Genomic DNA, 72,089 nt, shown 5'->3' with positions numbered 1-72,089 from the left:
CATTCGTTACTATGATGAGCATGAAACTCCTGCCAAGAATTTATTTAACGTGATTGTTTATAAGCGACCTCCACTACTTGTGAATATAAGTTTGTAACTATTAGGTGAAACTCCCTTATACTCTAGCATCATATTCATGCATGCAAACTAAGTGTGCACTCTTAATAAACATACACGAATAAGTTATCAATCAAGCAGTTAAACAAATTGAATTCACAACTTATGAAATCACAATTGAAGGTAATCAAATCATATTGCAAGCATGAACATGGTTTCGAATTCCCCCCTAGCTAAGGGGGGTTTAGTTCCTCATACTCACAAAGCAAAGATAAACAAATATAGACATTGAAAACAAAAGAATGAAAACACCTAAAAATGCTCCAACAATCTAACTTGAATGGCAAGCACGTCCAAGGGTCCTCTTTCTTCTCTTTGTTGCAGCACAAGGTGTGGCTTGATGGATGAGTGGTAAATTATGGTGGTGGATGGATATAGGTGAGTTATGGTGAAGGGTGGATGGGTGGATTGTGTTCTCCCGGCTAAGGAATGAAAGTGTAAGTGTATGGAGTTGTGAGATGTGAATGTAGTGTCTTTTGATGGATCTTTTCTCCTCCCCCTTGTTATGGTGAAGGGTGGATGTATTTATAGGCTAGAGAGAGGACCACCATCTAATTAAGGTGGTAGTGGTGATTGTTGTGGTAATGAGTGGATGTAATGGGTGTAGTGGGTGAGTGTTTGGTGATGAGTGGATGTAATGGGTGTAGTTGATGGATATTTGGTAATGAGTGGATGTAATGGGTGTAGTGGATGGATGTTTGGTAATGAGTGGATGTAATGGGTGTAGTGGATGAGTGTTTGGTAATGAGTGGATGTAATGGGTGTAGTGGGTGGATGTTTGGTAATAAGTGGATGTAATAGGTGTAGTGGATGGATGTTTGGTAATGAGTGGATGTAATGGGTGTAGTGGATGGGTGTTTGGTAATGAATGGATGTTATGGGTGTAGTGGATGGATGTTTGGAGTTGTAGGTCAACACACTTGCACACACACATGCTGATTTCTAGCCTTCAAATCTTCAAAAACGTCCATCCTCATGTCTCCATGCTTGCACTATCCAATCTTGGCCCAAAAATGCTCCAAAATGCTCCAAATAGCACTTTGTTGCTAACTTTGTTATTTGAACCTACAAACACACGAAAATAGCTTAAAATACATAATTGACTAAGAAATAACAACATAAATGCACAAGAACAAGCTAACTAAGTCGCATAAATATGCTCCTATCAAATTCGCCCTTACTTAGCTTTTGCTAGTCCTCGAGCAAAACAAAACAAACGAAACAAACAAAACATAACCTAGACCTTCCGACATTTGCCTCAGGGATTTTCAATGAAACATGACATGCCAAAGATCACCATTTACATAGATTTAAGCAATCCTTACCCTCGAGCATACTTAATCATAGTCACCATTCACTAGGTCACATTTAATCAATTAAAACAACATTTTGAATGTAGTAACATGCCTTAGAGAATTCCCTCAATTCCTTACTAGGTACTCTATATTTTCACACACATTTTCTGACTACACACCTTACACTAGTTATATGTGAGAAGATTGATGTAAACATGGAAGACTAGTACTCACATATGTTATAACAAAGAAAGCAATTTCTGGAGTTAATAAGCATGTTTAAATATGATCTCATGAATGGTATGCTACTACTTAGATGCGAGAACCAGTGACACCATATATTCATACCAATTTCGAACTCCACAAATTGAAACACACAACACTCAAGATTGAAGTCAAGGGTTGTAACAGGGCTTGGGGGTAATGGCTAACAAAGAAATGATAGGAATAACAAAGGTTCTTAAAGTGATAGCAAGCAAAGCAATGAAATAGACACTTGGAATTCTCTTTAGAATGCAGAATCAACTTTTACATATAAAGGGAAGATTCATGCAACACTTAGGGCCGAATTCAATGTTTTGGACCCTTTTTTAACAAACAACACTTTAGAGCTCTTGCTCATACTCTTTTTTCTTTTCTCTACCCGTGCCTTATTAAGGACTTTGGCACACACACACACAATAATCACTTCCCCCACACTTGTTTTTCTGCAAGAGTTCAACAAAAGGAAATCCTTCTAAATTATGTTTTACTATGCTTCAAGAACAAGGGTATGGATGGTCCTATTCTAGGCTAGGTGAGGATAGTGTGGGTAACAAAGAACATAGGCTACACAAGGCTCAACGGGGTTAAACTTAAACACATAATGAACGGGATAGGCTTTTTGGCTCTTGGCTCACTAAACAACTTCATCTTGAATATGTGTTATGCAAATCAATAACATGCTTTGAATGAAATAGGCTTGAGTTCTAGTATTTGGAACTAAATGATGAAACGCATTCTAAATAGCAACCAAGCAAAGAATAATGGGATCATGCAACGACTTTAGAAAACAACGATGCATAGATTATTAACTCTCCAAATAAACGTTTAGCCTCAAGTCTCACAAGGTTATAGCGTTCATTTGAGTTCCTTCTTTCAAGCATGTTACAAAAACTGATTTTTTTTTTTCTTTATGATTGCATGTGAATTCATAAATTATAACCACAACCAAGCATACACCAAAGAGTAAATTAAATTTTTATCCAAGTTTATAACTCTCTTTAACAGTCATGTAATTAAAAACCAAATCCTCATCATTGTGTTGGAAGGTACCCTAAGACACAAATAAACATACAAAAACAACTCTTTTTGGGTTTTTCAAAACAATTTTTCAAATTTTTATGAGATTTTCGGATTTTTATAACAAAACACACTAAAACACTCCAAAACAGCTTAAAACAGCAAGGAACAACACTAGAAGTAATGGGTGATAAACTCCTACGAATTTCATGCAAAACAACTTGGTTACCCCCCCCCCCCCACACTTAAATCAAACATTGTCCTCATTGTTTCAAGCATAAACTCACACAAAAATAAGCAAACAAACAAACAACGAATAAACATGACAAGTATGGCAAGGTAAAAACCAGACAGAGTAGAGTTTAAGAACGCAAATCTGGTTTTGGAGATAGATGATCTTGTTGACTTTCCACAACTTTGATCTCAAACTGGTTTGGAATTTTGAGCGAGGACTATGAGAGTTCCTTGGTTTCAAATCAGACTCCTTCTGCTGGGTTGATTTGATTGTGCAGTCTGCATTCTTCTCTGCTTGTTTCTTCTGCACGGCAGGCAGGCACGAGGTAGAGGTGTTGGTCTGTTTCTTTCTTCAATCTTTCTAAGTGCCCACCTCTTGCTTTCTTTCTCCTTGTCCCTAGCTGAGGATGAATTGGCAAATTGTCTCCACATGCTTCGAGGTATCATTTTCACTTCCCTTATCTATTCCCCAGGCAGATGTGGTAGACGAAAAGGAGGCATAAAATGATGAAGATGAGTACTCGAGAGCAAGGCTAGGTAAGCAATTAGGAAGGGGTTCCAGGCAGTCGGTTCCAGATCGGAAGATTGATACCAAGTGCTGGCTGATTGCTCTCTTTCTCCTTGTCCCAAAACAACGACAAGGAGAAGGACAGGAAGAAAGCATGATATGAGATACTCTTGCTTTCAACCTTCATGATGTGAAATACTTTTGCTTTGGATGAGTTGTTTGCAGAGGTACCCCAAGGAATAAGGAACACTGAGTGACTCGAGAGGGTTTGTTGGAAAGGCATTCTCGGAGAAGAAGAAGGGTTATGTATGTCTGTCTTGCAATGAAGGGTGAAGGGTGACATTTATAGGAATTAATAACCGGTACTATTCTTTCACTCTTGTCAGCAACCGTTGGATCATTTAATAGTAAACTTTACGTGTTTTCTACTTCACAAGAGATCTTCGACAAATTGCCCGTAATTTCTGCAAGGCTGAGTGTGCATGTGACAGGCATTGACACGTCTGGAAAAACAAGTGCCTCTTCGATATCTGGAATCGGGGCTTCGACAAACTGCCCATGATTTCCGCAAAGCTGACTCTGCATGTGACAGATGCTAACACTTCTGGAAAAGCAAATGCCTCCCCGATTTCTGAGCTTGCTTCTTCGATCTTTGAAATCCCGTCAAGTGCAAAGGTTGCATGTGACAAGTGTGGACAAATCTGGAAAAGAAGATTGGCCGTGGTTTCTAAGCAAGCCCAGCTTTTGAGAAAGTTAGCGCCTTTTCGATTTTTGAGTTAGCCTCTTCAATTTCTGAGCTCGCCTCTTCGATCTCTGAAATCCTGTCGAGTGCTGATTTTTAAAAAGGTACGCAGGACGTTCAAAGGACACTTGAATTTCTGCCTGTAGAAACTCCTGTCTTGCACTTCTACTATCTTGACTTGTCCGACCTCTACTTTTTTTAACACCTCTGAAAATGTTTGGCCCCTCCGACCGTCGTTTTGACTTGAACCTTGGTGAAGAGGCAGTCCCGCCTTCTCCAGACAACATATGGCGCCCATCTTTCATATCCTCTACTGGTCCCCTTACCGTTGGGGATTCGGTGATGAAGAATGATATGACAGCTGCGGTGGTGGCCAAGAACCTTGTCACTCCCAAAGATAACAGACTACTTGCCAAAGGGTCTGATGAGTGGCTGTTAAGGATTCTCTGGCTCTCAGTGTGCAGTGTGCAGGTTCTGTGTCTAATATGGCCCAACGCGTATTTGCTCGAACCCGTCAAGTTGAATCATTGGCCGCTGAAGTGATGAGTCTCAAATAGGAGATTAAAGGGCTCAAGCATGAGAATAAACATTTGCACAGGCTCGCACATAACTATGCTACAAACATGAAGAGGAAGATTGACCAGATGCAGGAATCTAATGGTCAGATTTTACTTGATCATCAGAGGTTTGTGGTTTGTTCCAACAGCAATTGCCTTTTTCTTCTGGGGTTGTACCGCGTAATGAAGCTCCAAATGATCAACCTCCGAAGCTTCCTCCTTCTGGGGCTCCGCCGACTGCTGAGGCTCAGCCGACTACTGAGACTTCTCCTAAGCAGCCTTTGTGAAGGCTCCCTCTTGTATTTTTCTGCTTAATGTTCCTTTCTTTTTTATGAAAATGAATATAAAAATACCTTGCATAACTGTCAGTGTTTCAAAAATAAACCCACACCCAAAAAAATTAAATAAGCAACAAATAAAAATGACAATCATAGCAAAATAAAATGCAGAAAAGGGAAGGTTTTTTAGAAACGCAAAACTGATTGTGGAGCGATTCAAAAATCTTCCTCATTTGAATACATGGGTTGCCTCCCAAGAAGCGCTTGCTTTAACGTCTTCCAGCCGGACGAAACTTCCTTCTAAACTTGGATAGGGCCCATAGCATGGAATTGATCCTTGAATGGAAGGTGATACTTGACGTGATCCGACAATGGTTTAAATTCTAGTGTAGGTGCCTGAATCATCAAAATCAGCAAGTTAGTATATAATAAAATCGAAGTTGGAGAAGATGGCTTACTTGCTTGCTCCAACACAAACTCAATTACGAACACCACATCTTTGAAGGTTGCAGGGATATGGGACTTGGCCAGATCTGGTGTTTTGAGAGTTATGACTTGTCCCGTGTCATAAAATCTAACTTCTTTGGGAATTTTCGTCTCAAGTGTATCTTCTTTGATGAATTCTAGACATTCCTTATCCACTTCTTGCTTTTGATTCTTTGGAAAGGTTTCGAAGATGCCTTTCTCACCCTCTTCTTCCTTGGATTGCATGATCCTGCAAGGAATAAGGACATTTGGTGAAACGGGGTTAGGACAAATTAAATTTAGGCTTACCTTGGTTGTAGTGGACGACATAGAGGGCATATGGGGCTGCGGCAAGGGTGGTTTTTCCCTTGCCGTGGCCTTGTTATTCTCCTCTTCTTCGAGCAACAACTGTTCATCCATGTTTTGGCTTGGTTTGGATGTCTTCGGTTCACCTCCAACCTCCATAGCACTTCCCAAAGTGATAGCATCATGGATTTCAAAATCTTCCTTCAAATTTTCAATAGTTGAGTTGGAGAGTTCACTTTGCTCTTAAATTTGTGCCATGAACTCCATAATCTACCTAATTTGCTTATCCAATTCTCCCGTCTTCTTAGCTTGATTTTGCGTCTCTTTGTTTCCATTTTCTACTTCCTGGTTCAAAGAGGTGAGTAACTTATTAAACATATCATTATCCAAAGACGTACCTGAATTGAATTGGGTAGATTGTTGTGGTGGCTGCATAGGTCTTGAATAGAACTCCTCTTCTTGCTGCCAATACCCATCTTGTTGGAATTATTGAGGTTCTCCCCACATGTAATCTGAATAATCTCTCCAATCCGAATTGTAAGCGTTGGAAAACATGTTGTCCCATGATTGGCTATGGCCTTGATAACCCAAAGCATCTTCATTCGCAGCGAATTGAGAACATTGATGAGTTGGATATCCTTGCCCATAGGACATACCATATGTAGGGACACTTTGCATTGTGGTACCTTCGGCATATTGTGACAATTGAGAAGTAAGTTTTGCCGATTGAGCTTGAATGGTAGCAAAATCCATGTCTTACTTCTCTAGTACCTGAAATCAAGAAAACAAAACTAAATCAAATATCATAAGTAAAAATAAAAGACACAAATAGAAACAAAGTCAGTAACTAAAACAAAAGACATGAAAAAGAAACAATGGGGGATTAGCAAAGTTGCTAATCCCCGACAACGGCGCCAAAAATTTGGTGCGAAAATTAATTAACACACAAATTAAACCATCTTGTTGTCAAATTGTAGTATAAATGCAAGTAGGGATCGTTCTAAACCCGGGATTAGGAGGGCTTGCTAAAACCTCTAAACTGACTTAAAAACATATAAACAAAGTTAAAAACACTAAACTAGACTCAAAGAACTTAAAACAAACTCAAAGGACTCAAAACAAGCTAAAAACGCTCAAATCTGCCTAAAAACACAAACTGGGCAGATTTGGACTCTAACACACTTTTGGGACACCTAAAAACACAAATCAAAACAGATTTTGACTAATAAAAACTTTAAAGTAAAGGGGGTTTTGGTTTTGACGAATTTAAAAACAAAACAAGTAAATTAAAGAACTAATGAAATCTGCACGAATTTGAGTAAATTGAATGGATGGAAGGCTAGCTAGGAGGTTCTTCTCCACACATGACATACTTGCACATAAACCAATTTTCAGTTGTTCTTTCGATCAATCATGAAACTCAACACCCCAGGTTAATTAAGTCCGCTTAAATTAACCTTCAAGTTCTCCTTAAGTTATTGAATTGGATGGGAAAGCGCTTACAACAATTCAACCATTCTTCAAAAGTTCTTTACGTGAACAACACAATAAAGATACAATCAAAGATCATTAAGCATTATGAAAACTATAAGTATTGACGAGGCATTCGTTACTATGATGAGCATGAAACTCCTACCAAGAATTTATTTAACGTAATTGTTTATAAGCGACCTCCACTACTTGTGAATATAAGTTTGTAACTATTAGGTGAAACTCCCTTATACTCTAGCATCATATTCATGCATGCAAACTAAGTGTGCACTCTTAATAAACATACACGAATAAGTTATCAATCAAGTAATTAAACAAATTGAATTCACAACTTATGAAATCACAATTGAAGGTAATCAAATCATATTGAAAGCATGAACATGGTTTCGAATTCCCCCCTAGCTAAGGGGGGTTTAGTTCCTCATACTCACAAAGCAAAGATAAACAAATTTAGACATTGAAAACAAAAGAATGAAAACACCTAAAAACGCTCCAACAATCCAACTTGAATGGCAAGCACGTCCAAGGGTTCTCCTTCTTCTCTTTGTTGCGGCACAAGGTGAAGGGTGGATGGGTGGATTGTGTTCTCCCGGCCAAGGAATGAAAGTGTAAGTGTATGGAGTTGTGAGATGTGAATGTAGTGTCTTTTGATGGATCTTTTCTCCTCCCCCTTGTTATGGTGAAGGGTGGATGTATTAATAGGCTAGGGAAAGGATCACCATCTAATTAAGGTGGTAGTGGTGTATGTTATGGTAATGAGTGGATGTAATGGGTGTAGTGGGTGAGTGTTTGGTAATGAGTGGATGTAATGGGTGTAGTGGATGAATGTTTGGTAATGAGTGGATGTAATGGGTGTAGTGGATGAATGTTTGGTAATGAGTGGATGTAATGGGTGTAGTGGATGAGTGTTTGGTAATGAGTGGATGTAATGGGTGTAGTGGGTGGATGTTTGGTAATGAGTGTAACGAGTGGATGTAATGGGTGTAGTGGATGGATGTTTGGTAATGAGTGGATGTAATGGGTGTAGTGGATGGATGTTTGGAGTTGTAGGTCAACACACTTGCACACACACATGCTGATTTCTAGCCTTCAAATCTTCAAAAACGTCCATCCTCATGTCTCCATGCTTGCACTATCCAATCTTGGCCCAAAAATGCTCCAAATAGCACTTTGTTGCTAACTTTGTTATTTGAACCTACAAACACACGAAAATAGCTTAAAATACATAATTGACTAAGAAATAACAACATAAATGCACAAGAACAAGCTAACTAAGTCGCATAAATATGCTCCTATCAACAGCGATCCACCATTTATGAAGCGTTTCTCTTCAATTACCACCACCAAAACACTCCTCAAGAGGTCAGGAACAATGCCCAATCATTGGTTGGAGCGTCGGAGTTGATAGGAGGACGAATCAAGAAACACCCTTCATAGGGCTCTGAATGGTTTTGTAAAATTGGAGCTTTTCCGCGCCAAATTGACCTTAGTCACAAGAATGAAAGTTGATCCACTCATTGAGATCTTCATTTCTGTAAATTTTGGTAATTTTTGGAAATAGTTGGATTTTCCAGTGAGTCGGGGCGGCTAACCGCCATCCATGGCAGCGCATGGCCAGTGGGCCGTTAATGCTATTTTTAGGTTAAAATAGATGCCTTGAGTTCAGTTCTGATAATCGTTTGACGTAGGTTGATCGTTGGAACCTAAAATCTCTACGATACGTTGATAGGTCATTATATAAATCGACGATCCGATCGTTGGATCGTCATCAAATTTTAATAGGTTATTATTCGTAATATTTAAGGAATGTAGTAACTTACGGATCGGGAATCCGACGTACAGATCTTCCTGAATTGGTTTTGTAAGTTCATAAGATAAAACGTTAACCGCCAATTGGTTTTGACAATTGGCGGAGATCCGACCGTTGGATCATTCCGAAACTTTAGTATGTTATTCTAGAAACAAATGTGGATCTTCAGAATTTACGGATCGGAAATCTAATATTTGGATCTTTCAGTTGAGTTACGTAGAGTTGTGGACCCTACCGTTGATCTTAGACCGATGGTTGACTTTTGGTCAGTGGGTCTCAAATCATTCTAGATCATCCTTAGGGAGGTTTTTTTTATGTAAATTACGTGTTCTATCAGTAAGGATTCTGAGATGTGATTTGATATTTGCTCTAGGCGACGATCGTTCGAGACATCTCGATATTCGTGCTAAGGAGTTCTAGCGTGGACTCCAGGTGAGTGGGCTTTTGGTTTTCTATATATACGTATGTATACTTTATGTTTTTCCCAGAATTTTTTTTAAATGAAATGTGATTGAAATGTCATGTCATACTTGCGTTATATTTTAGTATATGCATTAGTGTAGTTATGCATAATGTTGCATGATGCTGCGGAGGCCCAGGTAAGCTACAAGTGAGTACATTATGATGTTAGTGGTTGTGATGTATATGGTTATGCCTTGATGCATTTAGTGCTCATTATCTTGCACCCCGATGCTAGTGCTCCCGCCCGTGACTAGGGCACAGTCATTCACGTGATGTTCACCTCCCGCACCGCACGCTCACCTTGGATTCAAGTTTGGTGCACAATCCTGTCGTACATACCACATTAGGTGGTTTCGACTTGTAGGTGACCCGCGATTATTCGCACAGCCTTTACGTGATCGTAGCACTTGAGCGTACATATTTACACCTAGCCCTATCGTACAGACCACATTAGGTGGTTTCGACTTGTGTGCATGAATAGATTATGAGCTACAGGTTCAGCCGTATAGGTCACGTTAGTGACTCCAGTTGACATATCATTTTACATTGATTTATTTCACCCGGCTTACATATTTATTACTGTGATAGTTGGCATGGCATATACTTTGTTTCCAATGCTTTTCGAGAATGATTTCTATATACATATGTAGTATTATTTTCTGGGAAATTATACGTGTTATACGGTGAGAGGTTATTACATTTCTAAAGAGAAAGATGTTTTCAAAAACTTTATTTTTTTGCCCAATCACATTTTTTGTTTTGCGCTCCTCTAGGTTTTATCTGCTGAAAGTACGTATCGACGAGGATTCTTGGCGAATCTCAGTATAAGTGGCTACCTTTGAGGGTATGATCTTTACCCACACTACTGTACTTTACTTATACTCTGATGACATGTGTGAAGTGGGTGCATGCCCGCTCACCAGCGCACTTTGGTATTTAGGCACTTTTAGGTTTAAACTTACTCACATTTTCCATATCACTGCACTTTATGACTTCATCACCTTCCAGATGTCGGCCAGCACAGCTCGATTCGGAGTCCTTGTGGATATTCTAGGTCGGGGTGTGTCACTTGGTGACACCAAAATCACTGTTCACATTTTGTGTTGGCTTTATATATGCTAGCCTCCATGCACGCGTGTGCAGAAGGCATTTTTTGAATCACGGCGTGCTACGCGCAGTTTACATGTTTTAAATATATTTATTAATGTTGATGAAAATGAATAATAAATACATTTAATAAAAACGGTCTTTCAATTTTCATCTATATTTTATTGAATTTACATTAAGATTAGAAAAAATAATATTTAATAAACAACTGATTGCTAGCCCATTATAAGAGTAAGCCCACTCACTCTCCTTAGTGTAGATAACATCGTTTGTTAAAAAAAATGTGATCATTTGACAACTAATTGAATTACATTATTATGCGCGTGCGAGTGACTTTTTTTTTATAACTGGCACTATGCACCTCTTAAGTGTTTAAAATTGAGAAATAATATTTAATAAACAACCGCGTGCAAAAGGCTTTTTTTTTTTAATTACAACGCTCTACGCGTGAATTGCTTCAATACTTTTTTATTTCATTATTTTCTTTTTTTATCACCAGCACTATACGCCTTTTAAGATGTTTTGAACACAACATTCATGATTTTTCTTATTTTTTATTATATTTTTCTTCCCCATCACGTGGGCACCATCAACTTTGTTATTCGTTTATTCTTTTCCCTCTTCTCTTTCATTTTTGTATTCTTTTCTCTCTCCCAATTTATATTTATATTATATTTTATGATGACCAATTTACCAACTTACCCTTGCATGATTTGATATATTATTTTGGGCAAATTTAGAATTTTTTTGGTTGAGGGGTAATTTGGTCCAATTATTTTTGTCGAAGCCGATGACACCAAAACGAGCCTCTGACTTTATATATAGATAAGACGGAAAATGATCATCTCCGGATCCCTTTCTTCTAATCCACCAAATCAGGAAATCCGTATTGTTGAAAATTGATTCAACGATTACAAATAAGGGCCTACTTTAGAAGTTAAAATAACTTCAACCGTTTGATCAATTTTCAACAGTACGGATTCCTTAATTTGATAAATTAAGAGAAAGTGATCCAGAGAGAGAGGATCCCTTTCCTGATAAGACAAGAAGCCTTCATAAAATTGTACAATTTTACATGCTCTCAATCAGATATATCTGCTTTAAAATCAAACGGACATAAGACAAATAGAAAACTGCAGCAGACTGTACAAACGCTTTAGCAGCTTGCACCCGACAATAATTGGTTTTCATGCCCATCCAAATCATTTTGTCATATAAGCTTCATGATTCACGAGAAGATATGATAAAAAATTATAGCTTTGGTTTAAAGGAGAATAAATACGATTTTTGGGGAATCTATCAACTTTTCACTTAAAAATTCTCGTTTTAGGTTGGTGATTCAGAAGAAGATATAATCAATAGTTGATTTTGTTCGATGAATCAAAACACTAGTCAAATGTAAACAATTTTGATTATAAATCTCATGATTTAGCACCAATATTTATTTTCAAAAAATACACAGCTAATGACAAATCATAATTATCCATTTTTTTTTAACTCGAAGAAAGCTAGTTGAGAGTTTCACCCTATCGATGATCATAATGAAGCACAACTATTGTTAATTTTTTAAGTTTAAAGTACTGAAATTGTACTTGCACGTAATTCTCGAAGAAATGGAAAAAAAATGAAAGGAAGAGAGAAGATTAGTACTTGTGTGTAGCCTAATTGGACAAATAAACCCTAATAACAATTATATATTAGTATTATATTTCAAATTGTAAGTGCATTCTCTAGAAGGTACACCTGGAATTACGTTGCTAAAATCTTATTAAATTTCAAAGTCATCGAGCTACGCAGAGAATTTCTCATTCAAAGATGAATCGAACGCTGATTAGGATAGAAAGGGACGGGCCACTGGTCTGCTACGTTGGATTCTTCTCCGACCCGGCCCACAACCCGGAATAGTCCATGCACTGGGCGTCAAGCCAAGGACAGTGTGGGGCCCACGAACCTTTGGGAAGAGTCAAGTGATTTGAATAACTATACGAGTACCGTACGGGAGCTGAAAAGTCGGTTGCATCGTCGTACGTACTTTGGGACTTCCAGGTCGTCGTCGGACACGTGGAATGGCGCGTTGATTGTCGTTTAATTAACTGTAACAATTTCTCTTTGATTAATTAAACTGAATTAAAAGAGGGTCTCAGCATTTTATAATGGGTGGGGGGAAGCAAACAAAAATTGACCACGAAACAAAATCAAATGGACAAAATTACAAAAATAAAGATAGTTATGGACATAATAATATTATTATTATTCAAATGGCACACTGATAAACCTTTGTCTTTCTATCTAAAGTTTTCAATTGCTACACGTTATGTGGATATCCATCTTATTTTATTAAGAAAAACCAACGACAACCAACAACAAACCATTATGCGTTATTTAGTATTACGATTTGATGATATTTCTCTTTATTTATAAGTGAGAGGCTTTTAATTCAATTCTCGCAAATGCGAATTTGAATCATATTATTGCTAGTCTATTATTAGACAGAGCGCACTTCCTTACCCCCTTAGTGTATATAATATCGTTTGTTAAAATAAAATAAAAAAATTGTTATGATCTAAAATTTTAAAGAAAAACGATAAACACACACCTTTTTTAACTATTCACAAACGTTTGTTTAATTAAGTTCGTAGTTTTTATTTAATTTATTAAATATGACAATATAAATAAAGTTCATAACATTCAGACATGTAAATCACAATAATTTACCGATAGACTGACCGAAAAAGATCAATTGGAAATGTATAAACCCACTAGCAAGAAATGAGCTAACCCTACATTGGGTTTCCTTCTTTTCCATTTTATGAGTATTTTATCCTCATGCAAAGACCAAACCATTTTATCCTCAAAGCTCCAAACAAATCAAAAGCTACTTCTAGGGTTTGAGGGAAATGACTCAAATCGACAATGACCAACTCCTTTTCTGTGGTGTTATTTTAGATGGTGCCAAACCGGGAGGTTAGGGTAAGTTATATTACCAAAAACAAGACAGGAACCCTCTAAGAGAAGGGATTTTCATTCTTTTATATACGAAGGGGATTAGTTGTGGGCCCATACCACATTAAATTTTAATAATTCAAACCGTCTATTTTTTAAGTTGCACCTTATAGATTATCCTTGTAAAATATTAGCAAACTTAGAAATATTTAAGGTATCTAATTGAGTTTAAAATCTTACTGGGACGATCTCTATATCCATCGCACAAGAGTTTGTGGGTCTAACCTGTATGTCCGTTGAGCAAGAGTTTGTGGGTCGTATGTTCGTCGCACAAGAGTTTAGGGGTTGAACCCTAGTTTCGTCGCTCGCTAAGCACAACAACCACCAGTTCTGTCAGGCAATCTTCATTTTGCATCACGAAGAGTCTCCCTCCGTCGCGCAATGCCTAACGTCACGAGCTTTGCGCGACTCTCTCTTCGCTACCTAATGTTTTCGACGACGGTTTTGGCCTTTGCGCAACACTTTCCTCTTTGTCGTCCAAGAAGTTATTCCTAGTAGTGCATCATGATAATTAACTAAGCAAATAGTTTCGGATTGAATTGAATTTTTGTAAAGATAATCATGAATCAAGATTTTCAAAATAAACAATTCGGATCGTCGAAGATTAATGCGGAATGAATCTTACAACTAATCTTCAGTTTTTGTAAAAATTGAGAATCTCTTCTCGTATAAGGCGTGAACAAGAAATATCTGTTATAAAGAATCCAAGAGGAAGGTAACGGGTGTGGTCTCATGAGATATTGGTAGCTAGGCTAATTTATTGCTAGAAAATGAAAACACCTGATGGGTTTATGCAAGGGTACCAGAATAATAAATTTGGATCGTGTGACGTGGGCTGTACTGCAAGGTACTGTGAGGCCGACTTGGTCTTCTTTTGTCTTCTAGGAGTGTGCCAGTTTGTCAGGGGGAGGATACGTGTACAATTCAGCAGCTTCTTGGAAATCAACGTGTTGAATTGGGAGCTCAGATTTTAGATTTCTCTTTTGTTTTCTTTATTTTAGTCAATTGTTCTAATCTAAATCAAACTAAATCAGAGTACGTTTGTTGTACCGAACTATCTCAGATTAAATTAGTTTCAGGGATTAAACTAAATTGGCTTAAACTAGACTAAACTGAACTAGCTTAGTGAAACATTTAGTACAGTGTCGAACTAAGAAACTGGATTAACAATAAATTATTATTATTATTATTATTATTATTATTATTATATTTTAATTTATTTTCTATTAAAAATAAAAGAAAATTATGAAAACCTCCAATTGAATTCGTAAAATTCCAAGCTAACAATCAATGCTTATTTCACAAACCCAGATCACACTATTATTCAAGACAACCCAGATTTTCAAATTAATTAAGACTTCAAAAACTCATCTCAAACCTTCATCGCTAACCTCTTGATCCCCAAAAACCCCTAACCTTCATCGCTAACCTCTCTCAATCCGCTTGTCAGTGTATCGTCCAGGGACAATAGGTCGCCACCGACACACCGATTTTGGCTATATCGCCTACCGACAACAGTGATTTGCATAGAAGAAGAATGCGGAGTGCTGCGCCTTTTTCTTTCCTCAATTTTTGTTCTTCTTGCATAAATATTCTATAAAATTCCATGGGAATTGTTTGCTTGCCTTCTGGATGGTTGAATGCTATTGTTGGGTTTTTTTGAAGTTTGGGTTAGGTACTTGGGTGGTGCAGCGACCCACAACTTGGCCACGGTGACGGTGCCGCAGAAGAATAAGCGGAGCACGGAGGGATTAGAGTGAAAGCTGGGAATTGGGGATGTTGACCTCGTTTCCTTTCTAGTCTGCCTTAACACCAAGCGAAGTGTGGAAGGATTCTTAGTCGGGGCGAGTCCCATTTATTTTAGTCCAAGAACCTACCAAACATAGGATTATAGTCTTATTTAAGCTAGCCCAAGCCAGTCCCTCCTAAGGAGGTGTAACAAACGCCCCCTAATAGTATACGGATTCCCACTACATGGTGAATCATATATTTAGAGGATTAGTTGTGAGACTTATTTCTCATCGAACTTTAACAATTCGAATTGTTTATTTTGTAAATCTTAATTTATAAATTATTTTTGTAAAAATCCAACTGAATTAAAATTATTTACCTATTTAATTGTCACGATGAAATTTCAATGTTTCTTAAAATATAGTGTTAGTCGATCTCTTCGAACTCAATTGGATGCCTCAATTGACCGGAAAAAAAAAAAAAAAAAAAAAAAAAAGATGTCTCAAGTATTTTTTATTTGATTAATATTTTTTACAAATGATTTATAAAGTGCAACTTAAAAAATAGATAGATCAAATCTTTAAAGTTCCATGTGGTGTCTCATTTAAAATAAACAAAATAGAAATCGCTTCCCTTGAACAATCTGTTTACGTGCGTACGGCCAGTTTTGTGAGCAGTTGTTAGCCTTCTTTGTGTGATATTCTTAGATTACTTTTTGGTAAGTTTAGAAATAGAGTCATAGAGGATTTTTGTGTAAGCTTATTCATCTTTTTTAAAAATAAAAATAAAACGTATAATAGCATATGATATTTCTCTTCATGCGTTAGTTTATGAAGATTAACATATTCGTTGGAGTGTGAGGCTTCTGTGGGACGTTGCTTACCCACACTAAAGATCAACTCTCATCTACAAGGAATATTGATACGAGGGCATCTTCCTTGTAATTGCAATTTATTAAAAAGGAACTATACTCTAAGGTAAAAACATAACAAATTATTATAAAACATGAATTTAAAACTCAAAATATCATGAGGTGGCTTTGTTTGCTACCAAGCATAGCGGCGAGTTCTTTGGGATGAGATTGGTCCGAATTTTTTTTTTTAATATTCTTACAGTTGATATAAAACTTGTCATTCGGCTTCAATAAATTTCCATCTTTTCGACAAAAAAAAAAATCATGTATTTTCATACACAAAAACATATTTTTGCTTAAGCACCTATATATATTTAACAAGAAATGACATTTATTCGAAAGATTACATGTGAAGACATGTCCCTAATTTTCCATGTAATTTCCTTCCCAAGTATGTAAAATGACATTTTTGCCCTTGTTGGCAAAGTGACGTGGACATAGTTATTTGGTTTTTAAATTATTTTTCTTGATATCATCATTAATTAGTACTCGTTGTTACGAATGCGTGAGTGTGAGTTAGACCCAAGACGGACTTGTAACAACAAAGTTACGTTTAGTTAAAATGCGTTAACAACGGGTAGAATTGTACACGTATGTGTTATTTATTTAGTGTTAGAGACACTGTTTTTTATAAGGAGACATATTTTTTGTACCTTTTATGTTCTACAATCTGATCTCTTTTCATTTTAAAAACCCGGTTCCGTGACTTGTTTCACCCACCAATCAATCACTCTCCTCATTTCTCTCACCAATCAGACAGCTTCTCTTTCTCTCTTTTGGCCAATCAGAGACTTTCCCTCCTCTCTCTCTCTCTCTCTCTCTCTCTATCTCTCTCTCTCTCTCTCTCTCTCTCTATATATATATATATATATATATATATATATATCCCTCTCTCTTTCTTCTTCTTCTTCTTCTTCTTTCTAGCCGTGTCTCTCTTCCCTCCGCAACACAAAGAATCATCATCAAACGTCACAGATCGAACCTCCAACCACCACCATCACACTCCTCTCAAACCCACGAACCCATCTGTATGAACCAATCATGAAATGATTGAGTTTTGAACCTCCAACTTGGAGCAACTCGAAGCTCCGACTCTGGTGTACATTCCTCCATTGCTTTTCCGTTCGAGTTGCACGATTTTGGAAGGTTTGGAGACATTTAGGCAACCCCCCGTGGCCACTAGCCTAGATTTGAAGTGGAGCCAACGTGAGATAACACATGGGTTTGAAACGACGAAAATATATCCAAGACTTTCGAGCTTTTTCGGTCCAATTCCATCCACTTTTTGGACTTTTAAAAGGTATATACTTGTTCTACTCTTCATAAGCTTCATTTCCATATAAAGTACGTCAAAAATGGTTGAGAAAGGAAGAAGATATGAAGTTTTAAAATTTTTCCAAAATCCGGTGAAAATTCTCCAGTTTCTGGTGAACCGGAAGGCGGAGAACAACTGAAGAAGAAGAAGAATATTCCATTAAAGTTAACAGAATATTCTGACGCCATTAGGTAACGCCGTTAATATTTAATGGAATATTCCGTCAAATCTGATGGAATATTCCTCTGTTATCTGCCAGTGTGTTAGGCATATGGCAACATGTGCTTGACGTGTACGGGTCCGTGACGTCGAGTATAATGTTTTTGTATATTTAAACCCTTCATTTGAGCAAACTATGAGGGATTTTCCTAACCTTTTAGTGTATGTCCTAATTAATTAATTAGTAAAGTTATTTCATATATAGGTGAGACTTACCCCGAGGAGGTACGAGGACAAACAAGGCTAGGAGACTACAATTCATCGACTATCAGCGAGTGGGCATTTGTTTATCTATATATATATATATATATATATATATATATATTATATAAAGCTTTATATATTCCGCAAATGCTTTGAGATTTATATTATGCCGATATGGCATGATTTATTTAATTTTAAAAATGCTATTATGACATTGAGATTTATATATTGTCATGGCATGTTCTTATACATATTACTTGCTCATCATGCATGATTGCACCAATGTAGTACTCGCCTGGGCCAGGGCCAGCCTTCACGTGTATTTTCACATCGCACCGCACGCTCACCTTGGATCTATTGTAGGTGTCAGTTCTGTCGTATAAGTTGCAATAGGCAACTTTGACTCGTATATGATGCGCCTAGCGCTAGTCTTCACGTGATTATGGTACTAGAGCGTATATTATGATTACACCCAGTCCTGTTCATGGCAAAACTTATCTGCATGAGCTCGTGTGTTAGCATAGGTTGATGAGCACTTGATTTTATTATGCTACCGTTGAGATATTGTGATTTGGCGTATTTCTAGATTTATTGTTGATTTACAGTTGATTTCATACTTATATGTAATATGATTTTCTGGAAACTATACATGTTTTATGGCGATAGGTTAGTATGTTAAGAAAATAAATGTGTTTTATAAACCTTTGTTTTTGCCCACTCACCCTTTTGTTTTTTGCCCCTCCAGGACTTAGATAGCTGAATTCTCTGTGGCATACGAGGAATCTCCGGTGGTTCTAACTTATCCCTAAATAAATGTAGGAGCTTTTCTCGGTTGTGTAATAAGTACTTTAACTAATTTCAACTGCACTATTTATGTCGTACTGTCATCTATGCTCTGAACAGTTGTGTTTTATGGGTTCTTCCCACTATTGCACACTCTCTACTTTAGATTAAATAAATGTTAGCTTTGGTTTTAAAATTATCCATATTTTTCGTATGCATCATTTTCCTTTTTGATTACGTCACATTCGGGTGTCGGCCAGCATGACTCGACTCCGGTCGAGATGTGTCATTATACATTTGTACACAACATTATATAAGCGAATACTAATTACTATTAGATGAACTATGCACCTCACGCATCAATTCACTAAATAAGATTCTAATGTTCCAAAGAAAAAAATCTAATGAAATAGTAGTACAAGAGAATTTGGGTAGTGTTATCCATATAATTATTTTTACTTTTCACGTTTCTCTCAATTTTCGGTCATCAGATCAAATCAATTGAAGAAAATCAATAGCAAAATATTAAAAAAGACGTTTGAGAGGTAAAAATTTGTGGCGAAACTGTTCTCTAACCCGCTGAGTTGTCGTCGACGCGCATTTGAATGACAAACCTCCGTGCTTCGCCGCAGCCAACTCATTCATCCGACCCTTCTTTTCTCTGACTCTTGACTTCATCTACTCAACTCTCCCCATAATCTTCTCTCCCGTATTCGCGGGCCGACCATTTCCAATTCCAATTTTCTTTTACCAACAACCCAACTATCCAAGTCGTTCCCCACTTAATTTAATTTTTTTTTTTTGGTAAACCAAGTCGTTCCCCACTTGCACTCGCACTTGCTCTCTCCCTTCCCTTCGTACATATTTGACTTCATAATATTTTCCTCATCTGAGTAACTTCCCACATATATATCTATATATAACCCTCCTCTCTCTTCCCATACACTCTTAATCTCAATCGTCACCCACCACCACCAAAAAACCAAAACTCAAAAAATCCCACCAAACCCTCATAGATCATCGCCCAGAAATCAGGTTAAGCTCAATTTTGTTCACTTTGAAAGAATAGTTGCCGGTGATCGAGTCTTTGTGTGCAGTTTTGCTCGCCTGATCGTTTTATCTTGCGTAACAAAATCTATCTTTTTGTTTTTGGTACTTTAAGCAGTTGGGTATTTCGTACTTTTGATGAAATACCCTAAAAGCTTGTGTTTTTGGACTGCAAATCTAGACCATGTCCAACATCCCCACCTCTCTCTCTGAAATCTGCTTAACTCTCTCTCGTCTCACCATGTCCGAGGCCGACCCGTGGCCATTTTCTTGAACCAAGTCAATCTCTGACGAAAATCCATTCACTTCTCAACCCAAATTTCAGAACGCACAAGACAGATTTTCCTCCTTTTTCTCCCTTAAAAATGGCAAGGTTCAGAGGATTCAAGCTCGGAAAGCGCCTTTGCCGGGTCAGCCGTTGGTTCTTCGTCCGTGGGACCCGAACCCGACCCGAATATGCCCGGCTCAACCCGGGTTCTCCCTCGGCTTGCAGCTACAAACCCATGTCAAGGCTGCTCACCTGGGGTCGGAAGCTGTCCGCTGGGGCTAAATCTTTGTGCTGCAGCAAGCCAGGGTCGGGTTACAAGCGGTTGGGTCAGAACCCGGTTGAGAAAAACAAGCCTGTACCGGTGCCGAAGGGACATCTAGCTGTATACGTGGGCCAAAAAGACGGCGACTTTCACCGAGTTTTGGTGCCGGTCATTTACTTTAACCATCCCCTGTTCGGGCAGCTTCTGAGAGAGGCCGAGGAGGAGTACGGGTATGAGCACGACGGCGGGATCACCATACCCTGCCCGATGTCGGACTTTGAGAGCGTCAAGACCCGGATCGCCGCCGGGTCTGGTCACCGGAGGCTGACTTGGAAGCGCAGCGCCACGCTTTAGGTGCGATTAGTGAATAGCGATGATGGTGACGATAATATTCCACGATGGATAGTGATATTTTTTACGAATTTTTGTTGAGTTTTTAGTGATTTTTTACTTCCCTTTTGTTGACTTTTTAGTTTTTATATTTTTCGTAGATGTATATATTTAAGAAAGGAATATAATATATGTATGATTTTTTTCACAAGTGGGTTGCTTTGTGTGGTTGAAAATGGTTATGATATGATGATGATAGTGATTATTTTGGTTTTTTGGATGTGGAATGCAACAAAGGGTGATAAAAAGTGATTAGGATGGCAAGACTTTGACAGCTTCAAAATTATAGTGGTGGTGGTGGTCGTATTAATTGAAAACGTACGAAAGTGGGAGAGTGAGATTGTGATTGATATTAACCTCATTGGAAATGTGGTGCTTATGAGTAATTGATGAAGTTGAATACGACTTAAATGGAACTATGTGATTGAAATTGTATAGAACATGTGATGGGGTATTTTACTTCTGATACAAGTGAATTCAAATATGAGATTTGAGGTGCATAAAATAAATGTTCTTAATCGCTTGAACTAAAACGTTCTTGTAATAAAATACAAATTTTTACCTTTGATCTCATTAGCCATTTCGACTACAGACATAACATGTGAGAGGAGGGTGGATTAAATCACTTATGCTTGAGAAATTGTCATTCCACTTCCATACGTCTCAAAGTTTTCTAGATTATGCAAATGTTGTCAATAAAGATATTAGTACCATAAGAGTATTACTCAGCCATGGAGGTGGGCACGGTGGAGAATCTGAAATTAGAATCAACTGATGGAGGCAGTTTCCTACCTCCACAGCTCCACCATTACATTGCTCCTACGGTTATGTTGCGAGTTATATGTTAATTAAAGTGTAAATAGTAGGTTATTATCTCATATTGGTGACATACATATGTAATACTAATTGTAATTCCTATTTATATTCTACTTTGGATATTAATGAATATATAAGAAATTCTCAAATATTATCATATATATTTTTTGTATTTACCATGTTTAGTTTGATATGGCATCAAAGCAGTTTGCTCTTGGTGACCTGTGTGCTTTAATTTTGTGCCCACCTTTGTTGTGATTTCCTTCGTTGAAAAAAAAAGGTGAATAGTATCGCGCTATAGTGCATGAACAGTGGTCTGCTTTGTGAACAGTGATCCTCTACAGTGTCGTAAACAGTGATTGCTATAGTCCGTGAATAGTATGCTGCTACAGTGTTCTGGTAAATTGTTTTTATTCCACTATGTATCTTTTGTGCCTTTATTGTTCGTGATTTAGTTCAATGACTTAATATAATCATAGTGTTGTTATGCATCTTGGTGGAACAAATAAATGAATAATTGATACTGGGGCCACCAATCATGATTGGTGACCCTAGGGTGTTTGATGAGTTATGTGACTATGTTCGTGATCCATATATTACTAGTGCAAATGGAGCACATTCCCCTGTGAAAGGTGAGGGCACTATCTCTCTTACTCCGACCTTATCACTGGTCTGTGCTTTACTTGTTCCTGATGTTAAGTGCAATGTTTTGTCGATAGGAAAACTTCTTGATACCTTATATTGTTCTGCTCACTTCTACCATACATATTGTTATTTTCAAGACATTCAAACTCAGAAGATAATTGGTCGTGGAAAAAGAATAGGGGGTTTTTACATCTTGACTATGGAGGATACTGTTGCTTTTAGTTCAAATAATCATCAAGTTTTAAGTGCTAAAGTGGATGATAGACATCAAATTTGGTTGTGGCATCGACGATTGGGACATCTATCATTCAGTTATATGAAACATCTATTTCCTTCTTTGTTTCGCACTTGTGGTGATTCAGAGTTCAAGTGTGAAACATGTGTCATGGCTAAGAGTCATCGTTCCTCCTTTCCTGTAAGTGATTCTAAAGCTACTTTGCCATTTGATTTGATACATTCTGATGTGTGGAGTCCGGTGAAAGTTACTTCTAATGGATTTCGTTGGTTTGTTACTTTTATTGATGATTGTACTCGGTTAACTTGGGTATTCTTGATGAAGAATAAGAGTGATGTTCCGTTGTTTCTTTAAAAATTTTGTACAATGGTGTCTACTCAGTTTCAGACCAAAGTTAAGGTCTTCAGGTTTGATAACGGAAGAGAATATGTGAATCACACTTTGGCATGCTTTTTTCGTGATCATGATATTATTCACCAGACGACTACTCCGTTTACACCCCAACAAAATGATGTGTCCGAATGGAAGAATCGTCAAATAATGGAGGTTGTTGGCTCCTTGATGTTGGATAAATGTGTTCCTCATCATTTGTGGGGTCATGCTGTTTTGGCTATTGTGTATTTGATCAATCTTGTTCCAAGTAGGGTTCTTGATTTTCATACACCGCTTGATGTGCTACAAAAACATGTTTCTCTTGTTTCTGTATCAAAGCTTCCTCCGAAAGTGTTTGGGTGTATTGTGTATGTGCACGTCTATTCTCATCAGTGGAGTAAACTTGATGCATGTGCTCTCTGATGTGTCTTTATTAGGTATGTTAACAATAAAAAAGGCTACAAGTGTTATCATCCTCCGACTCAGAAAACTTATATTACCATGGATGTCACATTCCACGAGGAAGTTTCGTATTTTGTGAAGCCATCTTCCGACTCTCTACTTCATAGGGAGAGGGGGAATGTGATATGATATTAACTAGCACTCAAATTAAACCCTCTTTTTATCAATTGTAGCAAAGTATGTAAGTAGGGATCGTTCTAGACCGGGGATTAGGAGGGATTGCTAAATCACTTGAAAACTGACTCAAATACGTAAAAACAAGTTTAAAACACTAAACTAGACTCAAAGAAAGCAAAACTAAACTCTAAAACACTAAAACAAACCTAAAGACTCAAAACAGCCCAGAAACACTCAAAACTGCCTTAAAACCACAATCTGGGCAGTTTTGAACAATAAACACAACTTGGACGAAAATTGGTTTTAACTTGACTTAAGACACTTAAAAACACAAACTAAAGTGATTTCTAACTACTATGACTCAACAAAATAAAGGGGGATTGATTTTGGACGAATTAAAAACAAAACAAAACTTGTAAACTAGAGTAGATTTTAAAACGAATTTGGTGAAAGAGAATGGATGGAAAGCTAGCTAAGGGGTTCTTCTCCACACATGTTATACTCGCATACAAAACGATTTCTAATTGCAATTCAATAAACCATGAATACTCAACACTCCAAGTTAATTAGGTCCGCTTAAATTAACTTTCAGATTTCCCTTATATCAATGAATTGGACGGAAAAGGCGCATCGCAACCAAATTATTCCTCAAAAGTTCCCTACATGAAAGCGCATAATAGAGATACAATCAAAGATCATTACGTTCAATGGAAGTCATAAGCATTGACGAGGCACTCGTAACTATGAAAGCGCATAAAACTTATGCCAAGAATTCACTTAACGCAATTGTGATCAACAACTTTTACTACTTATGAATATAAGTTCATAACTATTAGGTGAAACTCCCTTACATTCTAGCATCAAACTTATGCATGAAAATTAAGTGTGCACTCTCAACCAACATACACAAATCAGTTTTAATTCATATAGATAAGTAAATTGAATCCACAACTTATGAAACGCAATTAGAAGTAATCAAATCATATAGCAAGCATAATCATGGTTTCGAATCCCCCCCTTAGCCAAGGGGGGTTTAGTTCCTTATACGTACGAAACAAAAAGTATAGAATTTAAACATTGAAATCAAAGGAAAGGAAACACCTAAAACTCCCAGCAACTCGGACTTGAATGGCATGCACGTTCCAAGGTTCCTCCTTCTCTTTGCCACGACACTTGGACTTTGGACAGGTTCTTTGGGTTCTTTAAATGGTGGAGAATGGATGGGGAATGGGTGATGGTGTTTAGGGTTGATGGGGGGTACGGCTAGGGATGATTTTGGGCAGAAATTAGGGACTATGGTGATGGAAAGGTGCGGCAGAAATCAAGGATTGAATTCTGGCGTGAATGGTTGTGTATGAGAGGTGGTGATCTGATCTAGGGGTTTATATGAGTATATATAGGCACTTAAAACCCTAGGGGAATCAGATATGGACTCGAATAACCCAAATCCACAAGGAATTAGGCTTAGAAATCAGAATCCACAAGGGAAAAGGTTCACCAAGGTGCGGCAGGAATTATAGGATATGGATAGGCCTTATAGAATGCCTTGCAATGCAAGGAAAACAAGTTCTAGAAAGGGGATAGGTGCGGCACCTTATATGTGCAGGGATAGGGCTTCTAGAAATCTAGTTTTAAGCATTCTAATCTAGTTATGAACCCCCCTTCTCAGCTAAAGTATCAATGGATTCAGATTTGGATAAGATAGGATAGGATAAGGTTTGTTTGGATAAGGTAAGGTTATGGATGATGTTTTGGATAAGATTTCTTCACTTGAGCTGATTCTTTGACTTTAATTCTCCTTCGTCAAGTAGGAAACCTTGCTTGAGTAGGAATCCTCATCCTTCTAGGAATCCATCTTTGACTACGAATCCATCCTTAGCTAGGACTCCTCCGTTGATTAGGAATCCTTCTTTAATTAGGAATCCTTTGTTGATTAGGAATCCTTATTCAACTAGGACTCCTCAAATCTTCAAATCTTCATTCTCGTCCATTCCCTTGGCTCCAAGTATGTGACTTCCATTCCAAGCTCCATTTTGCTCCAAAATGCTCCAAATTGCATCATTTTATGTAATATGCCCTTAAAACCTGAAAACACATGAAACTAGCTTAAAAGACTACTTTAAACTAAGAAAACATAACAAACATGAATAAGAACTAGCTAACTAAGGCGCATAAATATGCTCCTATCAGAATGAAGTGCATATTCGAAGAGATGGCATGGATGATGTGTTACAGGCAGAGTTGGGAACACAACCTATTATGTTGCGTGATACTGATCAGTCGGCTACAGATAGTGATTGGTCACTTGTCATTCCCGGAACTATTTCTACTGACGTCATATCATATGTGCCCAGCGAGTTGCCTGTTAGTATGTTTGACGAATTACCTTTTGATGATCGGTTGCCTGCTGCTGGTATGTCTAATGAGTTGCCTGATGATGGTTTATCTAGTGATGATTCTTCTAACAGTTTGGTACAAGATGGTGGCATACATGAGGTAAATTCTAACGATTCTTCTACTTATCAGTTGCCTCCACGAGCTAATCGTGGAAAACCTAAAGTACAATATGAGCCTGATATGCATGCCAAAACCAAATATCTTATCAACAATTATGTGTCTACTCATTGTTTATCCAAACCATATGCATCTTACATATGTCAGCTATCTAGTGTATCAATTCCAACAAAATTGCAAGATGCTTTGTCTGACCCTAAGTGGGTTAATGCCATGAAAGTTGAATGGAAGCTTTGAAAAAGAATTCTACTTGGGATTTGGTTCCTTTACCAAACGGGAAGAAAGCTGTTGGATGTAGATGAGTGTTCACTATTAAGCATAAAGCAGATGGTTCTATTGACCGGTATAAAGCCAGATTAGTTGCTAAGGGTTATACTCAAACCTATGAGGTGGACTATCAGGAGACTTTTGCTCCTGTTGCCAAACTTAATATTGTGCGTGTTCTTCTGTCCTTAGCAACAAACCAGGATTGGCCTCTGTTGCAGTTTGATGTTAAGAATGCTTTCCTTCATGGTGATCTTAAGGAGGAAGTTTATATGGATCTCCCACCTGGTATCAGAACATCTCCTGGAAAAGGTGTTGTATATAGGTTACGAAAGGCTTTGTATGGTTTGAAACAATCTCCTAGAGTGTGGTTTGGGAGGTTTACAAGTTCAATGAAGAAGTTTGGGTATATCCAGAGTCATTCAAATCATACTTTGTTTCTAAAGTGACAAAATGGTAAGCTAACTGCATTGATTAATTATGTTGATGACATGATAGTGACTGGTGATGATCAGAAGGAGATACAACGCCTTTAAAAGTACCTAGCTACTAAATTTGAGATGAAAGAATTGGGTGAATTGAAGTATTTTCTTGGAATCAAGGTTGCACGATCCAAGCATGATATTTTTCTGTCTCAACGGAAGTATGTTCTTGATTTGTTAGCTGAAACATGTATGTTAGATTGCAAACCTGTTGACACTCCGATTGAGCAGAATCATCGTCTGGGCTTATTTCCAGATCAAGTTCCTACTCATAAGGAACAATATCAAATACTTGTGGGGAGATTAATTTATTTGTCTCACACTCGTCCTGACATTGCTTATGCAGTTAGTGTGATAAGTCAGTTTATGCACTCACCTAGTGAAGCTCATATGGATGCAGTAACCCGTATTTTGAGGTACTTGAAAATGGATCTTGGCATAGGCTTGGTTTTCTCCAAGAATGGTCATTTGAATGTTGAAGGGTATACAGATGCAGATTGGGCAGGTTTTATCACTGATTGACAATCTACATATGGATACTTTACGTCTGTGGGTCGTAATTTAGTTACTTGGAGAAGCAAGAAACAAAAAGTGGTGGCTAGGTCAAGTGCAGAAGCTGAGTTTCGTGGTATGTCTCATGGTGTATGTGAGTTGTTGTGGTTGAAAACATTGTTGAGAGATCTTGGGTTTAAACCCAAGGGTGCAATTAAACTTCATTGTGATAATAAGACTTCTATTAAGATTGCTCATAAGTTAGTGCAACATGTTCGAACAAAACATGTGGAGATTGATCGACATTTCATCAAGGAAAAGTTGGATGCTGGAACGATTATGTTTCCGTTTGTGGGATCTGAAGATCAACTTGCTGATGTTCTTACTAAGGCTGTGTCTAATAATGTGTTTTCCAACTCACTTGACAAGTTGGGCATGCGTGACATCTTTGCACCAACTTGAGGGGGAGTGTTGCGAGTTATATATTAGTTAAATTGTAAACAGTAGGTTATTGTCCCACATTGGTGAAGTACATATGTAATACCAAGTGTAACTCCTATTTATACTCCACTTTGGAGATTAATGAATATATAAGAAATTCTCAAATATTGTCATATATATTTTTGGTATTTACCATTTTTAGTTTGATAGGTTATACATCTATACTTTCCTAAACTTTTTTAAAGGTATTGATGAATTTTAAGGCCACACCGTGAAGAGGAGAATGACTAACATGCCGCCATGAGATTCCACCGTCTCGTCCTAAATTAATATTACGATGCTTTAGCTATTGTTTCTCCCAAAAAAAAATACGATGCTTTATGAAAATTTATAAAACATGTCATCATGATACTGGCTCATAAAGCCATTTGGCACAACAACTGGTGTAGATAAGTCATCTCTCACATACATTGTCAAAGTTCTAGAGAGATGAGCCGAATTGTTCAATATTGATGTTGTCGATAACTTAACTACATGTATCCCAAAAAATGTAGAATTATATCCTTAAAAAGGGGCTGCCAAGCACTACATGCAGATCATGAAACACTTGAATGCAGTCTAGCTATGTTGTTCTGTATTCCACTTGCAACTTGTCTAAGAAGACATTCAGATGGCGCGTTTGCTGGAGGGATTTTATGGTGCATGCATGCTTGGTCTTTTGGGAATTCGTGGTGCAACTGAGGGGTGGTTTTAGAGTAACGTGCTTAAAAAAAAAGCACCCATGAAAAAAAATTGTGAGGGTTTTAGGTGTTTGGTAAACTGAAAAAAAAAGTTTATTTTGGAAGCTGCTGTGAGAATAAGCTGAAATAAAAGGAAAAAGCTGAAGCTGTTATTTGTAGCGTTGGAAAACTGGCTTTTTTTCAAAGCACACGGAGCTATAGTGCTCCTTTAATGAAAAGATCCACTATCAGAATGTTTTTTTTTCCAAAAGCATTTTTACAAAAAAGTTTACCAAACACTCTGCTGATTTATTTCATAGCCGCTTATTCTCACAGCATAACCGCTTATTCTCACAGCAGTTTTTTTTCAAAGCACAGCAATACCAAACCAGCCCTGAGTAGCTCGAAAAAAGGGCAGATTTGTGTCTTGTTTGGATATATTGAAAAGAATGTTGTTAGGGAGACTAAATTTGTAAACTAAATAATGTATCACCAATAGAAAATAAGCACGTTTATTAACGTTTAAGTAATAATCCACTTATCAATTTCCATATAATTTAGTTTACAAAATATAATCTACAAATTTAATCTTTCTAGTATTATTTTATTGAAAATGAACAAAGTTTTCCTTATTATTTTATTGAAAGTGGACAGAGTTTTCCTTTTTGTTGGGTTGGTTGACAATTATTTAAATCTTTTAGAAGAATTATAATCTTAAACAAATGTCACTCAACACGATCTGAGCTGATAAGGATGACAATTAAAAATTGCATTATTAATTTTTTTTTTGGGTCAAAAAGTAAATTTCATTACCGACAAAGAATATATACAAACAAAAAACTCAGATACAACAAATCTCAATCTTAAAAACGGGGCCCAAATCTAGCCAAGGGCCCAACACAAAAATAAAAGAAACCAAAAAAACTAAAGTAATTTACACATCTGCCATCACCATAGCACCAGAGATCCACCGCCACACTGCAGCTTAAAATCCAACCAAACAAAGGCTTAAGAAGGAGAAAACAAAGAACTCCATCATCCTTGAAACAACACCATACAATCCGCCACCACAAGACGAAAGAAACCGATGAGGAAGCCGATGGGAAAACCACAGGCATCAGTGCCAATAAAGGCACACAAGTGGAAGGTGGTGGTGTAAACACTCAACCGGAGCTCTACACACCTTCCGGAAAATCCGCGTTAAAACGCGATGAGGAGATGTAGTTGCAGATTGAGATCGGTCGGTGTGCAAACAAGGGGGGATGGAGCGAGTTGAAGGGATGAGAAAAAGGAAAGAAACGGAAACAGAGAGAGAAGCAAAGTGGAAAGAATTAGGAGTGGGAGGAAATCAGTTGTCAAAAACATGGAAGAAGGGGAAGGAGGACAGACAATTTAAAGATGAGAGTTTAGGACTGCAAGGTAAAGCGAAAGCAAATGAGATGAAGGATCTGTAAGTATAGCAGGGGATACAAAAACAAAAAGAAAGGAAATGAACCAGAGATTGCCGGTGACCTTGGCTACACCTAGGGCCGACGGCTAAACGAGAGTCGGATTGGGAAAGCGCACACACAAACGGTGCAAAATGTTCAATGCATTATTCAATCTTTTAGAAATGCAATGTAACATAAAGTTATGATCCAAATTTTGTGAGGTTATTCAAGGAGTAATTCGTCTAATACCAACTTAAAAATCCAAATCAGATCCGTTTAGTCAACTGAATAATCGCTTTGTTTGTAAGAAAATACTTTGTTCATTCTTATCCTCCTTATACAGCAATATTCAAGGATCTTTCATTGCAAAAAATATCTGATCATGGAAAAAAGTGTTTAATCATTAGATTATTACCATACTCATTCATAGGAATATTATGTTTGTCTGGTTAGATTTTCTTTTTGGACGAAAATGTTCGTCTAGTTAGATGACTAAATAGTTTCCATTGTCCATTATTGTCTTGGAGTTGAATTGAAATTATAAGGTACTATTGAGCAGACTAAATTTGTAAATTAATTTTTCAAATCAAATGATGTGTCACTTATATAAGTAAGCACGTTAATCAACATTTAAGTAATAATTCAATTATTAACTTTTATGTTATTTAATTTATAAAATTTTGTCTACAAATTTAGTCTACTAGCATTACCCTTCCTTATAACTAGACAAACACAAACTTTCTTTGTATATAAAAATGAATTGGTGGACTATTTACTTTCTTACAGTACTAGTGCTGTCTAAAACTAAACGAACCGAATTGAAATTTGTTATAAAAATGAATGTTGCATTACAAACGTCCAGAAACAATAAACCATCTGATTAGCACCATCCTAACCTAATTAGTTAGCTAGTCTTTGTTTTTAGGCCTTGACCCATGCAATTCACTACTAGAATTATGGCTATAGGACATCAATGTTTGCACACTATTTGCAATTGGTGACTATAGACATAAAGCTAGCACTCCTGGCTTTTTTTGGTATCTTTTTAGCTGATACCATTAAGGGCTGGTTTGTTATTGCTGTGCTTTGAAAAAAAGCTGTTGTGAGAATAAGCGGCTGTGCTGTGAGAATAAGTGGCTGTGAAATAAATCAACAGAGTGTTTGGTAAACTTTTTTGTAAAAGTGCTTTTGGAAAAAAAAGCAGTCTGATAGTGGGTTTTTTCATTAAGGGTGCGTTTGGTACGTGGGACGGGATGGGACGGAACGGGACGAGGCGTTCCGTCCCGCGTTTGGTGCGCCAAAAATGGGTGGAACGGGCTGTTCCACGGGACAGATTTTGGGTGTTTTTGCGTCCCACCTGCCCCCCTGGAACGGGTTTGTTCCACGTCTGTGGAACACAATGTTTTACCATTTTAAGACAAATATACCCCATGTCTTTTTCAAAAATTACACCTTCGTTCCGTCCCGTCCCGTCCCGTTCCGTCCCGTCCCGTCCCGTCCCGTCCCGTCCCGTTCCGTCCCGTCTGCGTACCAAACGCACCCTAAAGGAACACTGTAGCTCTGTGTGCTTTGAAAAAAAACCAGTTTTCCAAAGCTGCAAATAACAGCTTCAGCTTTTTCCTTTGATTTCAGCTTATTCTCACAGCAGCTTCCAAAATAAGCCTTTTTTTTTTTCAGTTTACCAAACACCTAAAACCCTCACAACTTTTTTTCATGGGTGTTTTTTTTTAAGCACCTCACTCCCAAACCACCCCTAATACTGGTGACCTTCAAATTTGAGATAGGTGTCTTGCTTTTGTGTAAAAAGCTAAATCCTCTCTCTATCCTTCACAAACCTCCAACTCCTTCATTCTCTCTCTCTTCTCCCTCTTCTCTTCACGCAACAGCGTCGACATCCACCGGTCACCAACGACTGTCAACTTGTACCTCCAAAATCCTCTTCCTGTCCGAATTGCCTCAATTTCAGATCTAAGAAACGGTAGCCGCGAGTTTTCCAGCTAATTTACGGCCAAGCCTGCTGGAATTGGACCTCGACCTTTGTTTTCCAAAACAAAAAGGTTCAGTTTTTGGATCGATTTTAGATTTCAAATTTTAATTTCATTTTCTGTATGCATGTCGAAGATTGGAAGGTTGTGGGTGAAATTAAGGTGAAATACGAGAAAACTATTTCGGTTTTAAGCTTTGGGTTTGACTACAGCTCGTAATCAGGTTAGTTATCAGCTTATGTCTTGTGATCTAGTATTTAAAAATATGGATGCTGTTTGTCGCATAAGAAGTTTGGGTCTACTTACTAGTTGTACATCTACTTGTGTATTCTTAGTTGCCTCAGTGTGATACTTTGTTGCTTGTAAGTTAGATATATACACTACAAGAAAACAAGGAATATGTGACGGAATTTATGGTGGCGCCCAAAAATTCATCATATATTACGAGAATAAGTGAGGAGATTTTAGAAAGCGTCACATAAAAACTTTCGCGAGACCAGGATGATTTTTTAGATTGTATGCGTCATATATAACTTTCAGATTCGCCACATATAAATGGGCATGAAATTTTACCGCCCATATGAAAGTTTATTTGTGACGAATTGTAGAATGCATCACATAATGTTAAATAATATAACATACGCAATTGTGAGGTTAAAGATGTAACAGCCCGTCCCAAATTTTACGTTTTTATTAACTTTAAAAGTGTGAATTCACGAAAATGCCCTAGAGGTAAGGACTTTGACTTTCGTTGACCATCGGTTAGAGAAATGTATGATTTATTCTTTTAGCATATCCTCGTAGTACTTGTTGCTACGGACGCGTGGACATAAACGGGACGTGATTTGGAGCTATAGCGAGGGAGATGTTAACGTTTGAAGTTTAGGGCATATTAATAATTTGGTTATTATTAGAAAACTCTAAATTTTTTTTTAAATGAAATTTGGTGCGCCACGTGGGTGGCCCAGATTTAAAGACAAGGATATGGATGGTTGTGATGGAAAGGCAAGAAGAGAGATGAGAGATAAGTGGAGCAATGAGGAAAAGAGACAGAAGGGTGGACCAATGAGGGATGAGAGAAAGGAGAGAAAGGAGAGAAGAAGAAGAGGAGGGAATCGGCCGGGTTCACCATGACCCGTGACCCGACCCGGTTCCATCTCCCGATTCCGACCACCATAGATGGCGAGGTTGGTGTCAAAATAATCCTTAGCTCAAGGCCATTCGATAATTCTTCCTATTTCACCCAAAAAATCAAGGGATTTGGCATTGATTTCACAAAATCCGCACGGTGGGGTGCGTCAGTTTTGGGTTTGAACCACATAATTTTGAAGTTAACCACATCCATCACCAGCACCCATAACATCCTTTTGAGGCCTAGAATAAAGCCGACGAAGTTGTTTTGGAGTCGGATCGAACACACCCAAATTCATGGGTTTCATACGGTTTTAGTAGAATTGAAGCTTTTTCAGGTCAAATTGGCCTTAGTCATAGGTATAGATCGATTCTTCTCGTCAATTAGATAAATTTTCATGTTTGGATCGTGTGATTTGGTTGAAAAATAAGAAAGTTATAACGATTTAAAGTTTGCCCAGTTTCCAGCGACCTCCGCCATTTTCGATGCATTCTCCGGCCAAACCATGGTGAGTTAACCTCGAGAAAGGTATCAATCGCTTCCTCTTATCAAAAACTAAGATTTCCATTTTTGAATCACTTGATTTCGTGGAGTATTGACAAAGTTATGGACGTTGAAATGTTGCCTAGAAATTCCGGCGAGTTACTAGTTTTCCCACGGACAGCCGTCTTTCAGACGACTCCAAGTTGGTATAATTTGTTCTACATTTCTCTAGCTTCGATTTAGTACATTATGGGTTGAATTTGGTAGAGAAACAAGTGAGATATGGAGTTCTAAAGATTGCCCGGAAATCAGCGAAATCTGCAAAATCCGGCGAAGTTTCATTAAGGTCCACCACTTGATTAGAATAGTAATCGACGATCCGACCGTTGGATCATCACCAAACTTTGCTACATTGTAGTACATAATATTTGAAGAATGTAGGAATTTATGGATTGGGAATCCGACGTACGGATCTTCCCGAATTGGATTTGTAAGTCCATAAAATAGAATGTTAACAGCCACTTGGTTTTGGAAATTGGCGGAGATCCAACTGTTGGATCGTAATAAAATTTTAATATGTTATTCTAGAAGCATAATGTGGATCTTTAGGAGTTACGGATTGAAAATCTTCCAAATTGAGTTATACAGGGTTGTAGACCCTACCATCGAACTATGATCGATTGTTGACTGATGGTCAATGAGTCTCAAACTATTTTAGAATGTCCTTGAGGATGTATTTTATGTGAATTACGTATTCTATTGATAAGAGTTCTGAGATGTGATTCAATAATTGTTCTAGGCGCCAGTCATTCGGGATGCCTCGATGCACGTGCTAGAGAATTATAACGTGGACTCCAGGTGAGTGGGTCTTTTCCTTTTATTATAGGCATATAATTGATAGTTCCACAAACGCTTCTAAAGTGATTTATGCATGTTACCTACAATTAATTATTGTGAACTACAAATGACTTGATCCCTGTTTAGGGTACGTAGGCAGTTTAACAAGACGTTAGATGCAGCCATACAATAAGTGAGATTAAATAATCAAGACAAAAGCTTTGTTTGGGAAAATGAGCAATGTGAAGGAATCTGGTGAAAAACGTGAGATTTAACCCTATGTTTTGGGTGAATAAATGTTGGTTATAAATCAACGTGCGAGGAAATGAGAAATTGTGGTTTTATGTTTTATAAATGCCATGCCATAATTAGTTTACATTTTAGTATGTGATTTAGTACAACCTTGCACAGTGTTGCACACCAATGCGGAGGCTAAGGTAAGTTCAGGTGAGCGTATAATGTTGGTATGATTGAATGGTAATTAGTAATGAATGGATGTGATGAGATATGAATAAGTCGTATAAGTCACTACAGGTGACTCCGACTTATATGCTAGCCATGATTGATGAGATATGTGATGAGATATGAATAAGTCGTACATGTCACTATAGGTGACTCCAACCTATATGCTAGCCGTGATTGATGAGATATGTGATGAGATATGTGATGAGATATGAATAAGTCGTACAAGTGACTCCGACTTATATGCTAGCCATGATTGATGAGATATGTGATGAGATATGAATAAGTCATACAGGTAACTACTAGTGACTCCGACTTATATGCTAGCCATGATTGATGAGATATGTGATGAGATATGAATGAGTAATACAGGTCACTATAGGTGACTCCGGCTTGCGTGCTAATATGGTTTATTAAGCACATGGTTATTTATATTGCTAATGAGTTGCTAAGTAGTATTATACTTCGGGGTTTACCGTTAGTATATTTTTGACTCCATACTTCTACGTAGTATGATTTGCTAGAAACTATATAGGTTTTACGGTGAGGGGTTACTACCTTAGATAATGGAAATGACTTTGAAAATCTTTGTTTTGACCACTCACACTTTCTATCCTTGCACCCCTCCAGGTTCTAGTAGCAAGGTTCCGTATCGACGAGGACTTTTGTCACTCCCAATTCTGGTGGCTCCTTGTGATGGTATAATTATTATCTTTGCTCACTGTACTTGTCTTATGCTCTGTATCACGCCTGAAATGAGTCTAGACCCGCTCACTGCGCACTTGTGTACTTAGATACTTTTAGAATTAATTTATTCATATTTTATACATTATCACACTTTATGGCTTAATCACCTTCCAGGTGTCGGCTAGCACAGCTTGATTCGGGGTCCTAGTGGACATTCTGGGTTGGGGTGTGTCAAAAGATGCCTCACTGATTATATATATAAAATTATTCATAAAAGCCAAATATTAAAACATAAAATAAAATAATTGAATCTTTCCTTTAATCTTCCACAGAGTCTACCTTCCTTTGGTTTTCTAAACAGAAAGAGTACCCACTCTCACTTCGTCACTTGTCGCCCCACTCCTTCATCTCCCTCTTTTGTTCTCCGGTGGTTGCCATCATCGGTGGCCACCCATCTCCCCTTCATCTCCCACAAATCACACCTTTTTTTTCCCCATTGCACTCTGATTTGCCTCACTGCCATGAGTCACTCTCCTCAACACCCAAATACTTGCATCTAACTTGGTGGCTGCAATTGGGTAAGGTCTTACCTTATCTTAATTTTGTTTTCGGTTATGCACATAATTAAACTTTTGTTTGAATGAACTATGGCAATTTCTAAACTTGTAACCCTAAAATCCAAGATTTTATTCTCCCAAATTCCAAATCATAAATCAGATATCGTTGGCCTTTTTTGGTTGAAAGATAGTGCTAGCCTTTGATTATTGTCTTAAAGTTTTATTATTTTACTTATTTGATCGAATCCTTACCAGTTTCAGTATTTATAGTTTTGATCACTATCTTGTTTGGTAACGGGCCTTAAAATTTCACGATAGTGTTGGTTCCATGTAGTGCTCGTGATTGCTATTCGGTGGATGATTGTAGAAGATTTTCCTTATTTTCTTAATGGTGTTTGTTCATAATGTTTTCATGAAAGCTGCACAACTATTGCAGCTGTTGTAGCTTTGATTCTTAGAGCTATGACAATGACAAGAAAATGGCTCGAATAATCAACTGAAATATATATATATATATATAAACACTATAATCATTTAAGCATGCGCATGACTTTAACATTTACAGCATCACAAACTTGTATTTGTAGCTTTTCTAGCAACTTATTTTAGTCGTCGTCTAAATGATAGGCTTGTTTAGACCATGCGTTTGGATTATCTTATGCATTGCTTATAGCTTGGTTTTGGCTTGTAGGCTTAATATAGTAAGTTTCACATTGGCTTTATATGTTTGACATGGAAAACTTGTAGGCTTGATATTTTCTTGTATGCTTCATTAGTGCTAGCAGACTTTCTTATAAAACAAGTACAATAACTTGGGCATATGTGAATGTCATGAATTTCTTATGATAGCGAGTATAATTTGGCCTGTTAGCTCAATGGCTCTTCTTTCTTCTTTCCAGAAGGAGAGTGAATGAGAGTGATGAAAAAGATTTAGGCTTCAAGTTCAAATGGATGATCCACCATTAGGGGTGGTGAAAGGAGGGCCTTAATTGGTAGAAAAAAAAAACCCCGCAACCCCTTGGGGTTATCTTGCACTTGGAAGAAGAAGTAGAAAAAAAGGAATAAATAGTGATAATTTGATTTGTGAAGCAGGCACAATGAATTGAGAAAAAGTCAGCTTGTAATGATATATGGTCACTACGGAATTGGAAAATGGTGGTTAATAACAAGATAGTTATGGTAGGTAAGGAGTATTCTTGTACTTGGTGATTTGCTTGGATTGCATGGGATGGCATGAGTGCAGGACTGTAGTTTTGCATATTTGTTTTTTTACCATTAGAGTATTTTAATTCTCACTCTCTCATTAGCAACAAAACGAACCCTTGACTTGTATGTGGTGTGTTTTGCCGTATGTTTTCATGGAATCAGCACAGAGGGGAAGATACATTTTATAATACTTTGGAGAATAGAACGATCAGGTACCAATCTATATACTTTTTATTTATTTATTAATGCATACAATATTTGGAGTTTTAGGATACAAATTTTATTAATTCTGTCACTTTAATAATATCATATGGCTTTTATGTATACACACACACATTCTACGAAAGACATGTATCCTATCTTGTTGAAATTAATATATCTTTTCCTCGTTTATGTAAATTCCATATCTAGCTACTCGAAATTATTTTAATCTAAAACATATAGTGTTTAAAAAATAAGTCTTAGTAAGTTAATATTGTGTTAAAATACAGTTGGACATCATGGATAGACAATGGATTTGTAATCGAAATCTCCTTAGTTTGGAATATAGAGAAGGGGTCAAGTCATTCATTGATGTTGCTCGTCACCATGTGAACCAGAATAATCAGATATCATGTCCTTGTAAGGTTTGCCATAACATATTTTTTCATTCTGTTGAAGATGTTCATCTCCATTTGTTGAATTCCAGTATGGATATGAATTATGATACATGGATATATCATGGGGACCGAATCCATCAAGTGCAAGGACAAACTTCAGGATTTATGAATGATGAGCAGACTAGTAATCCTAATGGCAACATGGTCAATATGATTGATGATGCATTTCAAATATTGGATGATAATGATGATGATGAAGATATAGGTGAGGTGACTAATGCTCATAGGGTAGATTTTAATAATTATGAGAAGTTGCTTCATGAAGCTTAAAGGGAACTATACCCTGGATGCAATGAATATACAATTTTGACCTACGTTGTGGAATTAATTCACAACAAAGTTGACTACCATACGATGGACAGGGCAGTTGATAAGATGTTAGTAATGATGAAGAAGATGTGTCCCTAACCCAACCACGTTCCTAAATCATTCTATGAGTGCAAGAAGATATTGAGAAGTCTTGGATTGGGGTATGAAAATATCCATGCTTGTTACTACGACTGTGCATTATTTTATAAAGAACATGAAAAGAAAGATAGATGTCCAATGTGTAATGAGCCAAGGTATAAGGCTAGTGCTTGTAAGCAAAGAAAGAAAGTTCCGAGAAAAGTATTTCGGTATTTTCCACTTAAACTAAGGTTGCAAAGGTTGTTCATGTCAAGATATACGAGCAAAGGCATGAGGTAGCATAAGGATAAAAGAGTCAATGATGTGAACACAATGAGGCATCCAACAGACTCTATTGCTTGGAAAGAGTTTGACAAAATGTACCCTGATTTTGCTCGAGACCCACGAAATGTTAGAGTGGGCCTTGCAACTGATGGGTTTAATCCTTTTTTGGATATGAGCAAGCCTTATAGTATGTGACCAGTTGTCTTGTTTCCGTATAATTTGCTCCCATGGAAATGTATAAAAAAGCCATTCTCTTTTCTCACCTTGTTAATTCCTGGACCTAATGCACTCGGAAATGAGATTAATGTATATTTGCGTCCATTAATAGATGAGCTTAAGGAATTATGGGAAAGTGGCGTTCAAACTTATAATAAGATGGCTACATGTACTTTTAATTTGCGTGCAGCTGTATTATGGACCATCAATGATTTTCCTGCTTATGGAAATTTATCAGGTTAGAGCACTCACGGTAAGTTGGCATGTCCAGTATGTAATGAGGATGGGTCATACACCAAGTTGAGAAGTAAGTATTGTCATATTGGACACCGTCACTATTTACAAATGAATCATTCATGACGGAAGAATATTGCACTCTTTAATGGTCGTCGAGAGATGAGAAATTGTCCGAGAGATTTCTCAGGCGAGGACATACTTGATCAATTAGATTATAATGTTCCTCGCACGTTTGGTAAGCATCGTGATAATTAAGACAAGAAGAGGAAGCAAAATGCTGAAGAATTAAACTGGACAAGGAAGAGTATTTTTTTCGAGTTGAAATATTGGTCAAAATTGAAGATTAGGCATAATCTTGATGTCATGCACATTGAGAAGAACACATTTGATATTTTGATTGGGACATTGTTGAATACGGAGAAATCAAAGGACACACTCAAGGCGATTATGGATTTAAAAGACATGAATATCAAGGAAAGTTTGCAATTGGAATTGAATGAAAATAATAAATTGGATAAGCCACCAGCTCAGTATGTATTCAAGCCTTTCGAGTGTAAAGATTTTTTGCAATGGTTGCAATCAATTAAATTTCCTGATGGTTATGCATCTAGTATTTCACGAAATGTGTGTGTAAGTGAAGGAAAAGTTCTAGGTTTGAAGAGCCATGATTGTCATGTGTTGATGCAACATGTACTTCCTATGGGTATTTGAAAACATTTGAAAAGGCAGATATATGAACCAATTGTTAAGTTGTCAAATTTCTTCCAACAAATATGTGCAAAGACATTTTCTGTTGCTGATCTCGATAAGTTGAAAGAAGACATTGCGCTCATATTGTGAAAACTAGAAAAAATATTCCCGCCTGATTTCTTCATTCCCATGGTTCATTTAACTGTGCATTTTCCACGAGAAGCTAAATTAGTAGGATCAGTTGGATGTCGATGAATGTATACTGTAGAAAGGTAATGTGTCATCATGTTTGCTTTAGTTTAATTTAGTTTGTTTTTCTACATAGTAACAATACTTTAACTTTTAGATTGTTAGGCACGTATAAGAAATCTGTCCGCAACAAAGCTCGACCTAAATGCTCTATTGTGGAAGCGCACAAGGCATACGAATCTTCAACATTTTGCTATGTATTTATGTGATGTTGAGACGGAATTCACTTGACCAGAAATAAACAATGATGGTGATGGTACCAATGCACTCCTTTCATTTTTTGCTCAGAAAGCACATCCAATTGGAGGTCATGTAATGGTTGAACTTTCGAGAAAAGATATATAAATAGCTTATTGGTATATCTTAGACAATTGTGTTGAAATTGAAGACTTCAAAAAGTATGTGATTTTAATAGTTTAAGATTCACTTATGATATTTGTAATTCCATTGTTTTAACTAATATTTTTTATATTTATGTAGTGAGCATATCCAACTTTTGGAAAGACAGAATCATGCTAATGTAGAACAGAGGCATAGACAGTTGTTTCTAGAATGGTTTAGGCAGCAAGTCAGGTCATTATATTTTCAAGAACCTAGATTGGTAAGTGAAGCAATTTTTTCATTAGCCCAAGGTCATGATCGACTTATTATCCAATACACAGGGTGTATGTGAATGACATTCGATATTTGGTCATACTTGTTGATCAAAACCGCACAACACAAAATAGTGGGGTAATGACGTATGGATCATATAATGGTGAACCGTTTAACTTTTATGACAGCTTAGTTAATGTCATTAAAGTTCAATTTACAAGAGGTTTTAAGGTAATTCTTTTCAAATGTCATTGGTACAATATGGATACCAAAGGAAAAAAGATCATTCAAGGATTTCATCTTACATTGGTGAATGTAAATAATTGGTGGTATGATAGTGACCCATATGTGTTAGCTACACAAGCACAACAAGTATATTATATTGATGATTTAAAGTTGGGTCATCCTTGGAAAGTTATGCAGAAGATTCAACATAGGCATGTTTGGGATGTTTTTGAGAAAGATGATGATGATAATGATGATGAAAATGATGAAGATGATGATGAGTATGAGCATGGAAGTGATAATTCAATACGGCTGGTTCAAGATGACAATGATGAAGGTACTATATCATTATGTAGAGAAGACATTGATCCAGAATTAATTGATGTTGACGAAGAGATTCAAAGAATGCTTGGTGTAATCGGGCAACAAATGGATGAGGTGAAGGTGGAGATAGATAAGGAGGAGGAAGGGGAGAAAGATGAGGAGGATGAGGAGGATGAGGAAGAGGAGGATGAGGACTTGTTATTTGGAAACAATGAAGATGGTGAAACAACTGATACATATAATGATTATGATTAATGATTTTGGTAAGATTCATGCATGATACGTTAATTTTAATATTCTAAAATAAAAAGGTTTGTATGCTATGCTTATAATATAAGATTATTTTGTGATGTTATTGTGTTCTAACTTGTGTCTTTTCTTTATTTAGATGGCAGCTCTAACAAAAAGAGGAAAGAGTGTGAGGAGGGTGATAGATTGCACACCACCACCTCCAAATGATGCACCTGTACCATCAGCTCCACCACCACGACCCCTATCACCATTAAAATCACCTGAAGAACTAGCAAACAATAACCCAGGTATAAAAATACTAAAAACAACTCTTTGTAAATATTTATCTTAGTAAAGTTGTCACAAATCTTGCCAAAGTAATGTATTTTTGTTCGACTATTTGCTTTATCAGCTCCAATGCAGCGAGGAAAGAGGGTGAAAATGGTGAGGGATCGCACACCACCTCTTCCAAATGATGCACCTGTACCACCAACTCCACCACCACCACTACCATCACCATCACCTGAAGAACTAGTAAATAATAACCTAGGTATAAAAATACTCAATGACAACTCTTTATAAATATTTATCTTAGTAAAGTTGTCATAAATCTTGCCAAAATAATTTATTTTTTGTTTGACTATCTGCATTATTAGCTCCAATGCAACGGGGAAAGAGGGTGAAAATGGTAAGGGATCGTACACCTCCTCCTCCAAATGATGCACTTGTACCACTAGCTCCACCACCACCACCACCACGACGACCCTCATCACTATCACAATCACCTGAAGAACTAGCAAACAATGACCCAGGTATTAAAATTCTAAATGACAACACTTTATAAATATTTATTATAGTAATAATGTTGTAAATTTGGTCAAAGTATTGTTCATTTGAATTAAATAATAGGGCATCTACATATGTATATATCACGTACAATTGTATAATCATTCATCATGATAAGACATAAGAATTGGATAACAGGGCATCTACATATGTATATATCATGTACAAGTATACAATCAGATAATCAAAATAACATCAATGTACCTATGGATGTAATTATGTTTATGAATGGACTCAATAGCTAGGACGGTTTCCCCAATATAAAAGCTAGCTTCATCTTCTGTCAATGTATCTTTGCGTATCAATAAAGTCATCATATCCCCACCAGGAAGATATTCCTTAATTAGATACAAGTACTCTTCATCTTGGAACAAACAATAAACTTTGTTGATACAATTATTGTCAACCTTAGCAAGTAGATTCCTCTCAGCTTTCACATGTTCCACCTAAACAGAAAGAACACCAATTGTACGAAGCCTAGGGAAGAAAAATTAAATTAGATTAAAAAAAAGTATGAAAAAGGTATACTTGGCCTCTCAGAAGCATCTCTAATTTCTTAAGCTTCTTTATTGCATATACTTGACCAGTTGCCTTCTCCCTATAGATTCTAACCTGTCTCAGAGAAAGGAATGGGTCAGATGTTGTAAGGCATACATAATGCATTAAGGCCACTTTTATTTCTCAAGATGAGTTATATATGCCAAAAACAGTCAAGATGAGTTATATTTGATTGTACAGTTGTACATGATATATACAATTGTACAATAATTCTTATGTCTTTTTGTTGTGATGCTGCATATGGAATATCCACTCGTGACTTTCAAGTCTACTACCAAGGTGACCCCTAGGGTAAATCTCTAGGTAAGGCTCATTGTAATATTTAGGGTAAGGGTATGTAAATCAACTTTCCCTTGATTTAAGAGAGGAGACCGATTGGGGTAATGTCTTTGTGTAAGGTTTAGATTAGGTAGGCAACATGCCTTCTTCTTTCTTGTCAGCTGCTTGCTGCAGCCATCCTTCCCATCTATTTTCCCTCTCTCTTCTCATATATACCTAATCTCACTCTTGTACAATACATACATGAAATATACATTGAAACTTTAAACCAGAAAATCTACATTTTTCATGACAACACTTTATAAATATTTGTTTTTCGTTTCCAGAAACAGAGTTTGATTTTTTTGCAAAAAAGACACGTGGAAAGTTATCTGGGAAACGCCTCCATGATATTTTAAAGGCCAATAACGAGAAGAATATGCTAGTCATCTTTGATTTGAAGCAGCAAGTACCAATTGATGCAGGTGTGTCAGCTTTTTTCACTTTTGAAATAGGGATTCTTGTTCGAAGTGATGCACTGGTGTGTTACAAGAGATGGATGAAGGTTCCAGCTATGGCTAAGGAAAAATTGCAGGAGTCATTGCTAGTGAGTTTGACTTTACTTCAACTTAGTCATAATAATTTCAACCACTCATCTATATATATATATATATATATATATATATATATATATTTATTTTGATTTTAGATACTGTTTGAGGTAGACCTGTGCAATTCGAAGATTCTTGCTTATATGAATAAGAAGATGGGGAAGTTGTACTCCTAGTTTAGGTTTCGGTTGCATGAGCACTACTTATCATGTGAAACACCTACGAGAGGACGAGCTAAGCTGCTTGAGAAGTCACTATGGAATGAGAGACTAGTGAGTCATTGGCACTAGCTGTGTGATAATATTTACACTAGTGAAGTCGTTTTGGTATGTTTCTGTAGAACATTTTCTTATTTATGCTATCTTGCTGTAGCACTTTGCCATGTTTCTTATTTATGCTTTTTGGTATGTTTCTGTAGAACATTTTCTTTATTTTTTGTTAATTTTTTTTTCCTACAAATCATAGTCTACAATATGATTTCTTACTATATTAAAAAAGATCAACACATGAGCTTCTTAGAAATGTAAAGAAAATAATAAAAACAAAATAAATCCACTACCTCAAATTCACACTGTGGTAATTAAATTCTTTTAACGTACTTAGAAAATGACCCATGAATATTATGAGCCTTTTCAGTAATTTCAATGACTTCTCAACTCCATGTCAGTTTGAGATCAAATTTTTACACATTGCAAATCATGCCATATATTCGTGAACATGACCAAAAGAGTGACGTGATGATAAATACTTTAGAACCACTCATGGATTCAAGGTGTTTCATTTTCTTCTTATTTATAATGTTGCTACAAGTAGTCCTCATAATGGCATTCTAATGTAGGATGTTTCCAAGAAAAATGCTGATAATCAAAAGAAACAAAAGTATCATCACAAGGGAAGGGCAGGGCCATCATCCAACATGCTAGGAATGCTCACAAGGTAATGAAATTAAATTACATATCAAAATTTAGTGTGTAATTTCGATATGCTCATGTTTGTTATATTTTGTTTTGAATATGAGGAGTAGAAAAGAGAACCATTTTCTGTGATTGACAATTGGGGGGGCTATCCACAAAGACAAGAATGACCAATGGATAAATGATATTGCTCAAGAGAAATATGCAAGTCACTTTTGACACACCCCGACCCGGAAGATCTACTAGGACTCCGAATCGAGTTGTGCTGGTCGACAGCTGGAAGGTGACGAAGCAATAAGGTGTGATGATGTGGAAATATTGTGAATAAATTTAAACCTAAGAGTGCCTAAATACCAGAGTGCACTGGTGAGCGAGAATGAACCCACTTCACACGTGACATTAGAGTATAAGCAAGTACAGAAGAGTGAATTAAGAATCGTACCCTCAAAATAATCTCCAATACTAAGAATCGCCACGATTCCTCGACGATAAGAAGGCTCAGCTAAGAAGACCTGGAGGGTGAAGACAAGACAAAGGTGAGTGGCCCAGTAGATAAAATTTTAATAGAAACCATATAAATTTCTATAACCCCTTGCTACAATGCCTGTAAAATTTCCAGAATTAGAATATAAAAATATCCATATATATATATATATATCAGTTCAAGTTATGCTTCACATATTTATAATCACATGCTAACTTATCATATATTCATTACGTCTGCTAGTTTATCACGTATTCACCACATATGCTAGCTCATCACGTATATTCATTATATATATTCTAGCATTTCACCATATATAGGCTAGCATCTAAGTCGGAGTCACCTCTAGTGACCTATACGACATATTCATATCTTATCAATCATGACTAGCATGCAAGTCGGAGTCACCTCTAGTGACCTGTATGACATATTGGTATCTCATCACATATCTCATCAATCATGGCTAGCATAAAAGTTGGAGTCACCTCTAGTGACCTATACGACATATTCATATCTCATCACATATCTCATCAATCATGGCTAGCATATAAGTCAGAGTCACCTCTAGTGACCTATATTCATGGATAGCAAATAAGTCGGAGTCACCTCTAGTGACCTATACGACATATGCATATCTCATCACATATCTCATCAATCATGGCTAGCATATAAGTCAGAGTCACCTCTAGTGACCTATACGACATATTCATATCTCATAACATATCTCATCAATCATGGCTAGCACATAAGTCGGAGTCACCTCTAGTGACCTATATGACATTTTCATATCTCATCACATATCTCATCAATCATGGCTAGCACAAAAGTTGGAGTCATCTCTAGTGACCTTTGGTGGCCTATACGACATATTCATATCTCATCACATATCTCATCAATCATGGCTAGCACATAAGTCGGAGTCATCTCTAGTGACCTATATGACGTATTCATATCTCATCACATATCTCATCAATCATGGCTAGCATATAAGTCGGAGTCACCTCTAGTGACCTATACGACATATTCATATCTCATCACATATCTCACCGTTCCACTAATATCGTTTACTTACTTGAATTTACCTAAACTTATCTGAACTTACCTGAACTTACCTGTGTGTCCTGTGTTCACCATTGCACTTCAGAGCGTTCACAGTACCACAATTATATAATATATATATATATAATATATATATATATATATATATATATATATGCAAACAATTCAACTCATCATTTAAGCATTATTCAATAGGCATGGCATTTTTAAAGTATAAATCATTTAATTGCATTTTTTGGGAAAAACATCAAGTGTGTGTGTGTGTGTGTGTATCCTTAAAACCAAAAGCCCACACACATTGCTCAATTCCTTAAACAAGGCTATGATCTCGATTATTTAATCTCATTTCTTATATGGCTGCATCTAACGTCTCATTAAACTGCCTACGTACCCTAACAGGGATGAAGCCATTCGTAGTTCACAATAATCATTTATAGTAATACACACATGGATATATCATGATGAAATCTAAACTCAACCATCTCATAATATTTTATAACATATATATATATATATATGTCATGGCATAAATTTCTCAGTTTTATTTAAAAACATTTATAGAATTATAAATCATGAAACATAAGATGAGCAAGGAAAGATCCACTCGCCTGGAGTCCGCGCTACAACTACCTAGGATGAACATCTAGGCATCACAAACGATCGGCGCCTGTGACCAATTATCAAACCATATCTTAGAATTCTCGTTGATACAATACATAACTTACATCGCACATAAGTCTACGCAATTTGCTCTAGCAAATATACAAAACAGATCTCTGATCCGTAACTTCCAAGGATCCACATTATGCTTCTAGAATAACATACTAAAGTTTCGGAACGATCCAACGGTCGGATCTCCGCCAATTGCCAAAACCAAGTGGCGGTTAACATTTTATTTTACGAACTTACATATCCAATTTGAGGAGATCCGTATGTCGGATTCCCAATCCGTAAGTTCCTATATTCCTCAAATATTATGAATAATAACCTATTAAAGTTTGATGACGATCCAATGGTTGGATCGTCAATTCATACAATGGCCTATTAACGTATCTTAGAGAATTTTGGTTCTAACGATCAATCTACATCATTTAATTCTCAAAACTGAATTCAAGGCATCTTATATACCCTAAAAATAGCATTGGCAGCCCTCGGGCCACGCGTCGCCGCACTCGCCGCCATAGGTGCCGGTTGGCAGCCCCGACTCGTCGGAAAAATAAACTATTTCTAAAAATTACCCAAATTTGCAGATTTGAAGATCTCAATGAGTATAACAACTTTCATACCTTTGACCAAGGCCAATTTGGCTTTGAAAGGCTCCAATTGTATCAAAACCCATCGGAACCCTAGAATTGGGTGTGCTTCAATTAGACCTCCAAATGTGTTACGACGCCTCCACCACTGCTTGGGCTTTGTTCTTGGGTTCAAAGGGGGTCTAATGGTGGTGGTGGTTGATGGGATTTGCTTCAGAAATGGTGGATTGCCGCCACCCCACCTCTGACACACTACCTTGAAAAACCCTTCAATTACCCTCAAATTCCTTCCAATTTTGGGTGATAATGGGAAAAGGAAGGGTTAGATGATGATTGGGAGTAATGACTTGGTCCAATTCATGAGAAATCCGGTGGAAAACCATCATAAAATATGGAGGAGTGGACGTGTTTTGCACAGGTCACGGGTTGGGTACCCGTTCCCCCCCTCATTTTCCCCCGTTCCTCACTCTCCTTCCTTTTCCTCCTTTCTTCCCCCTCTAATTGGTCCCTCCATTCTCTCTTCTTTCTGGTTGGGCAGCAGCCCTTCTCTTTCTCTCCTCTTCTTCTTCTTCTTCTTCCTTTTTTCTTCCCTCTTTCCCGTCACATACACACGCACACCCACTCACACACATACACTTGTCTTCTTAATTAGTATGCCATAATATAATATAATTAAAAAATGTTATTTCTTCAAAATACTTTCGGTTTGTCACTCCAAATTCACTTCCACTTGCGCATACTCATTCGTATTGTCGATTACCTCAAGAATACGCTAAAAGAATATTTAGTACATCTCACCACAAGCTAGTCAATGAGAGTCAAAACCTTCTTCTCTAGGGTGTTTTCGTAATTTTATATTTTAAAATTCATAAATTAATAAAATCTGGGGCAGGTTGTCACAATCTACCCACCTTAAAGAATTTCGTCCCCGAAATTTAAAATCATGGTTATACCACACTCGAATATAGGAGTATAAGGCGTATATACATAAAGCAGAAATCAAGTTAGAACATTTGTGCCACAGAGAAAAGTATTTCGTCGCGGTCGGAATGTAATTATTCCTCATGTTTCCAAACTCAACTTTCATCCTCCTACGTACTTGTAGTGTCTCATACTTCGAAGATATGAGTGTCGTACCTTAAGATAAATTCCAATCCTTGAATAGGTAAATATAATAAATAAGTAACTAAATAAATAAGTATACTCACATAAAAGGTCTATATATCTATCCACTTGCTTAACAATCCAACGATTATGTTATTGATATTACGGTCTGCAACCCGCAATCTTGACACTCACCGTTGTCCCAATAAACTAGTAGATAATTTCTCTAAGGGCGCAATATTAACATCTTGCCCCTCATTGGGAAATATGCATACATCACCTAAACATAGCCTCGATCATGCTCTTGCACTATTTTCTCAAACATCATACTTAATATTATAAATTTTCCCATGTCACAATCTTCATAATTCAAATATCTGCTCACAATACTATCACATGCTGCGCATAAATATTTATACCATACCTCAAACAATGTCATGCTCAAAAGCAGGAGTGTAACCACAGTTACACACAACCTAGGGTAAGTGTCTATCAATTATGCACTGTGTATAAAATCTCGTTATATTAACTTCAATGGTGTCGTAGCTAAACCAAAATTGTAACCATAGTTACAAACAACTAAAATAGAGATAATGGTATGTGAGAACCATACTACTTGTGGAACGAATAACATACAACATGTCCCTTAGGTTCTAAATAGCTCATTTAGACAAATCCCTAGTATCAAGGTGGTAATGTGACACTAGACAAAATCTAGTACTCATAACCCTTGGAAAGATTTTTCCAAAACCTGGGAGTGAAACATGCAATACGATGAAATATAAATACATCCAAATAGTAATCCGGTCTGATTTCTATTTACCTGAACTAGTATAGAAATCCAAAAGTAACATCTCTCATAGGGGTGTGATATCCACACACCCTATTTTACTTCTCACACACTTTTTGAATTTTCAGTTGTCGGATCGGATGAATTGAAGAAGATCAACGGACAGAAATCATCAAGGGGTGTGTGAGAAGTAAAATGGGGTGTGTGGATAGCACACCCCCTCTCATAATGCCATCATTCTTTGAAAGCAACAAGGAAGAAACTGTGGCTGTCCATACAATTTGGACTTCATTTCCTCAAACACCATGTCTACTTTAACCAAAGGCAAGGTGCGCCTAAACTGAGAATTCTCTTCAAACTCATCAAGTGAAGTCTCAAATTATTTCCACTTAGGTAAAGCCACCACCAATTGAACAACACGTAAGTCTAGCATTGGTTCAACATCATGATTATTGGTTTTCACATTCTCAACACGTACAAAATATTTTGTACTGAAAGTCATATAATAGTACTTCCTAACTCCATTCATATAACAATTCAACCCATTTCTCGATAGGTTGAAGGTAATTCCATATCGACACTCGTATTTTTCCAACAGAAATAGAATAGGATAAACTGAAGTCTTCGAGAATAAATATGTTCTTTTCAAGAAATAAATATATTTAAGAAGTTCTAAGGTTTATAAAGAATTTAGACACGTTCTCCATAGAGAAATGTCATTCGATTTTCAAGCAAAGATGATAATCGTTAACTTTAAATCATAGTTAAAATAGTTCATTCCAAATGGTTCTATACATTGGTAAGACTGCTGTGAATTCAACAAGCTTCACGAAAGAACTCTAAGTTTCAAAAGGTTGTTACATAAACCACCAATTTGAAATAGGATTTGAGCAAAAATGCAAGAAACTAATGTAGTATGAAAATGGAATGGTTGTATTCTCCTGGATACCGCCAAGGAATTAAAACTATTTTTGATTTCTATTCTCAACAGGTTTAATAACGATGGTTAACAATAGTGATGAGATTGACCAGTAAATTCCTGGCAATGCACCAATAGTGATACGTTAGTCCTTCGTTAGGACCATCAACTAGTCTCAATTCCACACCTTTCCTTGGCAGAAATGTTCTTTGCTTACAATCTAAAGACACTCGCCAAAATAATCTTCTAAAGATCGACGAGTCATTAAATCTGTCCAAACCCTAAGAATGACTTACATATTTTTCCGTATCTGACAAGGTGGTAAGTTTCAACCATTAGACTCGAGAACCAAGAATGCTTACATCACATGTGTGATGAACGCAATACTGCCCAACTCATGCTCTGATACCAAACTGACACACCTCGACTCGGAAGGTCCACTAGGACTCCGAATCGAGCTGTGCTGGCCGACACCTGGAAGGTGACGAAGCCATAAAGTGTGATGATGTGGAAATATTGTGAATAAATTTAAACCTAAGAGTGCCTAAATACCAGAGTGCATTGGTGAGTGAGAATGAACCCACTTCACACTTGACGTTAGAGCATAAACAAGTATAGAAGAGTGAATTAAGAATCGTACCCTCGAAATAATCTCCAAGACTAATAATCGCAATGATTCCTCGACTATAAGAAGGCTTAGCTAAGAAGACCTGGAGGGTGAAGACAAGACAAAGGTGAGTAGCCCAGTAGATAAAATTTTAATAGAAACCATATAAATTTCTATAACCTCTTGCTACAACGCCTGTAAAATTTCCAGAATTAGAATATAAATATATCCATATATATATATATATATCAGTTCAAGTCATGTTTCACATATTTATAATCACATGCTAACTTATCGCATATTCATTACGTCTGCTAGTTTATCACGTATTCACCACATATGCTAGATCATCACGTATATTCATTATATATATGCTAGCGTTTCACCATATATAGGCTAGCATCTAAGTCGGAGTCACCTCTAGTGACCTATACGACATATTCATATCTTATCAATCATGACTAACATGCAAGTCAGAGTCACCTCTAGTGACCTATACGACATATTGGTATCTCATAACATATCTCATCAGTCATGGCTAACATATAAGTCGGAGTCACCTCTAGTGACCTATAAGACATATTCATATCTTATCACATATCTTATCAATCATGGCTAGCATATAAGTCGGAGTCACCTCTAGTGACCTATACACCTCTAGTGACCTATACGACATATTCATATCTCATCACATATCTCATCAATCATGGCTAGCATATAAGTCGGGGTCACCTCTAGTGACCTATACGACATATTGATATCTCATAACATATCTCATCAATCATGGCTAGCACATAAGTCGGAGTCACCTCTTCATATCTCATCACATATCTCATCAGTTCCACTAATATCATATACTTACTTGAATTTACCTAAACTTACCTGAACTTACCTGTGTGTCCTGTGTTCACCTTTGCTCTTCAGAACGTTCACAGTACCACATTTATATATATATATATATATATATATATATATATATATGCAAACAATTCAACTCATCATTTAAGCATTATTCAATAGGCATGGCATTTTTAAAGTATAAATCATTTAATTGCATTTTCTGGGAAACCATCAAGGATATATATATCCTTAAAACCAAAAGCCCACACACATTGCTCAATTCCTTAAACAAGACTATGATCTTGATTATTTAATCTCATTTCTTATATGGCTACATCTAACGTCTCGTTAGACTGCCTACGTACCCTAAGCAGGGATGAAGCCATTCGTAGTTCACAATAATCATTTATAGTAATACGCACATGGATATATCACGATGAAATCTGAACTCAACCATCTCATAGTATTTTATAACATATATATATATATATATATATATGTCATGGCATAAATTTCTCAGTTTTATTTAAAAGCATTTATAGAATTATAAATCATGAAACATAAGATGAGCAAGGAAAGATGACACACCCCGACCGAGATCAAGGCATGCTGGCCGTCACGTGAGAGTGACGTAGCCATATGCACAGTGCGGAAGCAATAGAGATAAGAAATATATGAATAATTAAAAATCGAATTACTAGAGTGCACTACTAAACAGGAAGTGATAGGAGTTAATTACAAAAGTAAATACTCCTAATCAGAGCATAATAAGTCTAGGTGCAGTCTAGTAGGACAAGTATTAGTTATACAGTACCAAGATTGTCCTGTTATTATTTAAATAGGTCAGAATTGCCGATGTCCTCAAGCCACCAACATTAAGCTTACTTAAAACCTAGAGGGGTGCAAAACAGAAAACGTTAGTGGGCAAAAACAAATGTTTTACAAAACCATTTCATTTATCAACATATCTAACCCCTCGCTGTAAAACATGTATAATTTTTCCCAGAATCAAGATATAAGCATATATATAATCAGATATCAAAATATATCAACTCAATTCATACTTCACATAATCATATTTATATGTATGCCATGCCAAGATATAATAGAGTAAGCAATTCAGGTAAGAATAATTCCATAGAAATATAACATACTAGCCATAACCCCTGTAGACGTACGGCTGAATTCATAGCTGAAAAGTCACTCTAGCCGGAGTCACTACAATGACCTATGCGGCAACATACTACACAAGAGTCAGAACCAAACAAATAGGTCTATACGACAATATGGGTGTAATACAATCATGCTCAATACTACTCTCACATAATAGTTGGGCGATGAATCGCTAGTCACCTACGAGTCAGAACCATAAATAAGGTCTGTATGACAAGACTGTGCACCTAAATTGGATCCAATATGAGCATATGGTGCGGGAGGTGACATAATAAATAGACCTGTGCCATATCTATGGCTAAATCACAATCACCCTAAGTGCAGTTTTATGAGCTCAACATTATTCAATCACATATCGCATCATCGATGATTTAAATAACCAAACACAACTTACCTGAGCTTACCTGAGCATCCACAGCACCACATTTATATATATAAAGCATCACATACCAATTCATACTTGAATTATAAACTTATATGCATGGCATTTATGGCATACTATCATTTAAACATATATTTCTGGGAAAATATCAAGTATATAATATATACTAAAAACCAAAAGCCCACTCATTGGTAAGTCGAAGGGTCGTAGCCCCCGAGTTGCCCTTGGATATGCTCGTCCTCGGGATAAGTCTCACCTATATGCGAATTAACTATAAAAACGTTATTTTAAAGCACATAGACAAAACTAGCTAATAACTTCTCATACAATGCTCAAAATGGGTATATGAATATACCACAGTGACCTACATAACCTCAGGATCATCCCCAAATTTTTAGATAAATTTTTGGACCTCTCATGCGCCGGCAAGGGGCACAGCCCTACGCACCCTCATGTGCGGCCACATGACATGCATACTGACGGCGTCAGTCAACGCCGTCAGGAATATTCTAGGGAATATTCCATTAAAACCTAACGAAATCCATCCAAACTAACTGACGACGTTGGAATATTTCGTCAAGTTGACAGAATATTCCGTCATCCCTACTATTGAATCTTCGGCGACCATCGCCAGCGTCGGAAACTGGGTAAATCTTTGAAACACTTATTCTCCTTCGTTTCTTCACTATTTTTCATGAAATTTGAACCATTGGAAAGCTAATAACATGTAGAATCATGTTATACAAGTTTCAAGGCTTAAATTTCAGTAGGTTTTCCCCGAGAAAGTTCGATAGTTCGGCTTACCTAGAAACAAGTCGATCTCAGTCCTCTGACGTCTAAATCTTTCCAACGAAGTCCCCCGAGACTCGTGAGGACCTCTTTGAGCTTCCTATGTCCTTAGAATTCCCTGAAACAAAAGGTTTAACGTGTGCATGAACAGTGCACAAAATCGGGGTTAGGTTTTCTTGGGTTTTTCACGGTTTCAAGTCTTAAGGATGGTATAGATGTACTTAGGGACTTGCAAGGAACAAGAATCTCACCTTTAGAACATCGATCCGTGCTTGAGGGTGAGCTTTGATGCTTGTCCGTATGTAAGGGAAAGAGAGAGAGAGAGTCCGAGAAAGATGAGAGGGTACGGGAGAGAAGAGAGAGAAAGTGTGTGCGGTCTAGCATTAGTCAACAACCAAAATATACAATAACTTAATCCTAATTGGTTCTAAACAATTAGGATTTAGGAATATTGACCCAAAACAACACTTAAACCACATTACACCATTTAACGTCCATGGGCATTTTCGTCAATTCACGTCAACAAGAATTATCTTCCGAGACAGGCTGTGACAAAAGATCCACTCACCTGGAGTCCACGCTATAACTTCCTAGCATGAACATCTAGGTGTCACAAATGATCGGCGCCTGTGACCAATTATCAAACCATATCTCAGAATTCTCGTTGATACAATACATAACTTACATTGCACATAAGTCTACGCAATTTGGTCTAGAAGATCTACAAATCAAATCTCTGATCCGTAACTTCCAAGGATCCACATTATGCTTCTAGAAAAACATACTAAAGTTTCGGAACGATCCAACGGTCGGATCTCTGCCAATTGCCAAAACCAAGTGGCGGTTAACATTTTATTTTACAAACTTACAAATCCAATTTGAGGATATCCGTACGTCAGATTCCAAATTTGTAAGTTACTATATTCCTCAAATATTATTAATAATAACCTATTAAAGTTTGATGACGATCCAACGGTTGGATCGTTGATTCATACAATGGCCTATTAACGTATCTTAGAGAATTTTGATTCTAATGATCAATCTACGTCATTCAATTCTCAAAACTGAATTCAAGGAATCTTATATAGCATAAAAATAGCATTGGCAGCCCTCGGGCCACGCGCCGCCGCACTCGCCGTCATAGATGGCGGTTGGTGTCTCGACTCGCCGGAAAAATCAACTATTTCTAAAAATTACCAAAATTTTCAGATTTGAAGATCTCAATGAGTAGAACAACTTTCATACCTGTGACCAAGGCCAATTTGGCCTGGAAAGGCTCCAATTTTATCAAAACCTGTCGGAACCCTAGAATTGGGTGTGCTTCAATTCGACCTCCAAATGTGTTCCAACGCCTCCACCACTGCTTGGGCTTTGTTCCTGGGTTCAAGGGGGTCTAATGGTGGTGGTGGTTGATGGGATTTGCTTCAGAAATGGTGGATTGCCACCACCCCACCTCCGGCGCACTACCTTGAAAAACCTTTCAATTACCCTCAAATTCCTTCCAATTTTGGGTGATAATGGGAAAGGGAAGGGTTAGATGATGATTGGGGGTGATGACTTGGTCCTATTCATGAGAAATCCGGTGGAAAACCATCGGAAAATATGGAGGAGTGGACGGGTTTTGCACGGGTCACGGGTTGGGTACCCGTTTACCCCCCCTTTTCCCCCGTTCCTCACTTTCCCTCCTTTCCCTCCTTTCTTCCCCCTCTGATTTGTCCCTCCATTCTCTCTTCTTTCTGGTTAGGCAGCAGCCATTCTCTTTCTCTCTTCTTCTTCTTCTTCTTCTTCTTCCTTTTTTCTTCCCTCTTTCCCGTCACATACACACACACACACTCACTCACACACATACACTTGTCCTCTTAATTAGTATGCCATAATATAATATAATTAGAAAGGTTATTTCTTCAAAATACTTTCGGTTCGTCACTCCAAATTCACTTCCGCTTGCGCATATTCATTCGTATCGTCGATTACCTCAAGAATACGCTAAAAGAATATTTAGTACATCTCACCACAAGCTAGTCAATGAGAGTCAAAACCTTCGTCTCTAGGGTGTTTTCGTAATTTTACATTTTAAATTTCATAAATTAATAAAATCTGGGACGGGTTGTTACACTTTTGTGTATGAATGTGGTATTTAGCAATTGAGGAATATTGAATTCATTGTTTTAGTATTCTTGGTGCTATTTGTTATGTAAGGATAAAATGAAAAAAAAGAAGGATGAAGTTATGGAGAAATTGATTCAAGAAGCACCAAATGGTACTCCACCAGATTCTCTACAAGTTCCATTGGATGATGAGTTTGGCATCATGGTTGAGAACCTTGGGAGGAAGGGAAAATCTGTTAATGGTGTAGGTATTTTTCCTCGTATGGATACATCTGATTATGTTTCGTCAATGCCTTCAAGTTTTGAGTTAACAGAGATGAAAGATCAAATAAAGCTTCTGTCAACTAGTTTCGTCAACTTGGAAAAAGAGAATAAAGAGTTGAAAAAGAAGAATGATATTCTCATATTAAAAGTGAAAGCTCTTTTAGCAAAGAAGGGGCAAGGCATCAACAACTCTATAGGTACTGATGATGATCTTTCAGATGTCGATGATGCAAATGCTAAAATGGAAGTCCTTGGTACAGATGAAGATTGATTTATATTACAAAGTCTTTTATTGTTATCTAGTTTTGGTCATGCACATGGTAGAACTTTTTGGTTAGCTCCTCAATGTCTTAGATTTCTCTTTTGTTTGCATCCCAACATGTATAGAGGAGTTGGTGCCCTTCATGATGAACTTACTGTTATCTAGTTTTAGTCATGCACATGGTAGAACTTTTTGGTTAGCTCCTCAGTGTCTTAGATTTCTCTTTTGCTAGCATCCCAACATGTATAGAGGAGTTGGTGCCCTTCATGATGAATTGCCATTGAGCTGAGATGGGACACTAAGATTTAGATTTTTTTGAGATTTTTATGTGAGTATATGAAATGTACTTGATATATGTGCCTAAGTAGTTTATTAATGAAAATGCAATTAATCGAAGCATTACCTTATAGTTGACATGAATTGTAATTCTATTTTATAAACAGGGATTGTAATTTCAAATTATAAACAGGGAATATGTATTGGTCTATCACATATATTTCCAAAAAAGGTATTTTATTTTGACATAAGTGACCCAGGCTACGCCACAAATGGAAGAAAAATGTGATGCTTTCAGCTTCACTTATCTATTTCATAAGTGATGAATTATATAGGTCACATAATTTATTCTTTTTTATAAACAAGGAACTGTAATATCATATTATAAATAGGGAATATTTATTGGTTTGTCACATATATTTCCAAAATAGATATTTTATTTTGACATAAGTGACCCAGGCTATGCCACAAATGGAAGAAAAATGTGACGCTTTCAGCGTCACTTATCTATTTCATACGTGACGAATTATATAGGTCACATAATTTATTCTTTTTTATAAACAAGGAATTGTCATATCTGATTATAAACAGGGCATATCTATTGGTTTGTCACATATATTTCCAAAATAGATATTTTATTTTGACATAAGTGACCCAGGCTATGCCACAAATGGAAGAAAAATGTGACGCTTTCAGCGTCACTTATCTATTTCATACGTGACGAATTATATAGGTCACATAATTTATTCTTTTTTATAAACAAGGAATTCTCATATCTGATTATAAACAGGGCATATCTATTGGTTTGTCACATATATTTCCAAATAGATATTTTATTTTGACATAAGTGACCCAGGCTATGTCACAAATGGAAGGAAAATGTGACGCTTTCAGCATCACTTATCTATTTCATACGTGACGAATTATATAGGTCACATAATTTATTCTTTTGTGATGCCTTGTCCGTCACAATCTCAGATTTTCGTAAATTTAAACCAGTATTAAGTGACGAAAGCAGTGTCACATATACTAAAAATATGTGGCGCTTTTAAAATTCGTCACTTATACTTTCCGTGACGCGTCATAGGTGACGCTCGCAGTGACGCTGTAAAAGTGCCACATATTATCAAATGTGACGCATTTTTATTTTCCGTGACGAATATTTGTCGTCACATAAGCCCTATTTTCTTGTAGTGATAGTCTTTATATTTATGTTTTACATTTAGTCTAATCCTGCATCCGTGACTGGTTTTAATAAGCTATTTTTGTAGGTCTTGGTTGAGAGTGTTGAGATTGTGAATAGTTTGAAGCTTTGGTAATACGCCTGGTCAATTGCTTATTCTCAAAACTGTGCTTGGCAGGGTGCTGAACCAAATGATAGAAAATTGGGGAACTTGTGAATATGCTTTGAAGAACCCACTGCGAATTCCCTAGCTAATGCTTTTGGTGAGCTTGATGTAGAGTTTAAAGTTCAAAGTCGATTCCACAATCTTTTCTAATTCTTACTTTATTTTTCCATTAACCAATGTTTCATTTTATTTTCTAGCTCTAGTTATATTTAATTTAATCTTTTCTAGATGTTAATTTTGGTTCCTAAATAAAATGGCACTAACCTCACATTTGAAGACAACAATTTGTTGGTTTTCAAATTCTAACAATGACAGATGTTAGTTGTGTTTTGTGAACTGTTTGAAATATCATTAAACTCAAATATGAAGACAATATGTCTGTTTAAAATTTTGTTGTAATAGGAAAAATCATGTTCATGTCCAATTCTATACGTTTGCTTTAAGTGCATATTTGTAAAAGAAATTCTCTAAATATATTCCATCTCATGTGTTTCCATTTTTCTACCCACTAGCAAAGATGTTACAAGGATTAGCAAAACGAGCACTTTGGATCAGTGTGTTATGCATTTATAGAAAGTTGTTATCTTCGTGTAAGGAACAAATGTAAGTCTTAAGTAGGTTAATCTTGTAACAGAATTGGAATTTCAGCAAGGGAAGCTTTTGTCCTTTAGCCCTTCGTTGACTCTAACTTTTCAATGTATTCGTTACCACTCATATAGGTTTCCTTGTGGTCCATTTTTCTGTGAAGCAATTCAGTAATTATATTTGATGCTTATAGATAACAGAGAAGTTGATGGCATATATGTTCTTAGTTGAAGTTGCAGAAGGGTTGCAGTGAATTTGTTGAGATTTTTGTATGGTAAATTATGACTGCAAACCCCTTGAAAATCTACTTTTCCCAGGTATTTATATGATCATATCTTAGTGTTGTCCTCAACTCTAATCACTTTAACAGCTGAACTTGAGTTAATGTTATTCTTACGAAATTTGTGGGTGCAGGCTGCAGCTGATGATCAGATATTACAATTTGTTTTGCAAATTTATAAAATATTAGTTATGCAAATTTAAAGTCTGGTTCCAACATTTGTACAAAATTGTATAAAATATTAGTTATGCAAATTTATAGTTGTATTCTTATATTTTAATGATATTACAATTTGTTTTCTCACCAAAAATAGAAGAAGAAATATGATACTCCAATTTGGGTGCCCACACAGGGCATCCTTTTTTTTAAAACACAATTTTCAACTTTGACACCAATGAATTAGGGTGGCATTGTTTTAGGTGACATCGATCTATTAAGGGCAGCCATTGTTACAATAAAGACTTCTCTATAGGACATGTACACCTATTTAGTGGCTGCTTGGTGGCAATTGAGGTTTGCCACTAATGTCAGTGTCCACTCTTTATAATAGACGCCAATGAAAAGGGTGTCCTTTAGCCAAAATTCTAGTAGTGATTGTAACTTGATAAAGGTATGTGATTTGTAATCTCAAGGTGTTCTTAGATCATTTTAACTACTTGAAAAACCACTATTTGGTAAATCCTTAAATTATATGGCTAAAGATGCGGTTAAAATAACTTCTGATGCCCTCTCCAACAAAATTGTGACATAATTGATGTGGAATTAACCACAAACAAAAACATGAAAATAACCTCAAAACCCAACAAATGGTTATGTTAGAAATTTCTTTTCGAAATTTGGGTGGTGTTCGAAGTCACTCATGTGGCCGAAGAAGGATGCGCTAGAAGGTTTTCGATTGAACACCGGAAGCCTATCCTCCCAAATGCGGCCGGAGGAGCCTTGCCTCCTAAATGACATGGATGATCTTTCCAATGCAGTCATTGTTTGATCAAATGTTTTGAGTTTTCTTGGTCTCTCTCTTTGTTTTGTGTCCTCCTCTCCTCTCACAATTTGTATTCCTTTTTCAACTGGAAAGGGAGTTCGTCGATCATCCATATTACCCACATGCCGCTGCTTCATCTAATTCTAAGCAAGAAGTGAAGGTGGTTCATAGGTGTTTTGTTTTTTCCTTCTTCGGACGATGCATGGGATCCCTCCTGCAGCCTAAGCTGGCTAACATCTTAATTAGTTTTTATAGGTATATTATTCTGATCATTAGTAGAAAACATAGCTTGCACGACGAACAAAAATTCGTCGCACAAAACGCACTTGCGCGACGGAACAATGTATTCGTCATGCAAAATAGAAAACATATTGAAAAAAAAAAACACACTATACACTCATTGGCTATGATTTTGCCTCCAACTACTCCTTTATGCTAGTTTCTTCTTATAGGTTATAATTGTTGCGGTTATATCCTATCTGAATTGATTAGTTTGCGTATAATATATCAGTTTTTTGTTTCTGCCAAACTTGAATTGTGTTTAGAATTTGGGTTTTTAAATTTGGGTTTTTAAATTTCGTTTTAAATTTAAGTTCAAATTATTAGCATGTGTACGGTAAGTTAAATCTTTGTGTACGAAACAAATAGATTTCCAATTTTGTAGATGTCACCCTCATTAGAACCTGGAGGGCGATGACTTCTACACCTAGTCTGACGACTGCACCTATTACTGCCGCCACTGCTCCGGCAGAGATGGACCATAGGCCGGTCAATCCAGTTAACCCAGTTGGTCCTCCAGTCCCACAAGCGCAAGAATCGTCGACTTCTTCAGTGGCATTACCTGTTAGCGCCCGAGGTACTCACCGGTGCCCCCGCACTACGAACCAGATGTCGCCATTGGGATCCACAATCGATGGCCCGGGTACACGGCCATGTTAATTGAGTTGTTATTTTAGGTTCAATTTTACGTTCAATCCTAATTCACTCCCTTATTCCCATGTTAACTGAGTTGTTATTTTAGGTTCAATTTGTTATGTCATGTCATGTAAGGATTAAAAAGTTGTCATCGTTTCGAACCTTTAATTAAACTGTTGCGATCATTGTGTTGGATACATATATTGTTTATGTTATTTTTAGTTTTGGGAAATGTTTTTGTAAACACGAAATTTTCCTGAAACAAACGAGACGAGAACACGTGTACAAAATAATATTTGTATTTGATGATTTTGGGTTACAATCTCTCTCAAATTTGATCCTCTGATTCGATCTCCGTAAGGTGTTAATTTGTGGATGTGCGATTGATCCAAAGGGCCGTTGGGCTTGATCTAAGGATGAACGTTCTTCAAAGGCCGTTGGCTTAATCTTTGGAGGTGGATTTGAGCGGATCTTCAAGGAGCCGTTGGGGCTTGATCTTGAGGATGAGTGTTTCTTCAAGGGGCGTTGAGGCTTTATCTTGAATAACGGTGATGAACGGACCTTCAAGGGCTTTTGGGCTTGATCTTGAAGAACAGTTGGACGTATGGGTTTGTCGACGTTGTTGATCCAAAGGGCTGTTGGGGCTTGATCTTAGGATGAATGGATGATGAAGGATGAACACTTTCTTTAAGGGCGTCGGGGCTTGGTCTTGAATTGGTGGAAGTTCTTCAAGGGCCTTTGGGGCTTGATCTTGAATTGGATGATTGTTGATCCAAGGGCCGTCGGGGCTTGATCTTGGAATAATGATGAACGAAGGACGAAGAAGGCTTCCTTGATTCTTCGGGAACCTGGATGCTTGAGAGCTTCGGAGTTTGAGAGTTTCAGAGCTTCAAGGTTTCGGTGTCATATGAATTGGTGAAATGAAATGAATGAAATTGGCTTCTATTTATAGAATTTTCCAAGGCCTAATTTTGAATATAATATTTAGATGACATAAGTTGTTTTCGCCAGGTGTTGACACGTGTCCTGTTTGATGACTTTTCCAACTTATTTTGATTTTTTGTTTAGACACACGATTCGTGTAAAATTTATGTAATACATGAGCGTTGAAACTTTGATTTATCGGTCAACATTTATTTATCGAAATTTCGATGTCTACAAATGCCCCCACTTCAAGGCGCGTCGTATACATGCGCTTGTCACATGTAGGAGATGCGTTTTGAAGTCCCTTACTGTAGATGTCGATCCAAGGGCCATTGAGGCTTGATCTTGAATTGGGCTGGGGATTTCTTTAAGGGCCGTCGAGGCTTGATCTTTGAAGGTTGAAATTGGACCACAAGGAGCTTCACGTGGTAGATGATCCTTGGTTTTAGTAGTGGATGAATCGGCAAGTATTTTGTTGCACTTGTTGACTTTCTACAGTTTTGATCTTGAACTGGGTTGGAGGATTTTCTGGATTCCTCCAGTTGTTGACTTTCCACAACTTATTCTTGAACTGGGTTTGATTTAAGGGTGGCGGACGCTTGATCTTGAATCGGACTTGTGATTTCCTCAAGGGTCGTCGAGGCTCGATTCTTGAAGGTTGACTTGAACACATGGCAAGCAAGCACGAGGTGAAGGTGACGACTTGTTGCTTTGTTCAATCCTTTTAATTCACACCTGAGCAGTTTGGTCAACGGTATGATCTTCAAGATTGATGGGCTATTCTTCCAGTTGGTGACTTGATCTTTAAGGATTTGATTCAAGGGTGGTGAATTGGCATGTGCAGCCCACAACGCCTAGCAAGTCGACCCAAGAATTTGAGGGTCAAAACGAGTCCTCCACCCAAAGTGATTGCAACCCTGATGATATGAGATACTTTTGATTTTGAAGAAGTAGCGGATGAATCGGCACATGTTTTGTTGTGCTTTGTTGTGCTTGTCTCCACATGCTTCAATGTATCATTTTCCCTTGCCTTATCTGTTCTCCAGGCAAATGTGGCATCTTCTTGAGTTCTTCAACTCAGACTCATTCTGCTGAGTTGACTATGCAAGCTGCATTCTTCTCTGCTTGTTTCTTCTGCACGTCGTCTCCACATGCTGCAAGGTATCATTTTCGCTTGCCTTATCTGTTCTCCAGGAAAATGTGGCAGCTTCTTTGGAAGTACAGCAGCAGTGGAAGACGAGTACTCGAGACCAATACCATGTAAGCAACCAGGCAAAGGTTCCAGGTAGTCGATTCCTTACTTGAGTTTGAGTGGAGGTTTCGACATATTGCTTTCTTTATCCTTGTCTTTGCGGGTAAGAACAAGGACAAAGGAAAGGACAAGGAGAACACATGATATGAGATACTCTTGCTTTCTACCTTGGTGATATGAGATACTTTTGCTTTGGTGTCATTTGTTTGCAGAGGTACCCCAAGGAATAAGGAACATTGAGTGACTCGAGAGGCTTTGTCGGGAAGGCATTCTCGGAGATGAAGAAAGGTTCTGTATGTCTGCCTTGCTATGGAGGGTGAAGGTGGACAGTTATAGAAAGTTCTTAAATACCTGTAAAGGTACTATTCTTTCACTCGTGTCAGCAACCATTGAGTGATTGATCAGTATGACTTCACATGCTTTCTTCTTCATCAGAAATCTTCGACAAATTGTCCGTAATTTCCACCAAGCTGAGTGTGCATGTGACAGGTGTTGACGAGGCTGAAAAAGACTGGTGCCTCTTCGATATCTGGGATCGACGCTTCGACAAATTGCCCGTGATTTCCGCAAAGTTGAGTTTGCATGTGGCGGGTGCTGATGCGTCTGGAAAAGCAAGATGCCTCTCTGATTTGTGAGCTCGCCTCTTTGATTTTTGAATTGGCCTCTTCGATTTCTGAGCTCCGTCTAGTGCAGAGGTTGCACGTGACAAGTGCGGACAAGTCTGGAAAGGAAGATTGACCCGTGGTTTCTGAGCAAGCCCAGCTTTCGAGAAAGCTAGCGCCTCTTTGATTTCTGAGTTCGCCTCTTCGATCTCTAAAATCCCGTCGAGTGTTGATTTTTATAGAGGTACGCAGGACATTTCAAAGCACACTTGAATTTCTGCCTGTAGAAACTCCCTTCTTCCACTTCTAAGATCTTGACTTGTCCGACCTCTTCTTTCTTCAACACCTTTGAAAATGTCTGGCCTCTCTGACCGTCGTTTTGACTTGAACCTTGGTGAAGAGGCAACCATGCCTTCTCCAGACAACATATGGCGCCCATCCTTCATATCCCCTACTGGTCCTCTTACTGTTGGGGATTCGGTGATGAAGAATGATATGATCGCCGCGGTGGTGGCCCGGAACCTTGTCACTCCCAAAGATAACAGACTACTTTCCAAACGGTCTGATGAGTTGGTTGTTAAGGATTCTCTGGCTCTCAGCGTGCAGTGTGCAGGTTCTGTGTCTAATATGGCCCAACGTCTATTTGCTTGAACTCGTCAAGTTGAATCATTGGCGGCTGAAGTGATGAGTCTCAAACAGGAGATTAGAGGGCTCAAGCATGAGAATAAACAGTTGCACAGGCTTGCGCATAACTATGCTACGAACTTGAAGAGGAAGATTGACGCGATGCAAGAATCTGATGGTTAGATTTTACTTGATCATCAGAGGTTTGTGGGTTTGTTCCAACAGCATTTGCCTTCGTCTTCTGGGGCTATACAGCGTAATGAAGCCCCAAATGATCAACCTCTGGCTCCTCTTCTTCCCGGAGTTCTGCCGAGTGATGAGGCGCCATCTGATCAATGAAGGCTCCCTTATATTTGCTGCTTGCACATTTGTAAATTTTTTGTTTGCATGTAGAATGCAATTTTATGTAATCTTTCCAGAGAAATAAATAAAATGGGCTTTATTTCTCTCAATGCATTTTTTTTTATAATTTTTTTTTGTTTATTTTTTTATTATTATTTTTTTTCATATGGTGCAATCCGCACTATTCTTAAACCCTTTTTTATTTATTTATTTATTTATTATATATATATATATGTATATATATATATTTTCAAAACCTTTGCCTTTCGGTGGTGCGCTGATCCACTTTTTTTTTTTGATTTATTTATTTATTATATATATATATTCAAAACCTTTGCCTTTCGGTGGTGCACTGATCCATCGAGATTCCCACTTTCTTTTTTTTTAATTTTAATTTTTTATTATATATATATATATATATATTTTATTTATTTATTTATTATTATTTTTGTTCTATTCAGAATGGTGCACATGCACCTTTGCTTTTCGGTGGTGCTGATCCACCAAGATTTCACCCTTTTTTTTTTTGCTGGGCGATGGGTGGAAAAGAGGAAAACCATTGGGTTGAGCAAATGACAGTTGCCTTATAATCTCAAAGATACAATTAAAGCTGCATATCCTTGTTCTTTTCCAAATATTCTGCTTGCAGTGTCAAAAAAAAAATATATGCTATGCACGTTCGTTAAAGCTTTTCCCTGCTCCAAAGGATTTATGCAGGCTGAGCGCCATCATTCATTGTATGTGCTCTGTAACATTGATCAAATTCCTCAATTTCTGTTGTGTATAAATAAGCCTTCCTGTAAGGCTTTTAGACATGTATCTGATCCTTTCCATCAGCTTGAAAGTTTTATCCTATCAAGCGTAGTTTTATTTGCACCGAAGCTTGCTGCTTCATGCTTGTTAGCTTCTTTGGACACCATAACTGCACAACTACTTTGCCTTCTTGCTGCCTTGCACAGCCATTTGCACTGCCTTGTCATCTTTGCTGCACTGCCTCACGTTGCACCGAAGCTTGCTGCTTCATGCTTGTTAGCTTCTTTGGACACCATAACTGCATAACCACTTTGCCTTCTTGTTGTCTTGCATTGCCTTGTCATCTTTGCTGCACTGCCTCACGTCCTTGTTGCACTGTGGTGCTGCTGACTGTCGCCGCGACTGTGTGCATTGCTCGTTGAGGACGACTTTGAAAGCTGCACTGCAGTCTCTGTTCGCTGCACAACCAGTTTGGAGGCTGCGGTGGAGGAAGAAGACAAGTTCAGAGTGCCTTTGTGAAGCCTCTACACGGGTAGGGCTTACGCTGAGGACGACCTTTGATTTCTGGGGTCATGTATATATATATATATGGCAGGTGGTTTGTCCCATAAAAAAAACACTGATCGTGTGCCTATATATATATATATATATATGTATATGGCAGATGGTTGTTCCATCTTGTCGTATGGCAGGTGGTTTGTCCCATAAAAAAAAACTGACCGTGTGCCTATATATATATATATATATGTATATGGCAGATGGTTGTCCCATCTTGCCGTTTGCATATATATATATATATATGTATATGGCAGGTGGTTGTCCCATCTTGCCGTTTGCATATATATAAAATGTGTGTATCCCACTGATTTTTTATTTTTTATTTTTTTAGCAGGATGCTGGGATTCTCATGAAGCCTTTCAGAGACGTGGTAGTTGATGGCGAGGTGAGCAGGACGTGGATGTACCTATGCAAAGGACTGCAACGAGGTTTCGCTGTGTAGTGCCTTTTGATCATAGTTTTCCCTCGGTGGTGCGCTGCCGTGTAGTGCTGTGTAAGAGCCTGCAATGGGATTGCGTAGTGCGATTTGCGTAGCATTTTCGTTTTCTTCGCCAGTGTAGCGTGCTTTTGAAGGACTACTTTGTAGCTGCCTTATTTTCCGCGTTGCCCAAGTTTTGTGGCTGATTTTCTTTTTGCAATCATGGTATTTTTTAAGTGTTTTAAGAGAAACACCATCACCATTCTGGCGAAGGACGGCGATTCGCAAGATAAGGGAACAACGTTGAGGCTTTACGCGCCACTGACTGGTCCAAAGGCGCTTGCTCTTCCTGCGAAAGACAACTCCATGCATATTAAGTCATGGTCTTCCGAAGTATTTTGGGAGGTGGTAGACTCTGTTCAGCCAAATACAAAGAAAAAGGCGTGCATGTCGAGGGTTCTTATCTTGAATCCTTCGCACCATGCTCGTGACAATCATTCAGCCTCGTTTAAGCTTCTTGGTGATCATATCCGCAGCAGAGCTATGGCTTGGAATGGTACCCTGTCGACTACTGGAGAGGCCGTCTTTGATGAGTTTTATTGGGAGTGGCTTGAAGATGTCTTAAGCTGATCTAAAGATGTGCTTACTAACGTGGGTCTTTACCACGTTCTGTACGCATCTTTGTTTAGTTATGATCACCATCCTTCCGTTCTTCGTGCGTTCTTTGAGCATTGGTATTCGGCGACCAACACACTTCACACGGCGCAAGGGGAGATGTCAATTTCACTTTAGGATCTTCACAGGATCGAAGGTTTGCCGATCCAAGGTAAATTTTATGACGAGGTCGTTCCCGGCGCGGAGGAACTTTCTCTTTGCAATAGCCAAGGATTGCCTGCGAGTTGTCGCTGTTTGTTTTGGGCGTATCACAAGCTTTTCCAAGATGAACAGGTAAATCAGGTGTGAGGATTTCCTCATGGATCCGATTTTGGTATTGGGAGGCCATGAGGTATAAGAAGCCTTTGAAAAGAAATGGCCGTAACAAGACCACTAGGCCAAAGGGGAACTCAGACCCTTCCGGTGTTATTGGCTCAACCAGGCGCCGCTCTCCCGACGAGTTAAGAGCACTTGAGGATCTTGGCATAGCATCAGAGCATGTGGAGAAGTCTTACCTAGCTGTTTTCTTAGCTTGTTGGCTTTGCAAGTTTGTTTTCCCAACAGGCGACGTCGACTTGATTCGTCTTGGAGTTTTCAAAGTTGCTAGCAAGATGGCTGCAGGTGAGTCTTTTAGCCTTGCTATTCCGGTCTTAGCCAACATTTACAATGGCTTGAGCATTGTTTTGAACTCGGCTAGCACTGAAGATCGGGCTGCGGTGCTTCCTTACCACTATGTGTATGGTTGGTTGGGTGAATACTTTAGCACTCATTTTTCTTCATCGACTCTAGACAAGTCAAGGCCTTCTTCATCGACTGCAGCCAAGATGGGGCCTTTGATGACGAAGTATTCTGGCGCATTCTCCGCGAAGAACCTTGATGATTTGCAAGTGCGAGCGCTGTTTAAAAGTTGTGGAGATTTAAGGATGGACCCCTTAGCAAGAGTTGGCTCGGTGCGGCGAGGCATCGTAGACGATTCACATCTCCGCTTCTCAGACTTATCTTATCTTATAAGTCTTCGCTCGGGGTTTGTTTCTTTGCGGCAAGAAGACCGATGCATTGTTCAGCCATATAGTCCCCACCGTTTCAGCAGGCAATTTGGTTTTGTCCAAAGCATGCCAGGCAAGCTGAAGGAAGAGAACCAATCGGCATCCTTGCAGGCCGTGTATATGCATTGGGAGTCTTGTACCCGTGCATGTACAAATGCTGTTATCACGCTGCCAGCCAAGGACGAGTTCAAGAGTAATCCAGTGACCCGTGTTTACATACGTTGGTGGTCAAAGGTACATTATAAGAACTTGAGGATGGCAAGTGGTACCAATTCTCCTCACTCAGGCAATGATATGTCGAGAGAGGGTTGTCCTGTGGTTTCTATGCAACTGGTACCTCTTGATTGCGCGAGTGTGGCTCCCTTACAAGATAGACCTGTAGCCTTAGCTCCTCAACGCTCACGCTTGTCTCCTCGATACCCAGATGCTTCTGAAGAGGCAGGAGATGCAGTTGATTCGCACGAAGATGGATTTATTTTGCAGCAGCGTCGACAAGCTTCAAACAAGTGACCAATTGAGAGTGCTCAGGTTGATAGCGATGTCAATTTTTGTCATAAGAGGAAAGAAATGTTTAGGCCTCCTCAATGTGATGATCGTGTGCCATTTGAGAGAGATGTATGTGTTTCCTTTTCTCTCGTGATGTCTTCTGCTTTCACCATTTTGGCTTTTGTTTCTAACATCTCCCTTTTTTTATTTTGTATTTTTATTTTTATCTTCTTTAGGCTGGGCCTTCTTGTCATTTGGAAACTGCAGAATTTTATTCTTATACGAAGATGCTATTTGGAGGTGACCTACCCACAGACAGGGAGATCGGGGATCCGCCTGGTGCAGAGCTTGTTCCAAATCTGTCGAACTTCTCGAGTTTGCCATGTGTAGGTGGAGGTATGCAAGAACCCGTCATGCGTCCAACACCTTCGCCAGTTAGCTCTGAGATCTCTTTGAGAGGGCCGAACCTTAGCGGTACTGAGCGACTCATCCATCGTATCAGTCTTGGTGCGGCAATGGAGATCAAGGGCCATATTGAGGAGAGGATTTCTAAGTGTCCGCTGGAAGACCTTACGTTGCTTAATGAGGATTTGTCGAAGTTTGTTTCCGTGATTGACAACCTTAACGTTGATTCTTCACCCTTGAAGATCAAGATTGCCGAACTTATGGCCGCCTCGACTGAGTATTCTTCCTTGCGTGCTATTTCCTTGGAGAAGTTGAGTCCAGATGATAGAGCTCATCAACTAGCAACAATAAACTCGTCACTGGCTCAAGTCCGGTCTTTTCAACAAGCTGTTTCAGGAGATTATCAAGCCACATAGACTTCTTTAACTTCTGTCCAGGTGCGTCTAGATGCATTGGTGCGAGCCATGAGCAGTTGGTAATCGAAGCATCGCAACTCGAAAGTGTTCTTGCGGAGCAGGGAACTACACTTTCTCAGTACCAAGAGGAGATTTCGTGTCTAGAACGAGAGAAAGGCATGACTATGGAGTTGCCCATCTTATCTCCCACCGAGGTAGAGACCTTGAAGACTTTGGAAGGCTTGCTTAAAGATCGCCTTCGTAGTTTTAGGGACATAGTTTTCAAGTAATATCTTATGTGTTTTTTTTTGTAATAAGGCTTTGGAGCCGACTCCTTCTTTCAAAGAAATAAAGTATTTATGTTCTTGAATTTGCTCTTCAATCTTCAAAGTGTTATTTTTTTTAGATGGTGTGACTGTACTTGAAGTTTTGACGTTTCAAGTTGCCTACGTACCCTCTGTTGAGGAGGGATCAAGTCATAACGTAGTTCAAATGCATTTTTCTTTTGTTATGCCGTGCGCAGTTTATGCTTTTGCGGGCTAGAAGTATGGAGCATTTGTTTTAGGGGTAGTAGCGCTTCAAGAACCTGCCATTGATGGGGCCGATCTTCAAGCCGTCTTCTGCCATGATTAAGTAGGCGTCATTGGTGTAGACTTCTTGTATTACATACGGTCCATCCCATTTTGACGTGAACTTGCTCTTTGTCTTGTGAGTTGTGATGATAGGCCTATGCAATGAAAGGACGAGATCTCCCATTTGAAAAGAACGAGGGAGAACTTTCTTGTTGAAGGCCTTGGAGAGTCGTGCTTGATAACACTCCAAGTGTTGCTGGGCTTCGAGTCTTTTCTCATCCAGCGCTTCCAGCTCTGGAAGGCGCAACTTTGCATTCTTTTCGTCAGTCAAGCCTTCTTTTATAGCCATCCTTAGCGAGGGGATTTGACTTTCGAGCGGTAGAACAGCTTCCACGCCATATATGAGATAATAAGGTGTAGCTTGGATAGGCGTTCTATATGTCGTCCTGCCCAAAGTGCTTCGCCTATTCTTTCATGCCAGTATTTCTTTGTTCTGCCGATTACCTTCTTTAAGAGGTTGCATAATGTCTTGTTGAATGCTTCTGCGAGACCATTAGCCGGAGCATGATACATGGAGGATTTGTGCTGCTTGAACTTGTATTTCTCGCAGAGCTCGTCCACGAGTCGGTTGGAGAACTGTTTTCCGTTGTCAGTGACAATGTAGCGAGGCACACCATATCGGTGGATGATATGTTCCTTGATGAAACGGACGACAGTTTCCTTCTTGACTTCCTTCAGGGGTATGGCTTCAGCCCACTTAGAGAAGTAATTTGTTGCAGCCAGGATGTAAGCTTCTCCTGCAGATGACTTTGGCGCAATTGGTCCTACGACGTCCAATCCCCATGCATCGAATGGCCATGAAGTAGTTGTGGGGTGTAATGGCTCAGGCGGTTGATGTATGAAGTTGGCGTGAAATTAGCAGGCTTGGCACCTTTCAAGTTATAGGTAGTCCTTTACCATGCTTGGCCAGTAGTAACCCATTCTTTTGAGCTGGAAATGAAGCTTCGGTCCGGACTGATGCGCCCCACATATTCCTGAGTGTGCTTCTCTCATGGCTTGATTGGCTTCTTCCTCGCCTAGGCATCTCAGAAGTACTCCTTCAAAAGATCACCGGTAGAGTGTCCCTTTGTAATAGAGGAAGCGATGTGCTCGTCGACGTACTTCAGAGCGATGTTTTGGATCATTGGGAAGTATTCCATGTTCCAAGTAGTTGATTAGAGGCTGTCTCCATTCTTCAACGTTGACCGGAAGTATTGAAATAACGTTTGTATCACTTAGTACCATTTCAGTGACAAGCGCGATTACCCATCTTTGGCAGACTGGCATGTTTGCAGCTTCGTCTTCTCCTAATGTCATGCTCGAGGCTAGGTTGGCGAGAGCGTCTGCCATCTGATTCTTTTTTCTTGGCACGTGTTCTAGTGTTACGGCCTCAAACCTTTGTAGCAATTGCGTTGCCAGCCAGAAGTATGGGACGAGATCATCTTTCCTCACCTCATATTCAGTCAGGAGTTGGTTGATTATGAGCTTGGAGTCGCCATATATCTCAAGGGTTGTGATTTCCATGTTGATTGCCATTTGGAGCCCGATGATCAGTGCTTGGTACTCAGCGACGTTGTTGGAGCATAATTCGCTTAGTTGGAATGAATAAGGTAGTATTTTCTTTTATGGCGACATGAATACTACTCCTGCCCCCACTCCGTCTGCTCGTGCAGATCCGTCGAAGAACATCGTCCATGTCGGGAATATGTCGATGTAGAACACCTCTTCGTCAGGCAAGTCGTCTGAGATTTTCCAATCGGCTGGGATTGGATGGTCGGCAAGGAAGTCTGCTAGCGCTGGTCGGCAAGGAAGTCTGCTAGCGCTTGTCCCTTGACGGCTTTTGCTGGGACGTAGATGATCTCGTATTGATTGAGAAGCAATGCCCATTTAGCTAGTCGTCCTGTCAAAACTGGCTTGGACATGACGTATTTGACCGGGTTAGCTTTAGCAACCAAGTGGATGGTGTAAGCATGCATGTAATGTCTGAGCTTCTGGATGGCAAACATCAAGGCAACGCACATTTTTTCTATTGGGGAGTAGTTCAACTCAGCGCCGGTGAGCGTTCGACTGAGGTAGTAGAGCACTCATTCTTTCTGGGATTCGTTTTCCTGTGCCAAGAGTGCTCCAATTGATCTTTCCTGAGCAGCGATGTACAATATGAGCGGTTTCCCTGGTACAGGTGCCCCAG

General features: G+C 38.0%; 5 protein-coding genes across 7 annotated transcripts; 4 read left to right on the top strand and 1 right to left on the bottom strand.

The window, feature by feature from the left end:
- Positions 1–19,549: 19,549 nt before the first annotated feature.
- Positions 19,550–20,939, top strand: LOC126604581 (auxin-responsive protein SAUR36-like). The gene has a single exon (XM_050271874.1). It carries the CDS (start codon positions 20,234–20,236, stop codon positions 20,750–20,752), a length of 519 nt encoding a protein of 172 aa, XP_050127831.1. The 5' UTR covers positions 19,550–20,233; the 3' UTR covers positions 20,753–20,939.
- Positions 20,940–35,242: 14,303 nt separating this feature from the next.
- On the top strand, positions 35,243–40,058 carry LOC126604622 (uncharacterized). 3 transcript variants are annotated; one of them, XM_050271915.1, is made up of 3 exons: positions 35,243–35,375; positions 37,281–37,338; positions 39,947–40,058. In XM_050271915.1, exons 1-3 carry the CDS (start codon positions 35,243–35,245, stop codon positions 40,056–40,058), a joined length of 303 nt encoding a protein of 100 aa, XP_050127872.1. The 3 variants fall into 3 exon arrangements, 1 of the variants encoding a protein (XP_050127872.1); XR_007616696.1 differs by lacking the exons at positions 35,243–35,375; positions 39,947–40,058 and adding an exon at positions 37,815–38,190 and having other exon boundaries at positions 37,282–37,338; XR_007616697.1 differs by lacking the exons at positions 35,243–35,375; positions 39,947–40,058 and adding an exon at positions 37,618–37,727 and having other exon boundaries at positions 37,300–37,338.
- Positions 40,059–40,704: 646 nt separating this feature from the next.
- LOC126602097 (uncharacterized) lies at positions 40,705–41,247 on the top strand. The gene has a single exon (XM_050268912.1). The coding sequence runs from the start codon at positions 40,705–40,707 to the stop codon at positions 41,245–41,247; it is 543 nt and encodes a 180-aa protein (XP_050124869.1).
- Positions 41,248–41,380: 133 nt separating this feature from the next.
- On the top strand, positions 41,381–44,997 carry LOC126602088 (uncharacterized). The gene is made up of 6 exons (XM_050268905.1): positions 41,381–41,531; positions 41,636–41,773; positions 41,880–42,035; positions 43,233–43,492; positions 44,335–44,432; positions 44,521–44,997. Exons 1-6 carry the CDS (start codon positions 41,381–41,383, stop codon positions 44,540–44,542), a joined length of 825 nt encoding a protein of 274 aa, XP_050124862.1. The 3' UTR covers positions 44,543–44,997.
- Positions 42,065–42,778, bottom strand: LOC126604612 (uncharacterized). Its single transcript, XM_050271904.1, has 2 exons — positions 42,598–42,778; positions 42,065–42,515 (listed from the first exon to the last, which is right to left on the bottom strand). Exons 1-2 carry the CDS (start codon positions 42,730–42,732, stop codon positions 42,246–42,248), a joined length of 405 nt encoding a protein of 134 aa, XP_050127861.1. The 5' UTR covers positions 42,733–42,778; the 3' UTR covers positions 42,065–42,245.
- Positions 44,998–72,089: the final 27,092 nt, after the last annotated feature.

The sequence above is a fragment of the Malus sylvestris genome, chromosome 2 (genome assembly GCF_916048215.2).
Source record: "Malus sylvestris chromosome 2, drMalSylv7.2, whole genome shotgun sequence".
Taxonomy (NCBI): domain Eukaryota; kingdom Viridiplantae; phylum Streptophyta; class Magnoliopsida; order Rosales; family Rosaceae; genus Malus; species Malus sylvestris.
Note: the sequence above shows the minus strand (reverse complement) of the source record. Positions and strands in the feature narration are given on the sequence as shown.

Excerpts from the sequence above, each read along its gene's own strand:
- LOC126604581 (XM_050271874.1), top strand. The coding sequence starts at position 20,234 with ATGGCAAGGTTCAGAGGATTCAAGCTCGGAAAGCGCCTTTGCCGGGTC.
- LOC126604622 (XM_050271915.1), top strand. The coding sequence starts at position 35,243 with ATGGAAATGACTTTGAAAATCTTTGTTTTGACCACTCACACTTTCTAT. Across the intron at positions 35,376-37,280 it reads TCTGGTGGCTCCTTGTGATG|GGAATCAGCACAGAGGGGAA; the intron begins GTATAATTATTA and ends GTATGTTTTCAT. Across the intron at positions 37,339-39,946 it reads TTGGAGAATAGAACGATCAG|ATTGTTAGGCACGTATAAGA; the intron begins GTACCAATCTAT and ends TTTAACTTTTAG.
- LOC126602097 (XM_050268912.1), top strand. The coding sequence starts at position 40,705 with ATGGATACCAAAGGAAAAAAGATCATTCAAGGATTTCATCTTACATTG.
- LOC126602088 (XM_050268905.1), top strand. The coding sequence starts at position 41,381 with ATGGCAGCTCTAACAAAAAGAGGAAAGAGTGTGAGGAGGGTGATAGAT. Across the intron at positions 41,774-41,879 it reads ACTAGTAAATAATAACCTAG|CTCCAATGCAACGGGGAAAG; the intron begins GTATAAAAATAC and ends CTGCATTATTAG. Across the intron at positions 43,493-44,334 it reads AATTGCAGGAGTCATTGCTA|GATGTTTCCAAGAAAAATGC; the intron begins GTGAGTTTGACT and ends ATTCTAATGTAG.
- LOC126604612 (XM_050271904.1), bottom strand. The coding sequence starts at position 42,732 with ATGCATTATGTATGCCTTACAACATCTGACCCATTCCTTTCTCTGAGA. Across the intron at positions 42,516-42,597 it reads AGATGCTTCTGAGAGGCCAA|GTGGAACATGTGAAAGCTGA; the intron begins GTATACCTTTTT and ends CTTTCTGTTTAG.